Source organism: Nerophis ophidion, linkage group LG16 (genome assembly GCF_033978795.1).
Source record: "Nerophis ophidion isolate RoL-2023_Sa linkage group LG16, RoL_Noph_v1.0, whole genome shotgun sequence".
Taxonomy (NCBI): Eukaryota; Metazoa; Chordata; class Actinopteri; order Syngnathiformes; family Syngnathidae; genus Nerophis; species Nerophis ophidion.
In genome coordinates this window covers 11316058-11388146 of record NC_084626.1, presented here as the reverse complement: position 1 = coordinate 11388146, position 72089 = coordinate 11316058, and the positions used below count along the sequence as shown (strand labels likewise).

Below are 72089 nucleotides of genomic sequence, written 5' to 3'. Positions count from 1 at the left end.
CCATGATGTCAACATGATATTGGTTCAAAAAGTTATACTAAATATTTTAAAACCCTTAACTTATATATGTAACCTATTATTCCAGACTGGCCAATTACCAAGTCAAATGAAAATTGCTAAGGTAACTCCGCTCTTCAAAAGTGACAACAAACACGATTTCACCAATTACCGACCAATCTCTCTTTTGACTCAGTTCTCAAAAATCCTAGAGAAACTATTTAACTCACGACTTGAATCTTTTCTTGAGAAGCATCATACAATCAATGACGGTCAGTATGGGTTTAGGTCCAAACGGACAACCTCAATGGCGATAACTGAAGCTATTGAAGAAATGACTAATGCACTGGAGCATCAAATATATGCCGTTGGTATCTTTATTGATCTAAAGAAAGCCTTTGATACCATTAATCATTCAATTCTACTAAATAAAATGGAAATATATGGAATTAGGGGGCTGGCTGGTGACTGGTTAAAATGTTATTTAACAGGAAGGGTACAGTTTGTAAAAATGGGTCAATTTTTATCTGATGCTCTTGGCATTGCTTGTGGTGTCCCCAAGGGTCCGTGTTGGGGCCCAAACTGTTTAATGTATATATTAATGATATGTTTAATACATTTAAAGTACTGAAATTCATACTATTTGCAGACGACACAGATATATTCCACGGTAGTGATGACTATAATGAGCTCATAAATACAATAAACACAGAGCTAAATATAGTAAAGAAATGGAGGGACACAAATGAATTAACTATGAATTTTGATAAAACTAAGATAGTGATGTTTGGAAATCGCAACTTAACGTCTGAACAGAAAATAACTATTGATGGTACCCAAATTGAAATCGGAAATGACAATACATTTTTGGGAGTAATAATTGACAGTAAACAATCGTGGGAACCTCATGTAAGACACATTTAAACAAAAATCTCCAAAAGCCTCTCAATTATAAAGAAAGCAAAACTATACTTCAATGAAAATGCACTCCATACTCTATACTGCACCTTGGTACTGCCATACCTTACATACTGTGTTGAAATATGGGGGAATACGTAGCAAAACACAATTCATCCTCTGATCATATTACAGAAAAAAGCAGTGCGGCTCATTCACAACGTTGGTTATTTAGAACATACTCATAATCTGTTAATGCAATCAAAGTTGCTCAAATTTGATTACCTTGTTAAATATAATACATTAATAATCTTATATAAAGCATTTAACAAAATATTGCTGCCTAATCTACAACGTATTTATATAAGACAAGTGCAGGCTCATAACTTCAGAGGCTTTGGATATTTCTCATTTTCGAGAGCGCAAACCTCTCGTAAAAGTTTTTGTGTGTCTGTATACGGAGTAAAACAATGGAACAAACTGGACTTACAACACAACCAGTGCCAAACTATTAATCGATTTAAACTATTTTACAAACATTTGGTCTGGTTCAAATATAGAGATGAGGGTCTTTAATTTAATTTGACTTGCTGTTGTACTCTGTCTCAAAGTGTTATCATGTGCTCAATGTTTCCTTACCATTATTGTCAAGTTGTCTATTACCATTATTGCTAGGTTGTCTATTACCATTGTTGGTATATTCATTACTCCTACATTATTGATACAAATCCTTGATACACATCCTCTAGTATATCTTTAAGTCTTTCATATATATATATATAAATATATATATATATATATATATATATGTATACATTCATATATATATATATATATATATATATATATATATATATTTGTTAGCCGTTTGTGAAGTTTTGCGCTTGTGCGCTACGATCGCTCGCATCCTGTGCATTTCCTGGGGGCTAAGCCCCCCCGTCCTTAAAAGCTAGTGACGCCCCTGCTTTTCGATACTTTGATTCATTTCTAAAGAAAGGGGACCCCAAAAAATTGCATTGTTGGCTTTATTTTAACAAAAAAATCTGAGTGTATATTAAAGATATGTTTCTTATTGAAGTTTGTCTTCAAGTAAAATAGTGAACATACAAGACAACTTGTCTTTTATTAGCAACTAAGCAAACTAAGGCTCCTAATTTAGTCTGCTGACATATGCAGTAACATATTGTATCATTTATCATTCTATTATTTTGTCAAAATTATTTAGGACACGGGGAAGACCCAGGAACCGTTGGAAAGACTATGTCTCCCGGCTGGCCTGGGAACGCCTCGGGATCCCCCGGGAAGAGCTAGACGAAGTGGCTGGAGATAGGGAAGTCTGGGCTTCCCTGCTTAGGCTGCTGCCCCCGCGACCCGACCTCGGATAAGCGGAAGATGATGGATGGATGGATGGATATTTAGGACAAGTCAGGCTCAGGATCTTTCTGTGTGGAGTTTGCATGTTCTCCCCGTGAATGCGTGGGTTCCCTCCGGGTACTCCGGCTTCCTCCCACTTCCAAAGACATGCACCTGGGGATAGGTTGATTGGCAACACTAAATTGGCCCTAGTGTGTGAATGTGAGTGTGAATGTTGTCTGTCTATCTGTGTTGGCCCTGCGATGAGGTGGCGACTTGTCCAGGGTGTACACCGCCTTCCGCCCAATTGTAGCTGAGATAGGCGCCAGCGCCCCCCGCGTCCCCGTAAGGGAATAAGCGGTAGAAAATGGATGGATGGATGGATGGTAGAAAATGAGCTATTAGTCTACTTGTTCATTTACTGTTAATATCTGCTTACTGTCATGATACGTCGCCCGGATCATGTTTTGTAATTTTTGGACTCCCATAGTTCTTGGTTTGTACACCTCTGGGTTTGTATTAGTTTCTATGGGGATTAATTGGGTTCACCTGCCTCTGGTTTGTGGTCAACCACTAATCAGAGAGCTATTTATTCCCCTTTCTCACCACGCTCAGTTTGGCATCTTTCTTTGCTGTACGCAACCTGCTAGGTGAGGATTTGTCTTCTAGTCTATGCAAAGTGGTAGCCTCAGCTTCCAGTGCAATCTGCATGTTGTTCCTTCGGCTTATTTTCTGTTTTTGGTACTTCTTTGATTTTCAAGGAAAAAATCCTGTTCCTACCTGCAAGTCTTGTCCGGAGTGGTCTGTTAGCATCCCGTGGGAATGAAACTCGCAGCAAGCTGCGACCCGACCCCCACCACATGTAACACTTACCTTCTCTTTGTTCTATCTACACTTCTGATAAAATGTCATAAAATTATTTACAATAATGTATTCTTCTGTTGTTTGGATGCTTTACATTAGTTTTGGATGATACCACAAATTTGGGTATCAATCCGAAATCAAGTCATTACAGGATCATACATTGGTCATATTCAAAGTCCTCATGTGTCCGGGGACATATTTCCTGAGTTTATAAACACAATATGTACTAAAAAAAAACTAAAAACTAAGTTGTGATGACAATAAATATCGACATAATCTTAGTAGTATCGACTTGATACGTGCCTGTATTTGGCATCATTACAGTGGATGTTATCCACCAATGGTTTTTGTTTACATTGTGACGCCGGTGAGCTACGGTGTGTAGTGAAGCATGATTAGTTATTCCTCGTCCTGCAGGGATGATGTCACCGTGGAGGAGAGGATTAGTGATTTGTAGCTAAAACACTGCCGACAGGGGTTGAACTTTAGCTGCTGGCTAGCTAGGCATGCCTTAAAGCACCTCTTCCTGAAGGCGTTTTAGTGTTATAACTTTACCTTCATCGTTAGTTTTTAAGCCAAAATGCGTCCATTCTCCCTTTTCTGTCCATACACTGTGTCTGCTTGTATGTAGTCTCTGAAGTGCGCTGCCGAACATGCTCGTATGCTCGTAAAACTAGCAATGTCACGACGGGAGCGCAGGGGCGTGGGGGACCGGTACTTTTCAGAAGCGGTACATTACCGAACATGATTCATTAGTATTACGGTGCTATACTAATACCGGTATACCCTACAACCCTATTTGCAAGTATGCATTCATTTAAGTTTTTCCGAGGTTCGTTGCCATAGGAACACGGTAGAGCAATGGTTAACGCGCATGCCTCACAGCAAGATGGTTCTGGGATCGTCTTTCTGTGTAGAATTTGCATGTTTTCCCTCTGATTGCGTGGGTTTCCTCGGGGTAATCAGGCTTCCTCCCACCTCCAAAGACATGCACCTGTGGATACGCTGATTAACAACACTAAATGGCCCCTGGTGTGTGAATGTGAGTGTGAATGTTGTCTGTCTATCTGTGTTGGCCCTGTGATTAGATGGCTACTTGTCCAGGGTGTACGCCGCCTTCCGCCCGAATGCAGCTGAGAAAGGCTCCCGCACCCCTGCGACCCCGAATGGGACAAGCAGTAGAAAATGGATGGATGGATGGTGTGAATGTGAATGTTGTCTGTGTTGTCCCTGTGATGGGTTGGCGACTTGTCCAGGGTGTACGCTGCCTTCCGCCCCAGTGCAACTGGGATTGAATAACTACCGGGCTGAAAGCTTGAGCTATCAACCTGGCTAGCCTTTGTTACGTTTTTAACCAAGTGTCACCCCGGAAAACTTTTGGCTCTCCAAGTACCACCTTAATGACCAACATTACAATATATGACTGTGACATACATCTCAGTTGCACAATGACTTTAATGCATTCAGGTCACGACATGGTTTTTGCAGCTTACTGCGAGGTTTGTTCTTCCGGGATGCAAACAGACTATTCCAGACAAGGCTTGCAGGTAGGAAAATATTTAGTAATCTTTACTCAAAAAAAGTACAAAAACGGAAAAACAAGGTTGATCGCACTTGGAGTTAAAGTAAATACTTAGCATAGACTATGGACATAGAGAACTTATAAAACTTGTCACGACTTGAACAGGACTCTGGACACAGACGCAGGAGTTTGAAAACAAAGATGTATTTCGAACAAGGAAAAGAGTCCAAAAGGGGAGAAACTTAACAGGCTATCAAAAGCAGAGCTTACCTAACCTAAAAACTAACAAAGTCTCATTGAACTCAAAATGCTCCAGCAGCGGAGGGAAAAAAAAGATGCAAAGAGAACAATATGCAAAATATAACAAAAGGCGCTCCAAGGGAGGCAATGCTAAACGACTAATCTTACCTGACAAGAATGTTAAATAGAACGTGGCAATGGCTGTAAACATGGATCGCTTGAGGTTTGCACAAAAGCTACGAAAACACTCTGGCACAGGACAGAAGGAGGACGAGACATTTATACACATGAGGGTGGGTGACACAGGTGGACACAATCAGGCAATCAGGAAAGGCGTCAGACCAGTGAAACAGGAGGAAGGGCAAGTGATCTGAAATGAGAGGAAGTGTCAGTATTTCAAAATAAAACAGGAAATGACAAAACATGAAACCAGACGAAACCCAGACCAGACTTCACCCAGGTGTGACAAAACTGTGGCATGAAATAAACATGTCTTACGTAGTCCAGGCATGAGACAAACAAAACTTATAGAGACACGGCATAAACCGAACAGCTATCATAAACTATGGCATAGCAAGAAACAAACAGCATGAACTATGGTATTGCATGAAACAAGCTGAAACTGTGGCATGAAACAACTAACGACGCCAGCCTGAGCACGGGGAGCAAGGTGACTAAATAGCTCTCTGACTAGTGTTTGACTGCGGCACAGCGTGGGACCACTAACCAGAGGCAGGTGAAAATAATGAGTAGCTATGGCAACCAAACCAAACTCAGGTGTCAAACAGGAACTAAAAGAGTCCAAGCAAGCTCTCTCGGTAACTGACTAACGACACCATGTCTATAATTTGGGATTATTTTAAAGTGCTTCTGGCGAATAAAAAACTGCAATGACTGCAAAAAGTTGGTTACGCGAGGAGAAACCAAGACTTCTTCCTTTAATATGAGCAATTTGATCTCCCACCTCTTCAAAAATCATAAGGAGATACACAAAGACTACAAGCGGAAGATGGATGGAAAGCAAACACCGGAAAAAAGTAGTACCACACAGTTGTCGCTTAAAGACTAACCCAGAAAAAACAAAAATACAACAAAAACCACACCGGGGTGAAAGCTCACGTTGTGGTCAGGGACAACGCACGCAATATGGCAAATGCTACAATGGAGTTTGGTGTGGCTAGTCTGCCACTTTGCAGCTTTCTGTGAACGGAGGTGCCCTGTCTCAACGCAGCATTTCAGAAACTCTGGCCGACTGCCGGGCCACTTCAAGCACTCACCACTAGCTTGCAGCACATTTGTGTTACTCATACAAACACGTTAGAGCAGGGCAGATTGAGCCCAGTTTATAATTTCCTGTTATGCAGTATGCCAGGCACTAAATGAGGACTATGTTATTGTTTACTTTATTACTCTCGTATACTATGGACTGAAGCTGTGTGCCTTCATAGTTTTTGTAGCTGTTGTTTTGAGGCATGTTTAAATAAATAAAGAATAATGCACTTTCTTAGACTTAGACTTTGTAAAAGTCAAAGTATAGTATTTCCAATTTTTGTAGTGGGTATCAGGATTATTTCAGGGAGAGCATGTCCCAAATTCCAAGCTGCTGTTTTGAAGCATGTTAAAAAAAATAATGCACTTTGTGACTTCAATAATAAATATGTCAGTGCCATGTTGGCGATTTTTTTCCATAATTTGAGTTGAAGTTGTTCTCTTATTTCGGAAATCCTTGTTACATTGTTTAATGCATCCAGCACGGCATCACAAAAAAATTAAGCATAATAATGTGTTAATTCCACGACCGTATATATCGGTATCGGTTGATATCGGAATCGGTAATCAAGAGTTGGACAATATAAGATATCGGTAAAAAAGCCATTATCGGACAACTCTAATAATATGGTACCGTTTGATTTTTTGTCTAAATAGGAATTTGGTCGATATCAATAAAAGTACCGAATTCACTACACTCCCTAAAAGTAATGACCCCCCCTAATCTTTGAGGCACATTTTTCCACCAGCAGGTCACTGGTGTGTATTAGAGTGTGAGTGACGTGGGGAAAAAAGCTCTGGGTAGAAGTTGTTGGGCGCCGTCTGTTGGTTTGCATGTATTACTCTATAGACATTTTGTAAATAGATGTAGATAAAATAATATTTAATGGAGGGGTCTATCTGTGTTGGCCCTGCGATGAGGTGGCGACTTGTCCAGGGTGTACCCCTCCTTCCGCCCGATTGTAGCTGAGATAGGCGCCAGCGCCCCCCGCGACCCCAAAAGGGAATAAGCGGTAGAAAATGGATGGATGGATAGAGGGGTCAATTGGGAATAGTGTCTAAATGACAACGTGCTCACCATGCTTGGCCCTTCTGAACTTTGCTGCCACAGCGGTTTTGGAACAGCGTTAATGAAAAGCCTGTCTTGATTCTCTCTTTTCATCCCAGAGCCACAGGCGACAGGCTATAATGAGATAGAAATGGAACACTGAAAATGGATTTTAGATGTCTGAAAATAGGAAGGACGAAGAAGGGTGGCGGTATCTTGCAACAAGATAAAGAATTAAGCCCCAGACTGGAGGGAGAGTAATGAGGCAAAAAGCTGAGAGGCGGGAGATAATGTGACTTAGCGGGAGCTCTCTTTCGCCTTTTTCTTTATATTCTCCTTCTTCTACCTGTTGGGACAGAACCAGAGGCTTCTTCTTGTTTACGCTTTGATTTGGAGAAAAGTCCAATTAAAAAATTGAATCATACTGCATCATCCAGCTAAACACAATGTTGAAGAAGTGGAGGCAAAATAGAGTGTAATACTTGGCTGCGGCCAGCAGAGGCGCTGTGGATTCTGGGTTAATTAATTTACATTGTTATTGTTATGAAACGTTTTGTTCAAAGTAATGCAGGAAACAATATTATTTTCAAAATTAAGAATGTAAAATTTATTGATTAGAGATGTCCGGTAATGGCTTTTTTGCCAATATCTGATATTCCGATATTGTCCAACTCTTAATTACCGATTCTGATATCAACCGATACCGATATATACAGTCATGGAATTAACACATTATTATGCTTACTTTTGTTGTGATGCCCCGCTGGATGCATTAAACAAAGTAACAAAGTTTTCCAAAATAAATCAACTCAAGTTATGGAAAAAAATGCCAACATGGCACTGCCATATTTGTTATTGAAGTCACATGTTAAGGTTTGTAAGAGGAGTGACAGCAGACTGACACCAGGGGGCAGTAATGTCCAAAGATGTATTATATATATATAGTAAACATATATACATACAGTATATAATAATAATAATAAATAACAATACTGATAAACTATAGAACGGTGTGTGACAAAATCCAACCCCCCAAAATCCAAGTTTTTCCTTGCCCTTATGTGGGCCCTACCAAGGATGTGGTTGTGGTTTGTGCAGCCCTTTGAGGCACTTGTGATTTACGGCTATATAAATAAACATTGATTGATTGATTGATTGACTATGTGTGCAGATTAGCTGTTAAGTGTTACCGTAAATGTTGAATGAGGAGTGAAGGAACGAGGCAGTCCATGGGGCATGCAGGGGATCCGGGGCGAGAGAGAGGCGTCAGAGTTGTGGGGTGAGCGAGGAGTCGAGGAACGAGGGAGGCAGTCGAAATTCAGGGCAACGGAAGCAAAACAGGTACACCAGGAAAAACTAAGATCCTTGGGTCCACGTGTCACTTTGTTAAACCCGCCCTCATCAGTCACAGGTGTGCAGATTGACTGATCGTCTGCACGCTTGAAGTTGCGTGGGCGTGCAGCGCTCAGTGCGATCGGGGGCGTGATCGGGAGCGTGATCGGGGGCATGTCCGAGCGCCCTGTCAGCGGATCCTCTGGGTGGGTCCACAGAGGAGGGAGACGCAGACTGCGCGTCCGCTGCAACAGTATTCCCCCCGATGGACAGATTCCAGATGTCCAAAACGTCGAACCCCCCAAAAAACAGGAACAAAAGTCACGGAGGGTGGAGGGGTGAACTGGTGGTGGGTCGCCATCCCAAGTGTCCCTGAATCCACCGGGGACGAGTCTGGTGGCGACGGCGAGTAGAATGCCGCTGAGGCCGGCGAGGCGGGCGACCAAGGAACTGCCACCATCTTGGCCGTCGGGGAGGCGGACGCAAGTGGCGCCATGGTGCGTCTCGCCAGCATTGAAGCGTTGAAGCAGCAGCAGACGTCATCAGAGGCGTAGAGGAACAGGAAGACGGCGGCGTGGAGGCAGCGAAAGTCATCGACGGCGTGGAGGCAATGAACGTCATTGGCGGCATGGAGGCAGCGGACGTCATCGGCGGCGTGGAAGCAGCGGACATCATCGGTGGCGTGGAAGCAGCGGACGTCATCGGCGCTGGACACGAGGAGGGCAGCTGAGGAGCTGGCCGAGGTTCTGAAGCCAGTGCTGCTGGCCGAGGTTCAGAGGTCGGCGGAGCAGGCCGAGGGGCGGAGGTCAGCGCTGCCGGGTGAGGTGCGGAGGTCAGGGCCAACCTGGGAGCTGGTGGAGACACGGAGGCCAGCCTAGGAGCTGTTGGAGACAGCGGGGCCAGCCTAGGAGATGGTGGAGGAGCAAAGGTCAGGGCCAGCCTGGGAGCTGGTGGAGATGCGGGGGCCAGCCCGGGAGCTGGTGGAGACAGGGGTGCCAGCCTGGGGACTGGTGCTAGCTCAGACGCCAGCCTGGGGGCTGGTGATAGCTCGGACGCTAGCCTGGGGGCTGGTGCTAGTGCTGACGCTAGCTCGGGTGCGAGCCGAGGGGCTGGTGCTAGCTTGGGTGCTAGCCGAGGGGTAGGCTCTAGCTCGGATGCTAGCCGAGGGGCTGGCGCTAGCTCGGGTGCTAGCCGAGGGGCTGGCACTAGCCCGGGGATTGGCGCTAGCTTGGGTTCTAGCAGAGGGGCAGGTGCTAGCTCGGGGGCTAGCCGGGGGACTGGTGCTAGCTCGGGGGGTAGCTGAGGGGCTGGTGCTAGCTCGGGGGATAGCCAGGGGGCTGGTGGCTGCGGCTGGGAGAAGCGGAAGACAAGTGGGATTTGTCTGGCTGCAGCTGCGCCAAAACACCAGCACAGCCACCAATACTATCCCTCCCTCCGAAAAGCGGATACCAGACGCTTCCTGCTGACTGAGGAACAGACTCCAAAGGTGGGAGGAGGGTGTCCAGGCAACGAGAAAATTCCCCCTTGCTCATATCACTACTAAACATCCCCTTCCAAGACATGTCGACAGGACAAGACAAATCCTCCCATGTGGAGCGAAAAAAAAAAAAAAGACATGGTGAATGGGGCAAAAAAGAGGAAGAAAAAAAATTCACAGCGGGTGGAACTAAAGTCACTGGGGACGGGGCTAAGAAACAGTGCCGTCAGGTCCTTGATTTTTGCAAGAGGAGTGACGACAGACTGACACCAGGGGGAAGTAATGTCCTAAGATTTATTATATATAATGATAAATGGGTTGTACTTGTATAGCGCTTTTCTACCTTCAAGGTACTCAAAGCGCTTTGACACTACTTCCACATTTACCCATTCACACACACATTCACACACTGATGGAGGGAGCTGCCATGCAAGGCGCTCACCAGCACCCATCAGGAGCAAGGGTAAAGTGTCTTGCTCAGAACACAACGGACGTGACAAGGTTGGTAATATATATAGTAAACATGTATACATATACAAAGTTTGTATATAATAATAATAATAATCAACAATAATGTTAAACTATAGAATGGTGTGTGACAAATTCCAAGAGTGTATGTGTGTGACTATGTGTGCAGATTAGCTGTGAAGTGTTACCGTAAATGTTGAATGAGGGGCGAAGGAACGAGGCATTCCATGGGACATGCAGGGGATCCAGGGCGGGAGAGAGGCGTCAGAGTCGTGGGGCGAGCGAGGAGTCGAGGAACAAAGGAGGCAGTCTAAATTCAGGGCAACGGAAGGAAAACAGGTACACCAGGAAAAACTAAGTTCCCGCGCCAATCCTTGGGTCCACTCGTCCCTTTATTCAACTCGCCCTCATCAGTCACGGTTGTGCAGATTGACTGATCGTCTGCAGGCTTGAAGTTGCGTGGGCATGCAGCGTTCAGCATGATCGGGGGCGTGTCCGAGCGCGCTGTCAGCGGATCCTCCGGGTGGATCCACAGAGGAGGGAGACGCAGACTACGCGTGTGCCGCAACATCACAAATTGCTTTTTTTTTAACATGCCTCAAAACAGCAGCTTAGAAATTGGGACATGCTCTCCCCGAGAGAGCATGAGGAGGTTGAGGTGGGCGGGGTTGGGGGAGGCGGGGTTGAGAGGTAGCGGAGGGTGTATATTGTAGTGTCCCGGAAAAGTTAGTGCTGCAAAGGTTTCCGGGTATTTGTTCTGTTGTGTTGATGTTGTGTTACGGTGCGGATGTTCTCCCAAAATGTGTTCTTGTTTGGTGTGGGTTCACAGTGTGGCGCATATTTGTAACAGTGTTAAAGTTGTTTACACGGCCACTCTTAATGTGACCTGCCTTGCATTCACTTGTGTGTGTGAAAAGTCGTAGGTATTGTGACTGGGCCGGCACGCAAAGGCAGTGCCTTCAAGGTTTATTGGCGCTCTGTACTTCTCTCTACGTCCGTGTACCACTCCGTACAGCGGCATTTCAAAATGTCGTAAATGTAACTTTTTTGAAACCGATACCGATAATTTCCAATGTTACATTTTAAAGCATTTATCGGCCGATAATATCTAACTGTCGATATTATCGGACATCTCTATTAATTTACATTGTTATTGTTATGAAGCGTTTTGTTCAAAGTAATGCAGGGAACAATAATCATCTCAAAATGAAGAATGTAAAAACATTTTTAGTCATCCCAACTAATTATTGCAAGACAAATATTTTATTGGTGGACGTTCCAGTGCAGATATGACAAATATGCGGCCCGCAGGCCGGATCAGGCCGGCATACATGTTCAATGCGGCCCCCGAAACGACTTTGCTAAGTCTAAAATTGAGCTGCATTTTTTAATTAAAGAAACTGCTGTTCTAAATGTTTCCACTGGATGTCGCAATAGGAATTCTGTTTGGCAAGCCATTAATTTAGTAAGTACACCAATCCGGAAGCACACGCGACACCTCTCCCCCAACCCAACGTAAAATTAACAGGAGTAAAATAAACAATGGGCAACCTTACTTAAAATGCTGCACATTGACATAGTTCTGTGAAAATGATTGTCTTCTATGCACATTAAAAGAAACAGTGTGTGATTTACTGCAATACTGTCAGTCTTTAAAGTTGTTATTGTTGGTTTGTTGACATTGTTTACACATTGGACAGCTTTTATTTTCCTATCGATACACAGTGATGCCCAGAAGGCAGGGAGTGGTTCAACCCTCTTGAATAGTTTCTAACTCAGTTTGTATGGTTTGTGGAGTTAGCATAGGGTGGGGGTCAGGAACCCGCGGCTCTTGAACCGCATGCGGCTCTTTAGAGCCGCCCTAGTGGCTCCCTGGACCCCTTTCAGAGACGTGTGAAAATGGAAAAAGATGAAGAAAAACATTCATTTTTTGTTTTAGTAAATTTTCTGTAGGACAAACATGAGACAAACCTTCTTAATTGTTAAAAATCCCACTTTTTATATAATGCATGCTTCACTGATGAGAGTATTCGGCAAGCACCTTTTTGTCCTACTAATTTCAGCGATCCTTGAACTCATCGTAGTTAATATACATGTACAACTTTCTCCGATACTGCCACAGAAATACGTGTTTTATGCCAATCCTTCTTTGTCTCATTTTGTCTACCAAACATTTTGTGCTGTGTGTGAAGGCACAAAAATGAGCTTCCGAATGCAAGCTAATCGATGCAAACATTCTATTTAGGCTAGCTGTATGTACATATTGCATAATTATGCCTCGTTTATAGGTATATTTGAGCTCATTTAATTTTCTTTACTTATATCCTCTGTGTATTTAATTCATAATTGCATGTCTCACGACACATTTTCTGTTCGCATAATTGGCTGCATTTCTTAATGTTGTTTGTGTTCCATTCTGAGCCAGTAATTTCCAGAAGATATCTCATCCCGCGAGAAGTCTCCATTTTACAAATGAATTCCAATGTTGCAAAAATGTGTAAAATTAAAATTAAAATACAACATTTCTGTCAACGAAGATTTGCGTCAGCCTTTTATAGAAGGCTAATATAGACACTTACACCATGTGTTGCCTTAATTATGACACTTATATAAGAATTGTTTGAAGTCATTTTGATGGTAAGCTAATATTGCTAATATATGCACTTACACCATGTGTTCCCTTCATTATAACACTTACATAAGGCTTTTAATTTTTTGCGGCTCCAGACAGATTTTTTTTTTTTTTTGTATTTTTGGTACAATATGGCCTTTTCAACATTTTGGGTTGCCGACCCCTGGCACAAGGTTAACATGTGGAAATGATAAATGAGGTAGAACCGTTTTTATTTGTGCTTTATTTTATTTTTTGTTCAATCCGACATGGCTTAAAATGTTTTGTCAAGAGGACTATTTGTGATATGTACATTTTCAGAATGAGCTTGTTCTATTTTGGGCCGAAGTAAAACAAGGAAAACAATCTGAAGTCATCGTTGTTGTGGCTTTAAGTCCTTATGCCATGATCATGTGGGAATAGATTTTGCGCCATACGGCCCCTGAGCTGAAAAGAGTTTGACACCCCTGGTCTAGTGGAAAGACAATATTTTTTTTTCTTTTATGGAAATGTCCGTAATATTAGTCAGAGGTGTGTAGTAATAGGCTACATTCACTTTGTTACATTTACTTACCGTGAGTAACTTTTTGGATAAATTGTACTTGTTAGAGAGGTTTAAATGCAACATAAGTTTTGCTTTCACTTGAATATTTTGTAAAGAAGAAACCCTACTTTTACTTTGTTACAATGAATTTCGTACTGATAAATGTTTATTTATATTATCAATACATGTATTTATAACCAATTGGTTACTGCTTGCAAAGACTTATTCATTCGGCTCATTGTCTCTAATGACCTTTGACTCCATTTCACCAATCAAACAGAGCCTGGCAATCACATGACGCCTCTCAAAGGACACACTGTAAGAAGTGACATGACGTCAGACGAGGCAATGTCAATGTTTACTTACAAACTAGGACATAAAACGTTCCTATCCTCACCTCGGTCAGTAGCAATGTTCCCTTTTCACCATACAAGAATTCCACCTACAACTGGAAAAAAAATGTTGCGGTAAGTTGCAGATGTTTTTTTATGTTTTAGATGTGCATATGCTAACATTGGCCATGTTATAATTTCATAAATGACTGTAAAATTGTAGTACATGCTGTAGTTTTATCAACAACACCCAGAAACGCCGCTGGCTTCGCTGGGCCCAAGCTCATCTAAGATGGACTGATGCAAAGTGTGAAAGTCTTCTGTGGTCTGATGAGTCCACATTTCAAATTGCTTTTGGAAACTGTGGACGTTATGTCCTCTGGAACAAACAGGAAAAGAACCATCCGGATTGTTATAGGCGCAAAGTTCAAAAACCAGCATCTGTGATGGTATGGGGGTGTATTAGTGCCCAAGGCATGGGTAACTTACACATCTGTGAAGGCACCATTAATGCTGAAAGGTACATACAGGTTTTGAAGCAACATGTGTTGCCATCCAAGCAACTTTAACATGGACACCCCTGCTTATTTCAGCAAGACAATGCCAATCCACGCTGTTGTAACACATGACTTCATAGTAAACGCGTGGGGGTATTAGACTGGCCTGCCTGTAGTTCAGAACTGTCTCCCATTGAAAATGTCTGCCGCAATATGAAGCCTAAAATACCACAACAGAGACCCCTGAATGTTGGACAACTTAAGCTGTACATCAAGCAAGAATGGGAAAGAATTCAATCTGAAAAGCTTCAAAAATGGTCTCCTAAGTTCCCAATCGTTTACTGAGTGTTGTTAAAAGGAAAGGCCATGTTACACAGTGGTAAAAATGCCCCTGTGGCAACGTTTTGCAATGTGTTGGTGCCATTAAATTCTAAGTTAATGATTATTTGCAAAACAAAATTATGTTTCTTAGTTTGAACATTAAATATCTCGTCTTTGCAGTTTATTCAATTGAATGTAAGTTGAAAAGGATTTGCAAATCATTGAAATTTGATTTTATTTACAATTTACACAACATGCCAACTTCACTGGTTTTGGGTTTTGTAAATAATAAACCATAGTAAGTAAAAAAAAAAAAAATAATCTAAAAAAAAGTTCAAGGTTTCCTGATGACTGTTCTTCTTTGTGAACACTTGTAGTTTGAACAGTCTCTTAAACTAAATCATATTAGAGCTGTTGGAAATAAGCCAAAGCAGCACCATTAGCATGTGAGCAGATCAATCAAATATTTATTGTTCTTGGGGGCAGTTAATGAAGGTTTTAAAAAGAAGGACACAAGGACACAATATAGTGACACCTTGCTTTTAATACACGCCCCAGTGTGTGTGTGTGTGTGTGTGTGTGTGTGTGTGTGTGTGTGTGTGTGTGTGTGTGTGTGTGTGTGTGAGCGTACACAAGAGGCAAATGAATAGTACTGGAAATGTCGTATAGATTCAGCCTAAGTGCTTCACAAAATGAAATTGTCGATTTTGTCTGGAAGGCTTTTAGTCTTTTTGCCAGCAAGCAATGTTGTTTTATACAGCGAGCTTGAGGTGAACTATGCAAAATGTGAGGTATAGAACTACTCAGCGCACTTTTGGATTGTAAATATATTCATCTTTATCTGTCAATCTTTATCCTATTTACACGCTTAAAAATCTGTCTGTCAAAGCACATGTAAACATTAAGTAATATCCGTATATCCATTCACGTTTACACATAAATGGTAAATGGGTTGTACTTTTGTAACGCTTTTCTACCTTTTTAAGGAACTCAAAGCGCTGTAACACTATTTCCACATTCAGACATTTACACACATAATGTAAGCATTTGTCTAACCATTCACGTACACACATAATGTATGTATCAGATTACTGCCTGTTCATTCACACTTGTGCTTAATAGGCATCTGTTTATCGACACAATACAATAATTTTAACATGACTGTCCCTTCACACACACACGCACACAAATATGCGGGGCCGTTCGGGACATTATTCAGAATTACCTCTTACATACACTGCTGAAATGCTCTCACATAACAACTGAACAATGATTCTCCCACTCACACTACTAATATCCTCTCATATACATGACTGAAATCCTCTCATACATACTACTGAAATCCTCTCATACACACTACTAAAATGTTTTTCGCTCACACACACTACTGAAACACTCTCATTCACACTACTAAAATTCTCTCACACACACTAATGAAATGTTTTTCTCATATACCGTATACACTCCCGAAAACCTTTCATACACACCACTGAAATGCTCTCACTCAAGCAACTGAATTGTTTTTCTCTCTCTCTCTCACACACACACACACACACACACACACACACACACACACACACACACACACACACACACACACACACACACACACACACACACACACGCACGCACGCACGCACGCACGCACACACACACACACACACACACCACTGAAACACTCTCATACACACTACTAAAATTCTCGTACACACATTACTCAAATTCTCTCACAAACTACTGAAATCCTCTCACTCACGACAGAAATTCCCCCACATAAACAACTGAAATCCTTTCATGCACACTACTGAAAACCTTTCACACACACTACTAAAATGTTTTCTCTTATACACACTGCTGAAATCCTTTCATACTCACTCATGTTGTTTTTACTTTTACACACACTACTAAAATATTTTCATGCACGCTACTGAATTATTTTCCTCTCATACACACTACTGAAATCTTTTTATACACATTATTAACATCCTTTAATACACACTACTGAAGAAAATTGCAATAGCGTGTGTGAGGAAATTTCAGTAGTGTGTGAGAGTGTATTTCAGTGGTGTGTATGAGAATGTTTATGACCATTAACAAAGGCAATAGGAATATCTGTGTCGATTCACATTCACATATTATGTTAATGTTCGCTGAATGTTCATTCACGCACACATGCATAATACAAAACCCAAAACCAGTGAAGTTGGCACGTTGTGTAAATTGTAAATAAAAACAGAATAGAATGATTTGCAAATCCTTTTCAACTTATATTCAATTGAATACACTGCAAAGACAAGATATTTAATGTTCGAACTGAGAAACCATTTTTTTTGCAAATAATCATTAACTTACAATTTAATGGCAGCAACACATTGCAAAAAAGTTGACACGGGAACATTTTTACCACTGTGTTACATGGCCTTTCCTTTTAACAACACTCAGTAAACACTTGGGAACGGAAACCACCACTTTTTGAAGCTTTTCAGGTGGAATTATTTCCCATTCTTGCGTGATGTACAGTTAAGTTGTTCAACAGTCTCAGTTGTGGTATTTTAGGCTTCATATTGCACCACACATTTTCAACGGGAAACAGGCCTGGACTACAGGCAGGCTAGTCTAGTACCCGGACTCTTTTTCCATGAAGTCATGCTGTTGTAACACGTGGCTTGGCATTGTCTTGCTGAAATAAGCAGGGGTGTCCTTGATAACGTTGCTTCAATGGCAACAAATGTTGCTCAAAAACCTTTCAGCATTAATGGTGCCTTCACAGACGTGAAAGTTACCCATGCCTTTGGCGCTAATACACCTCTATACCATCACAGATGCTGGCTTTTGAAATTTGCGCCTATAACAATCCGGATGGTTCTTTTCCTCCGAGTTCGGGCCCAGCGAAGCCGGCGGCGTTTCTGGGCGTTGTTGATAAATGGCTTTCGCTTTGCATAGTAGACTTTTAACTTGCACTTGCAGATGAAGAGACAAACTAGTTACTAACAGTGGTTTTCTGAAGTGTTCCTTAGCCCATGCGGTGATGTCCTTTACACACTGATGTTCCTTTTTCATTCAGTACCATCTGAGGGATTGAAGGTCACTGGCATCCAATGTTGGTTTTCGGCCTTAAAGTGATTTCTCTAGATTCTCTGAACCTTTTGATGATACTACGGACCGTAAATGGTGAAATCCCTAAATTCCTTCCAATAGTTCATTGAGAAATGCTGTTCTTAAACTGTTCGATAATTTGCTCAAGCATTTGTTTACAAAGTGATGACCCTCGTCCCATCCTTTTTTTTGAATGACTTATGGCATCACATTAGTGCCAAAAATCCAAGCGCATAAAAACTGTTATCGCGCGATGATTCTCCACTTCGTGCGCCCGCGCGACACCCTTTTGCGCGCGCGCGGTGCCTATGTGCGCGCGCGCCGTCTAGGTCTGTGCGCCCTCTGTGTACTCCTCGTGCTGTCATGTTTGTTTTGGCACTTTGGGGGCGGGTATGCTCAGACGGCCTCTTCTTTCTGATTGGCTCTGAGCATCTTACCTCAGGCAGCTGGCCCCGCCCAGTACATTTTCAACTAATTTCCAAACGGTTTGATTTGTTATAAATGTCAGCGTATTGTATGATTTAATTTGCCTAATGTATGGAGCTAGCTTTTTTTTGTTGTTTTTTTAAATACATATTTTTAACTCCATCTATAGTGATCTGGGCTGATATCTAATTTTCCATAGTTTGAGTTGTTTGCAGAAACGTAAATACTTTTTATAGTAATATTAAAACCATATTCATTAATTGTAGTGATAACCTGTCATTCATTATTCTACTAAAATAGTAATTGCAATCATAACATCAATAATTAGGCCCATATGCTAATCATGTGGTCCTGATATGAAGTACGCATAGATAAGGGGGTTCGGGTAGACTCTGGTGTTAGCTTAAAGTAGATAGAGGAAAGCAAATTAATAGTCCCTGTTTTTTAAAACAGACAAGTGAGGAAAGAAAACATATTTGAAAATATAATTTCCTTCGTTGACTGACATCTATCAACTGGTTGTATGTGTATGAAAAGAGAGATATCGATCTTGACACTTCATTAACTATGTGATGTTCTCTCAACAGATGAGACATTACCTTCTTCAAAGACTTTTAGATCAAATTCAATCGGCATTTTCCACAACTCCACTAATTTAGGAAATTTTAGAATTTGTTTGTCGTCAGGAGCAGTATCTTCTGCAGGCCCTATCCAACCACGTTCAAGTACCAGCTGCTATTATCCAGACTTTGCAGGAACTCTTTGAACTTGTGAAAGCACAACTGGATGACCCCCCCTGCTATACTTCTGATTGGCCCTGAGCATTTTTCTGCCTGACCAATCAGAGAGGAGGGGCCGTCTAAGCATACCCGCCCCCAAACTGCCAAAACGAAGACGGCGCGTGCGCATATAGGCACCGCGCGCACGCAAAAAGGTTCCCAATTAATCCGTTCAACTGTGGAATGTTCCAAATAAGTGCTTGATGTGCATTCCTCAACTTTTTCAGTCTTTTTTTGCCACTTGTGCCAGCTTTTTTGAAACATGTCGCAGGCATCAAATTCCAAATAAGCTAATATTTGCGAAAAAAAAAAAAACACAACAAAGTTTTCCAGTTCAAACGTTAAGTATCTTGTCCTTGCAGTCTATTCAATTGAATACAAGTAGAAAAGGATGTGCAAATCATTGTATTCTGTTTTTATTACAAAGTGCCAACTTCACTGGTTTTGGGTTTTGTATGTTTATAACATAATTATTTGCCCATTCACTTGCACACATTTCGACATCTGTCTCTCCACTCCGATACACGTGTGAACATCTGTCTGCCCATTCACGTAACTACAATGTCTTTCAGTGACATACAAACGTCAGTTCATTCACATACAGCCAAAACCAGCCTGTCCATCGGCTCTACACCTAGAAACCCTGCGAGAGACAGACCATCCCTCTTGAGTATTTAGTGTTGGATGGCGCCACTCCCTCCTTCTCCTGACATGACACTGCCTAATTATTGCATGTCTTTGAATGGACCATAAAGGAGGCGAGGTTCATTGCACTAATTAAACTCCCCACTTCTCCACGCCTGCATCCTGGTCTGGAAGTGTTTCTCCCGAGCGAGTCTTGCCTCACGGCTGCTTGCAATTATCCACTTGCGTGTTTAATCAGCCACTGGTGATCGTGCAGACAACGTGCACTGTCACAATTCATTATTCCAGTCTTTAAACTTTGTTGTCAGCCTGGCTACTTATGAAAAGAGACATATAATATGTTCTTATAAGAACTTTAGAAATAAAATAAAAAAAGGCGTATTTTTCAGATTATAAGTCACTCAGGAGTTTACGTCGCACCAGCCAAAAATGCACAATAAAGAAGGAAAACAACATGTATACGTCGCACTGGAGTATAAGTCGCATTTTTAAGGGAAATTTATTTGATAAAATCCAACACCGAGAATAGAAATTTAAAAGAATAAAGAATAGTGAACAACAGGCTGAATAAGTGTACGTTATATAACGCATAAATAACCAACTGAGAAGGTGCCTGGTATGTTGACGTAACATATTATGGTAAGAGTCATTCAAATAACTATAACATATAGAACATGCTATACATTTACCAAACAATCTGTCACTCCTAGTCGATAAATCCCATGAAATCTTCTTCCTCGATGTCGCTTCTAAACAACTCTGCCAACTCCAAAGGTATACACCGCTTCCTCTTGTCGTTTTCTGCTGCATATTTCACTATGTCCAGCTTGTAATCTTAAGTACATGATTTCCTTTTCAGTGCCATTTTTGTTCAGCCCTTATCAGTTTTTATAAGTTACCGCCAACATTGATATGATCAATTTTAATAGCTTCGGCAGTAGCATATAGCATATAGCAGTTGGCATTCAATGACCCACAATGCACTTCTGCCATGACCCTCCCCCACCAAATTCTTATTGGTTGACGTGTGTGACGATTGCTGACATTTTCTTTGTCTCTTCCGCGAATGAGATGAATAATATTATTTGATATTTTACGGTAATGTGTTAATAATTTCACACATATGTTGCTCCGGAGTATATGTCGCACCCACTTATAGAAAAATACGATAATTAATGTTTTTGTTGCGGTTCCGCTGCTCGGATCTTCACAGTTTGTTGTTTTGTTTAAATTTTTGTATACCTCTCCGTCTGACTCCTTTTTTCCTGTTTGCTTTGTCACCATGGTAGCTTTTTAGTTCACCTGCTCCTCGTTTTCGACGCACACCTGTTTCTATTTTGATTACTGCCTTATAGAGATGCGCGGATAGGCAATTATATCATCCATATCCGCATAACCAGAGTCGGCATCCACCCGTCGTCCACCCTAACCAACAACTTATCAGGACCGTACCCGCCCGCCAACCGCCCGCTGAAATATATCACAGTGTGTCCGCCTTTACCACTCACAGAGCTATTTAAACCTGTTTCACAGAGTAATGAAGACAATTGGAGCCGCTAACGTTCCTGCGACTAACCAATAGCGTTCATCCTGATTACAAGAATATGGGCGTGCTGTGAAGCCATTGCCTTAGACACCTTCAACAACATGTACGAATCGATTGTTGGTCCGGCAAGATGTTGTTTGCAGCTTCCGCAATTACACGTTCAGGATTGAAAGGCATACTGGGTGATACAGAGTACACTAATGGTTGTGATATAAACAACTTACTAATATGCGCCACGCTGTGAAGCCACACAATACAAGATTGACAAACACATTTCGGGAGAACATCCTCACAGTAACACAACATAAACGCAACAGAACAAATACCCATAATCCTTTGTATCTGTGACACTTCCTGAAAATATTTTACACCCCCGCGCCCCCAACTCCGCCCACCTTACCGACGCACGATGGGGGGGGGGGGATTGCTGCTTGTGGGGTGTATAAAATAGTCAGGAAGTCTCATGAATACAAAGGATTATGGGTATTTGTTGTGTTGCGTTTATGTTGTGTTACTTTGAGGATATTCTCCCGAAATGTGTTTGTTGTTCTTAATTGGTGTGGCTTCACAGCGTGGCGCATATTACTAAGAGTGTTAAAATTGTTGATATTACAACCATTAGTGTACTCTGTGTCACCCAGTATGCCTTGCAGTCGTGTGTGTGTTGCCGCGGAAGCCACACACAACATGATGCTGGACTGACAAGCAGATCGTACATGTTGTAGTAGGCGACAAAGCTAATGGCTTCATCGCACGCCCTAATACTTACTATCTGAGTGACTACCGGCAGTCATTCAGGAGAATAATAGCGTCTTTTATCATGACACGGGTCTTAAATGGCACTTTGAATGGCAAAGGATACCGATCACAGAACCATGCATATCAAATATTTCCGGATGGATCAACCGCCACCCGCCCGAATCTAATTAAAATCAATTTTTTCGTAATTTCAACCGCCCGACCCGCGGACACTCCGCGGATGAGACCGCAAACCACGCATCTCTACTGCTTTATATAAGCCAGCCCCTTTTGTTTGTTCTGCCTGGGTTCCTAATTTGCCTTCAAGCAACATTCACGACTGCTTCTTACACGTATGTATATCCTTGCTAGCTTTTCACACTTAGCCTTTGTTTTATTCCAGCTCTCACGCTGATGTATTGTTTTTCCTTTTTGTGTGCCTTTGTGCCAGTCTTAGTTTCTCTGTTTTTTATTCCTAGCTTTTATGCTAGCGTCCTTGGCTTGTTTTGTCTGTTAGCTCCAGTATTTTTGTTCGTAGCCTGCTTTTGTTAAGTTTAATAAATCATTTAAACATAGCATTGCTGTGTTCATGTCGACGCATCCACGAAGGGACACATTCGGCATCCCTATGCCCACCAGACGTAATATTTTCCTCTCTTTTCAGCCTCTGTCTGTCTCAGGCCCCGTATGTGTGTGTGTGTGTGTGTGTGAGTGTGTGTGTGTGTGTTTGTGTGTGTGTGCGTGTGCGTGTGCGTGTGTGTGTGTGTGTGTGTGTGTGTGTGTGTGTGTGTGTGTGTGTGTGTGTGTGTTTTTGTCGTCTTACTTGTTGTACGTTTGTGCCATATGTCCCTTGTTGGTGTGACCTAAGTGGAATGGGTGGTTTGGGCTTTAAGGGAAAGGGTGTGAAGAATTTACTGACTTTAAAATTGTACTGTTTCGACTTGCACTTTTTTCTGTCTATTTGAAAATGTCAATAAAAAAGAGTTGGATTAAAAAAAATGGCTAATTAGTTTATTTCAGGTGAACCTGTATAGCATATGGGGAAATAATTACAAAAACTTAATTCACTATAACCGTGTTACAAAAAAGATCAGTCAGAATAATACATCATTTTAGATATAGAGAATATACAAACACTTTATTTATGCAATCCAAAATATTGAAATTCAATGATTTGGTGCATTTGCATGCAGCTAATTCTATGTACATAACACATTTTAACCATCTATCCAAGAATGTACAACAATTCTTCTCAACAACAGAGGAGAAATATAACCTTGGAAACAAATCTTACTTAAAACATTTGTTGGCACATGTACAACAGTAAAGACCTTTAGCATATCAGTATGTGGAATTAAATTATGGAATGGCTTAAGTAAAGAAATCAAACAATGTACTATGGTTGTACGGTATACCGGTACTGGTAAAGTACCGCTGTACTAATAAATCAAAAACAGTAAAGTTAAAATAGTTAAAATACCAATGATTGTCACACACACACGAGGCGTGGCGAAATTATTCTCTGCATTTGACCCATCACCCTTGATCACCCCCTGGGGGTGAGGGGAGCAGTGGGCAGCAGCGTGGGCTGCGCCCAGGAATCATTTTTGATGATTTAACCCCCATTTCCAACCCTTGATGCTGAGTGTCAAGCAGGAAGGTAATGGGTCCCATTTATAAAGTCTTTGGTATGACTCGGCCGGGGTTTGAACTCACAACATACCAATTTCTGGGCGAAAACTCTAACCACTAGGCCACTAGGCTCATTTTGAAAAATACCGGTTCCCTTATCTTCTTAAAATTATTATTTTTTTAACGGGCATAACGGCGCGCTGTAGTCACGTCGTGACAGTGCTGGTTTTACGACCAGAGGAGCATGTTTGGCAGCGCACAATCATAGAGTTCTTACAAGCAGACACAATGTGTAGACAGAAATGGGAGAATGGATGCATTTTGGCTTAAAAACTAAAGATAAAGGTGAAGCTATAGCACTGAAACGCCCTCAGGAAGAGGCGCTTTAAAACATGGCTAGCTAGCAAGCGGCTATTGCCATCCGCATTCGGCAGCATTTTAGCTACTTCTAAATCCCTAATCTTCGCCTCCATGGCGACATATAAAGTACATTTCTTACAAGTATCATCCCTGCAAGACGAGGAATAGCTAAACATGTTTCACTACACACCGCGGGGGGATGCAACAGCTCACCGCTGACAGCAAGCTCGTGCTCCTGGAAGTAAACAAATGTCGTGGGTGGATCTACACCTGACATCCACTGTAATGATACCAAGAACAATAGAGTATCTAATAAATACTGCTATGATTACATCAATATTTATTATTGTCACAAAATCGTTTTTCCTTTTTTTATATTCATATTATGTTTCTAAACTCAGGAAATATGTCCAGTGTGACCAATTTATGATCCGGTAATGACTTGGTATCATACCCAAATTTGTAGTAAATTTGGGTATAGATATATACCGGAAGAGTTAGTGCTGCAAAGGATTCTGGGGTTTGGTTCTGTTGTGTTTATGTTGTGTTACGGTGCAGATGTTCTCCCAAAATGTGTTTGTCATTCTTGTTTTGTGTGGGTTCACAGTGTGGTGCATATTTGTAACAGTGTTAAAGTTGTTTATACGGCCACCATCAGTGTGACCTGTATGGCTGTTGATCAAGTACGCCTTGCATCCACATGTGTGTGTTTGAAAGCCGCATATATCATGTGAATGGGCCGGCACGCTGTTAGTATGGATGAAAAGCGGACATGACGACAGATCTTAGAGGACGCTAAAGGCAGTGCCTTTATGGCTCGTCCCCAATATTGTTGTTTGGGTGGAAATCGGGAGAAATTTGGGAGAATGGTTGCACCGGGAGAATTTCAGGAGTGGCACTGAAATTCGGGAGTGTCCCGGAAAAATCGGGAGGGTTGGCAAGTGTTATGGTGTGGTGACTGTCTGTGCACCAGTCTCCCCACGTTAAACAAAGTCATGCACAGACATCCTCCAAAAAAGGGATACACCCCTACCAGGAGGATCATCATACTCGTTCGAGTGACCGCCGGTGATGATGACAAACTGAGAACAGGAAGTAATGTGTTAGTAATTGCTATGAAGAGAAAAAGGCAAAGGATTAGATAGGCTTTGCTTCTTCCTGCACCTTTTTTTGACAAGTTGTAAAGAAAATGTTAAATATGTGATGTATGATATTGATACTGTTTACATGTTCCTATACATTTCAACCAACCTAGTCAATGGGGTCCATCGTATAACAAAAAGAACATGGTCAGACATGTTCCTAGACTCAATGATTGTCACTGAGGAGAAATATAATTTTAGAGCAAAATGTAATTTAAAACATTTGTACGCACGTACAACACTTTAGACCTTCAGTATATCTGTATGTGGAACTAAATTATGCAATGGATTAGCAAAGCAATCAAACAATGCACTAATATGATCCACTTCAAGAAACTCTTCAAACTTAAAGTGTTCACAAAGTACAAAGAAGAACAATGATAAATATTCTGAATGTATGCCATACATTCATTAATTTTTAAGATAATCTTACTCGTCTCACCATATGAAATATAATTTATTTCACCAAGTATTATTATTATTTTTTTTTTTTATTGTTATTAGTAATGGAGTACATACCCCATTTCCATATGAGTTGGGAAATTGTGTCAGATGTAAATATAAACGGAATACAATGATTTGCAAATCATTTTCAACCCATATTCAGTTGAATATGCTACAAAGACAACATGGCCTTTTGGCCATGGAGACCAGCTGCTGGGTCTCTGCCACACTGGAGTCCGTTTGGAGGGACTGGAGGAGATGTGGATGAGGGGACAGGGCAGCGGAGCTGGCACTGAGCACTGGGACGGAGAGGCTTCGCGCTGTCTTGGCTGGGTGAGCAGGTGTCGGACACCTCAGTCACCTTGGACGTATCCTCGCTCATCCATGCGGACTGGACACTGGCCGAGAGTGGAGTCAGCTGTCTTGGTTTCTTTGTTGGGTCTGCTTCTGTCTCTGGCCATGCTCCCTCCACCCCAGAGGATGATGGCAGAGGCCACCACAGTGGATATGTTTCTTTTACTTTTTATTCATAGCTGTATGTAGAAGTGTCTGCTTGTATCTGCCGCTTTAATGTCTTTAATGTCCTCTGTGTTCTTTGATGTTTGATGTTTCCCTCTTACACACATGTAAGAGGGATGTGTACTATGGCTATGAGTTGTTGTTGTTTTTTTGTTTTTTTTTCCCCTTGGCCTCAGTCTGAACCCCCTCTCCAAGGCCCAGGCTAAGACCGATTTGTTTATTTCATTTTAATCTTCTATTCCCCCCCCCCACCCCCTTGTTTACCTGTATTTCATCTTTTTTTGTAAGGGGCGCTGGAAGCAGGCAGACCCGTCAGCGATCCTGTTCTGTCTCCCTGTAATGTTTGTCTGATCTTGAATGGGATTGTGCTGAAAATTGTAATTTTCCTGAAGGAACTCTCCTGACGGAATGAATAAAGTACTATCTAATCTAATCTAATCTAATCTATTTGATGTTCAAACTGATAAACAATTTTTTTTTGCAAATAATCGTCAACTTTAGAATTTGATGCCAGCAACACGTGACAAAGAAGTTGGGAAAGGTGGCAATAAATACAGATAAAGTTGAGGAATGCTCATCAAACACTTATTTGGAACATCCCACAGGTGTGCAGGCTAATTGAGAACAGTTGGGTGCCATGACTGGGTATAAAAGCAGCTTCCATGAAATGCTAAGTAATTCACAAACAAGGATGGGGTGAGGGTCACCAATTTGTAAGAAAATTGTCGAACAGTTTTACAACAACATTTCTCAACGAGCTATTGCAAGGAATTTAGGGATTTTACCAACTACGGTCCGTAAAATCATCAAAAAATTCAGAGAATCTGGAGAAATCACTGCACGTAAGTGATGATATAACGGACTTTTGATCCCTTAGGCGGTACTGCATCAAGAACCGACATCAGTGTGTAAAGGATATCACCACATGGGCTCGGGAACACTTCATAAAACCACTGTCAGTAACTACAGTTGGTTGCTATATCTGTAAGTGCAAGTTATAACTCTACTATGCAAAGCAAAACCCATTTATCAACAATATCCTGAAACGCTGCTAGCTTGGCTGGGCCCGGGCTCACCTAAGATGGACTGATGCAAAGTGGAAAGCTGTTCGGTTGTCTGACGAGTCCACATTTCAAATAATATTTGGAATCAGAGGATGTGGTGTCCTCCAGAACAAAGAGGAAAATAACCATTCGGATTGTTATAGGCGCAAAGTTCTAAAGCCAGCATCTGTGATGGTATGGGGGTGTATTAGTGCCCAAGGCATGGGTAACTTACACATCTGTGAAGGCACCATTAATGCTGAAAGGTACATACACGTTTTGGAGCAACATATGTTGTCATCCAAGCAACGTTATCATGGACGCCCCTGCTTATTTCAGCAAGACAATGCCAAGCCACGTGTTATAACAGCGTAGTTTCGTAGTAAAAGAGTGTGGGTACTTTCCTGGCCCGCCTGCGGTCCAGACCTGTCTCCCATCGAAAATGTGTGGCGTATTATGAAGCGTAAAATACTACAGCTCGCCCCATCCTTTTTTGTGAATTATTTAGCATTTCATGGAAGCTGCTTTTATACCCAATCATGGCACCCACCTGTTTCCAATTAGCCTGCACACCTGTGGGATGTTCCAAATAAGTGTTTGATGAGAATTTCTCAACTTTATCAGTATTTATCGCCACCTTTCCCAACTTCTTTGTCACGTGTTGCTGGCATGAAATTCGAAAGTTAATGTTTATTTGCACAAAAAAAAATGGTTATCAGTTTGAACATCAAATATGTTGTCTTTGTAGCATATGCAACTGAATATAGGTTGAATATGATTAGCAAATCATTGTACTCCGTTTATATTTACATTTAACACAATTTCCCAACTCACATGGAAACAGGGTTTGTATATTGTGAATAAAGTGAGAACAGGAATTGAAAAAAAGTTTTAACAACTGTTCGAACATGTTGAAAAGAGAAACTGGAAATTGTGATGTATCATGTTGTATGCATACATGTTCCAAATAAACTCAACTGATCAACGCTTTTACTTTGAATAATAGAAAAGTTATGGAAATTAATTAGCACTATAAAAATCAAGCTATTTTCCGGAAATTAGTAATTTGTTAGTGCATTTAGACCCGGATGTGACGCGTTAACAGGACAGTTGTCAGTTCAGGTCAAAACTGGTGTTTTTTCTGTGTTTTGTCCCTGTTGAGCACTCTCATTTTGATTCTACTGTCAGGCTTGCCACTGACAGTTTGTGTGTGTTCTGGCTTCTCCTCTTTGTGTTTATTATTTACTGTCCTTAGTTCCTGTCTAGTGCTCTTGTTTTGTCAGCTTCCTGTTTTGTTCCCTGAGTGGTGTGTTCCTCCTCAGCTGCGGCTGATTGGCACCTGGCCACACCTGTTGCCAATCAGCCCGCTCCTATTTGTACCTGCTTTGTCTTGTGTCAGTTGCTGGATCATTGTATTGTCATTCGGACTTGTCGTTGCCATATGTTGCTATTGTCGTGTCTGTGATTCTTTTCTTTTCGTCGTAGCCGTAAGCTATTCTTGTTAGCCATTAGTTATTTCCAGTTTGTCTGTTTGCTATCCACTAGCTTCCATGCTAAAGTTCCTTTTTGTTTCTTGTTAGCTTCTATGCTAAAGGCCTTTTGTTTATTATACGCCCACGTGCGCGCTTTTGGTTTGAACCCTTTGTTTGATTTTGTCTTAGTATCTTTATTAAATCATGTTTGCTCACTCCATGCCTGCCTCCATCTCTGCATCTTGGGGTTCGACAAGAACTAACCCTGACATCTACATCCTGTTTTGTTTTGTGTCCTTGTCCTGTCCTGCCTCTGAGCGCTGAGTGTGCACACTTGCTTCTGATTAGTGATCAGGACATTCACCTGCCTCAGATGGCTAATCCAAGGGCTTTGTATGCCAGCCTCACCGCTTAGTGGGGGCTGGGTAATTTACTCATTGTTGCTTGCCTTATTTGCTGTGTACCTCTGGCTCCCAAGTGCAGACTTTTGTGTGCATTAACAGCTGCACTAGTTTTTGTTAATAATAAATGCATTTTTACCTGCACACTGTCTCCTGTCACTGCATCTCGGGGTCACAATTACCGATACTACTACATGCATAACGTTATTATTGTGAAAACCGGACATGTGTGACTGGTGGAGAAAAATAGTTTTTTGACGATGGCCGTGTAAGAACAAGACATGACTGTTGGCTTTAATGAAGTGCCTCTCAAGTTCCTGTCTGCCGAGCTTGCACTACATCTTAGCAGACCCTCGGTTACAATGGTTGGAGCGCTTCAACACTCGCATATTTGTGATGAAAAGCATCAATCGCCACTTGCGCCTGCACTGACAGTAGTTGCCGTGTTGATCACACGCATTCTGTGTCACTGAGAGAAGGGTTTACACCTCGGGTAGTTTTAATAAACTCTTTTTGTTTTCTTCTTCTCTTCTCTCCACATTGTTCATCTTAATAAAAACCTCTCAGCATGCAGTAATCCATTGTGTGAGAAGGGACAAGGGAGCTGTTGAAAACCATCATAACTGAATACCGTATTTTCTGGACTATAAGGCACACTTAAAATCTTTTTTTTTTTCTCAAAACTCGGAATGATTCTGGTTTTGTTTACCGCCCTCGAAGCAATTTTATTTGGTACATGGTAGGGGTGTAATGGTACACAAAAATTTCGGTTCAGTACGTACCTCGGTTAAGAGGTCACGGTTCGGTTAATTTTCGGTACAGTAAGAGAACAACAAAATATACATTTTTTGGTTATTTATTTACCAAATTTGCAAAATCTTCCACCAAAATATTTTTGTCAGTGGAATATTTGATGTGAAATAATGGGAACCTTGGATAGGTCAGTAATTCATAATAACATTGATTTTGATTCACTATTATGTTTTGAGCTATTTTGTGCAGCCCTTTGAGACACTAGTGATTTAGGGCTATATAAGTAAACATTGATTGATTGATTGATTGATTGATTGATTGATTGATTGAGCAATGACAGTTTGAAATAAAATAAAAAAACAGCTTTGTTTTATTAGTCAACATTGCAACTTTTTCTAAATTACATTTAGCTTTCAAGCTTTTTTATTTCACTTTTGTTTATGTTTTTGTTTATTTTAATAGTATATTTACTGTAGAATGTGCCGTGGGCCTTTAAAACATTAGCCGGAGGCCGCAAATGGCTTCTGGGGCACACTTTTGACACCCCTGCTACAGATAATAAAAAATCAAATCTGATATATCTGTGGGTAAAAAGCAGAGCCTGGCGACGCATGCGCATTTATCATAACTCTCTCGCGCTCTCTGTTTCTGCCCCTCCCTCACGAATGTTGCTGCGTTCACAATTTGTTTTACTTATCAACCCATTGAAAATACACGCAACCCTAACTTAAAATGCTGAACATTTGAGGCATCTAAGAAACTCCACCCGGACAGCCCAGCAAAAGAGGACATATCCGGTGAAAAGAGGAGCTATGGTCAGTCTATCGTAGCCCGGTCGCTGCTAGCATGCGTGTGTTGCCTCGGTGTGTATTGTTTACACAACGTGCGGTACACTACTTAATATATCCGTGTGGAAACTCGATTGGTACACCTCCGAACCGAACCGAAACCCCCCTACCGAAACGCTTAATTACAAATGCACGTACCGTTACACCCAATGTACCTGGTACATGATGAAAGGATAGGTGTGACCAGTAGATAGCAGTCAAACATAAGAAATACATGTAGACTGCACTACAATGGCAATATGACTCAAGTAAACAAATGGTAAATGGGTTATACTTGTATAGAGCTTTTCTACCTTTTTAAGGAAGTCAAAGCGCTTTGACACTATTTCCACATTCACCCATTCACACACACATTCACACACTGATGGTGGGAGCTGCCATGCAAAGCGCTAACCAGGACCCATCAGGAACAAGGGTGTAGTGTCTTGCTCAAGGACACAACGGACGTGACTAAGATGGTAGAAGGTGGGGATTGAACCAGGAACCCTCAGGTTGCTGGCACAACCACTCTCCCAACCGCGACATGCAGTCCCCAACAACACCAACATTTTATATGTCCATCCATCCATTTTCTACCACTTATTCCCTTTTGAGGTCGCAGGGGGCGCTGGCGCCTATCTCAGCTACAATCGGGCGGAAGGCGACGTACACCCTGGACAAGTCGCCACCTCATCGCAGGGTCAACACAGATAGACAGACAACATTCACACTCACATTCACACACTAGGGCCAATTTAGTGTTGCCAATCAACCTATCCCCAGGTGCATGTCTTTGGAAGTGGGAGGAAACCGGAGTACCCGGAGAGAACCCACGCATTCAAGGGTAGAACATGCAAACTCCACACAGAAAGATCCTGAGCCTGGGATTGAACCCGGGACTGCAGGATCTTCGTATTGTGAGGCAGACGCACTAACCCCTCTCCCACCGTGAAGCCCCATTTTGTATGTTCCATTGAAAATATAGAACATTGCACACGGCGCTCAAAAATCTATCAAAATGTCATAGTACAATGTTGGTTGAGAGTAAGATTAAGATTAGTTTATTTCAAAGGGGACAATGCAATTTCCTAAAAAGACATGACTACACAGTTTAAAAAGCCAGAATTAGCCAGGAGGCTAGTTTTCATCTGTAGTCCCATGGCCATGATGTTAAAAAGGCAGTAAAATTGTTACACGCAGAAGTGCGTGGATCCCAAAGATGCAGAGACGCAGTTGGTAGCAAAGCAAAGTTCGTCTTTATTTGGGCGTAAGGTTGCCAAATATAAAACACAAGGCGATGGTGGAGCACGAAAACACCATGAACGAACTGAAATAGTTGCTACCAAAAAACTAACAAAAAGCGCTGGACACAGCCAGGAAAAATACTGTATGGAAAAAGTAAACCGAAGGAGCTAAGTACGAACATAAAACGCTAGACGAGGCTAGGGAATCAAACACTTCTTGAAAGAAGTAACAAAACAAACTAAAAGAGCTAGACAAGGCTAGAGATAAACAAGCAAACCTGGCGAGGAGCACGAGACAAACAAAGTTTGCACGTGAGCCGAAGGAGCGTACGCATGCGAGCAATACCGTGGTGAGACACAAAGTTCCGGCGCTCGCATTGTGTCAGCACCCAGGTTAAATAGACCCCCTTAATCAACTTCAGGTGTGTGCTCCTGCTTTGCGCCAGCTGCACTCCATACTGATTCCGAATCGGGAGATGACCGTGAACAGTGCTTGCGCCACACTCTTGGCAGAGATGGAGCGCAACGGCACTACTTCGGGATACCGCGTTGCGTAATCCACCAGAACTAAAACAAAGCGATATCCCCGTGGGCTCGGGTTAAATGGTCCGATGAAGTCCATCCCAATTCTTTCGAACGGGACCTCCATGAGTGGTAATGGCCGCAAAGGCACCTTTGGGGTAGCCGCGGGGTTCACCCGCTGGCAGTCCGGGCAGGCCGCGCGCCATCGGCGTATGTCAGCCCGGAGGCCCGGCCAATAGAATCGGACCACGACCCGATTAGGTGTTTTATCATATCGTAAATGGCCAGACATGGGATTGAAATGTGCCGCCTGGAAAACCATTTCCCGGCGGCATTTTGGCACCAACAATTGGGTGTGTTCTTCCCTGGTTTGCGTGTCACGGGCCACTCGATAAAGTCTGTCCCTAATAATGGAAAAATGGGGGAATACCTGCGCTTTCCCCGGGCGCACCAGCTGACCGTGCACAAAATCGACTTGATCCCAGGCCTCGCGCAAAGTTTCATCACGGGCCTGCTCGAGGGGAAAATCCTCTGTAGGTTGCCATCGGGGGGCCGAGGGGGCTCCCGCGAAGCCCCCACCGGTTCCCGCTCGGCATTCCCGGATGAAACCGCGTCGCCGCTGAGAACGGCGCAGATACTCCCCTTGCTTACTGTCCGTGAACGCACCCCCACACATTGTGTCACGAAATGATTAAATCCCGGCCAATTTGTTCCTAAAATTATAGGGTGCATAAGTTGCGCGCTTACGGCAACCTTAACTCTATGCTTTTGTGTTGGTTATAAAATTTCCACTGGCACAATCGGATATTCGTGTATATCCCCATGCACACACCGTATTTTTATCAGTGTTGCCTGCCCTAAAGCCCCGGATCGAACCAGGTTTGGGTGGATCATGGACTGCCTGCAACCCGAATCCACCATTGCCCGGTATGTACTCCCCTGTATACTTACCGGTACGCAGTACGTCTCTCCCAGATCGGGGGCGGGTGCTGGAGGTCCGACAACCCGCAACACCTGCCCCACCTCCATCACGGTGCACTCCCGGCGTATGTGACCCGGTTGTCCGCACCCCCAGCACACCGGCCCTGGCATTTGAGGTGCACTTCGCGAGGGAAGCCACCCTTCAGCAGCGCCGGGACCCTGCTCGCTGGCCCCCTGTAGTTTGGCCAGGGCCCTCTCCGTCTCTCCTGCTTTGATCCCCCCACCGTGGGGCGAGTTGTCGTCGGGGTTTCGGGGTGGTTCTCTTGGCGGTTGCTGGTGTTGTTTCTCGGTGCACCGCTAGGTGCTCCTTCGCCGGTCTCACCGCGGTCTTTACATCAGGCGGACTGTGGTATCTGACCCTCGCTGATGTTCTCGCTGGGATGCCATCCAGGAACTGCTCCAGCACCACTGCTTCCAGCATCTTGGGGTCTTGGCCGTTGGGCTGGAGCCATCTGGTTGCTACATCCCTCAGCCGGTGAGAGAAGACGAAGGCCCGGCCCTTCGACGCCAGCTTCATGGCCCGGAATTGCCGGCGATGATCCTCCGGGCTGTTGCCTACCCGGTCGAGGATGGCATGCCGTTGGTTGGTGTATTGCGTGCGGGCCGATGCTGGGAGACACAACGTCGCCTGCTGCGCCTCCCCCACCAAGAGCAGTAGCAGCCTCGCTCCCCATTCTTCTTCCGGCCACTTACACAATGTCGCCGTCGCTTCGAACATCTCCAAGAATGTTTGCGGGTCTTCTCCTTCCACCATCCGCTTCATGGATGACGAGCCTCTCGCTGCCTCCGCTCGGCCCATCAACACTTGCAGCACCTGAATCTTCCAAGACCTTGCTTGGTCGAACAAGGACAGCCCTCATCTATTCAATGGAAACTCAGAGAGCGGAAAGTTTTTTGATAATTTACACACAATTTTTCTAACACGCCCTTTTTCACGGCAAAGTTGCGATGCATTAAGAGTGAACTTGACGTGAAAATGCATGTTGCCTTTTGCCAACTTCATGCGTCACGTACGTACATTTCCCCACGCTGTGGATTCTTTGGCAACATACAAAGGTGGTCGTCCGTGCTTTGCCAACAATGCCAACAATTTGGGGTAAGAACACAAAATTCGCTTTTTTGCCAATGCATTTAGTGATTCATATTAATATTGGTATTTGTGTCATCTATTAATTTATCCAGGCGATCTTGTTGCCACCTGTTGCTGTCACAATGTGCTCCTGTGACTCCAGCACAACTTGGACAGTCAGGCAGACAGCAACAGCCGCTGAGAGTTGCAAAACATTAATGGCACAGGAGACATTGGAGAAATGGCCCGACTTTGTGTCATGTACGGCTGATACCACAAGTAGCTCTCCTGGGTTATAATAATAAATTGAGTAATCAAACAGGAGCCAATGTATTTCATATTTTTTGGGATATGCTGGCATGTTCCAAAAACATGCACCTGGGGATAGGTTGATTGGCAACACTACATTGGCCCTAGTGTGTGAATGTGAGTGTGAATGTTGTCTGTCTATCTGTGTTGGACTTGTAATGAGCTGGCGACTTGTCCAGGGTGTTCCCCGCCTTCCGCAAGAATGCAGCTGAGATAGGCTCCAGCAACCCCCTGAAACCCCCCGCGACCCCAAAAGGGACAAGCGGTAGTAAATGGACTGATGGATGGTCGGCATGTTTAAGGGGAACTGAACTTTTTTTGGAACTGTACACAATCTATTTAAGCGACAAAAATACTAAAGTTTTGGGGGTTTTTGCATTCTAACTCGGGAGTGTGTATATGAGAAAAACATTTCAGTATTGTGTGTAAGATAATTTTAATAATGTGTATGAGTGTTTTAGTATAGTGTGTGCGCGAAGAACATTTCAGTAGTGTGAATGAGAGGATTTGAATATGTGGGATCTGAACCGGGGATGTTGTTGTGGCTTGTGCAGCCCTTTTGAGACACTTGTGATTTAGGTCTATAAAAATGATTGATTGATTTCAGTAGCAAGTGTGAGAGGATTTCAGTAGTATATACGATTGATTGAAACTTTTATTCGTAGACTGTACAGTACAGTACATATCCAGTACAATTGACCACTAAATGGTAACACCCGAATAAGTTTTTCAACTTCTTTAAGTCGGGGTCCACGTTAATCAATTCATGGTACAAATATATACTATCAGCATAATACAGTCGTCACACAAGTTAATCATCAGAGTGTATACATTAAATTATTTACATTATTTACAATCCGGGGGGTGGAAGGTGGAGGGGGGGGTTCAGGTTTGGTTGATATCAGCACTTCAGTCATCAACAATTGCATCATCAGAGAAATGGACATTGAAACAGTGTGGGTCTGACTTGGTAGGATATGTACAGCGAGCAGTGAACATAGTGAGTTCAGAAAGCATAAGGACGAGTATATACATTTGATTATTTACAATTGACTATTTACAATCCGGGGAGGGGGGAGGGGGGGATGTGGAGGGGAGAGGGTGTTATTCTAGGGTTGTAGTTGCCTGGGGGTGTTCTTTTAGTGCGGTTTTGAAGGAGGATAGAGATGCACTTTCTTTTACACCTGTTGGGAGGATTTCAGATCATTCCATTCTGCCTCTAAATCACTTTAAAAATGCATCCAAACACAGCCAACAATACTTGATTAATGTTCTGTGACCTCTATAATAACCAAACTGTAGCGGCATTGTTATTGTAAGAGCAAACACTGAGGAACTCTTTTTCTAGCCTAGTAACACGTTGCCTTGCCAACAGCATGCTACGGCATTAGCTGTAAGATAGCTACTGCGTCTACAGCTGAATAGCTTTTGAGTTTGTAATGCACAACACACTGCGATAGGACACAAATCTGATTTCACTGAAAAACGTAAAAAAATCATGTTGCAATATCTGTAAAGTATTACACCACATTTACTGTTTTGGTTGTAAAACAGCGTGTGTACTGTACTTGTAATAACAAGCATGACATAATGCATGTATCATTATCAATACTATACCGGCTCACTCGATGTACAGTTATTTGTTCTGTCCAGCTGGCCGGGATCATTTTTTCCAGTCTATTTGAGGTATGCACACCATTTATTTCAGCACAGCATGGTTTCAAGTTCCACATTTACTGTGTCAAATCATGCCGACCTCATTATCTCGGCTTACGTCTGGTCCAATGTTTCTGCCTCTCTTCGAGCTCGTTTCAGTTAAGCTTAGTTCATCCTCCGTATATTCAGGTTAAAAAAAAAAAGGATGGATGGATGGATGGATGGATGGATGGATGGATGGATGGATTAGGAATCCTGATTTCTCCAAAAGTAGTTGTGTTCGTTGTCTCTCACCAAGTCTGTGCATGATTAAAACACACGCACTTTTGTTGCCTTAAGTTGGATGTGCATTGCGATGGAAACGGAAATAAATCTGCAGAGAAAATAAGTTCCTGTATTGTTTAAAATGACCAAAATAAGGTAAATAATGTACACATTACATAGTGTTACAAACGGGCCTTTTTACTGCATTAAATGTGCACTGTGTTTTCTGGCTGTGATGAGGTGGCGACTTGTCCAGGGTGAATGCCGCCTACCGCCCGAATGCAGCTGAAATAGGCTCCAGCAACCCCCCGTGATCCCAAAAGGGACAAGCGGTAGGAAATGGAGGGATGGATGGATGTGTTTTCTGGACCATAGGGCGCACCGGATTATAAAGTGCATTAAAGAGGTTGTATTATGATTTTTTTTCTAAATGTAAAACTTTTCCTTGTGGTCTACATAACATGTAATGGTGGTTCTTTGGTCAAAATGTTGCATAGATGATGTTTTACAGATCATCTTCAAGTCCCTTTCTGACAGTCGCTTCAGGAAGCGCCGTATTGTGGGCGTTCTTATTTACGTGTCTCACCTTCGACAGCATCGTTTTCCCGTCATCTTTGTTGTAGCGGTATAGCGTGCAAGGACGGGAGTGGAAGAAGTGTCAAAAGATGGCGTTAACTGTTTTAAAGGGGAACATTATCACAATTTAAAAAGGGTTGAAAACAATAAAAATCAGTGGCTCGTTTTATTTTTCGAAGTTTTTTTCAAAATTTTACACCTCCCGGAATATCCCTAAAAAAAGCTTAAAAGTTCTTGATTTTCGCTATTTGCGATGCGACTGTCCATTTCCCTGTGTCATACAGGGCTGCCAATACAAACAACATGGCGGTTACCACAGCAAGATATAGCGACATTAGCTCCGATTCAGACTCGGATTTCAGCGGCTTATGCGATTCAACAGATTACGCATGTATTGAAACAGATGGTCGGAGTATGGAGGCAGATAGTGAAAACGAAATTGAAGAAAAAATTGAAGCTATTGAGCAAATAGCTATTGACGCTATTCGGCCATAGCATGGGTGTACCTAATGAAGTGGCCAATAGCATGGCTGCCTTATTAGTATCGCCGGTAAAATGTTCGGACCAAACGATCAGGACTTTCGCATCTTGTGACACTGGAGCAACTTAAATCCGTCGATTGGTAAGTGTTTGTTTCGCATTAAATGTGGGTATCTAGTTTCAAATGTACATACAGCTAGCGTAAATAGCATGTTGGCATCGATTAGCATAGCATGTTAGCATCGATTAGCTGGCAGTCATGCCGCGACCAAATTTGTCTGATTAGCACATAAGTCAACAACTTGAACAAAACTCACCTTTTTGATTTCGTTGTTTTAATAGTTGCAAATGCATCTGCAGGTTATCCATACATCTCTGTGCCATGTCTGTCGTAGCACCGCCGGTAAAATGTGCAGACACTCTGGCAAACTAAATGGGGGTCTGGCGGCAGATTTCTTGCCGGTGGTGCAACTTGAATCCCTCCCTGTTAGTGTTGTTACACCCTCCGACAACACACCGACGAGGCCTGATGTCTCCAAGGTTCCAAAAAATAGTCGAAAAAACGGAAAATAACAGAGCTGAGACGCGGTGTTTGTAATGTGAAAATTAAAATGGCGGGTGTATTACCTCGGTGACGTCACGTTCTGACGTCATCTCTAAAATACCGATAAACAGAAAGGCGTTTAATTTGCCAAAATTCACCCATTTAGAGTTCGGAAATCGGTTAAGAAAATACATGGTCTTTTTTCTGCAACATCAAGGTATATATTGACGCTGGCATAGGTTTGGTGATAATGTTCCCCTTTAATCACATTCAGACTTTACTTAAATCAACAACAGAGCAGCATCTTCTCTTCCGTGGCTCACTAGTGCAACAACACCAGAAATGTGTCCTGTGAAAAACCGTCCGACCGGAACTGTCTAATAACTAAAGTTCCGTGGGTGAATAATGTAAACTCACTACACCGGTATGTTTTAGCGCTTTCATGGTGAGATATAAGTTAGAACTTCACTCGACTTTATATTAAAAATGGCAACAGCGAAGGATGAATGTCCCATAATAAGAAGATTGTGAAAAAGAAGATTATGAAAAAGAAGAAGCTTATCGACTACGGGCTCGGCACTGACTACAGTTGCAGACGTGTGCAAATTTTCAGGACTTATGCAGATCTCAAATACACATCAGCATGTACCAGAATGTAAGAAAAGTTACTTATGCATAATATTGTGAAACAAAATGCCAAATAATGGGTGCCATTTTGCGGTCCTTATACACACACCATATTAATACTTGTATCTCTGACTACAGTAGCCGTAATGGGCCAACAATCCATCCAGAAATGCGGCTTCTAAGTCTTACTAAAGCATTTTGAAATATTTTGGAGCGCGGTGTGTAATGTTCTTTAGTTTCAATGGAACATATAGAGTTTTTTGGTGTTGTTTACTGGCGTCATATTACAGTCTACACGTATCTCTTATGTGTGACTGCAATCTACTGGTCACACTTATCATTACAGCATGTACCAAATAAAATTGCTTCGAGGTCGGTAAGCCCAACCGAAATTATTCCGTACATCAGGCGCACCGGGTTATAAGGTGCACTGTCGGTTTTTGAGAAAATGGAAGTATTTTAAATGTGCCTTATAGTCCTGAAAATACAGTACTTATATATTCGTAGTGTGTATATAAAATGATGATGAAATGTTTTGACGTTGTTTTAAAGTGCTGTGAAGGCTACAATGGTGACTTCCATTAGCCACCTATTCCACGTGTGTATTTATCATCGATCCTAAAAAAAAAAAAGACGTGCTCTTTTCCCTAAAAAAAATTGTAAACAATATGCACAATTCCCCAAAAAGTGCTGGTCCCCTTTAAATCAAAAATATTTCTAACCAAATTTTCCATCATTTTCCCATTCTGGCTGTGAGCAGGTTACTGTCTGAACACATGTTGTTGTAAATTACACAAACTATATCTATAATGGTGGTAATCCCATTCACCCACCTCTTTTAAGCTTGTACGTGTCTTTGCAACTGTCTTTTCAAACGGAATGTTTCCACTCGCCTGTTTTGCCACATCCATCTTCTTCGCCTTCCTGATGTAGTATCACTCATTTCATGTGTGTGCACACTTAATCCCACTCGACCCTCTTTCGTTCGCTGGGAACGCCATAAAGAAGCACCTCCTACTCCTTGTCGGTGAATTCCTTAATTTCAGGCGTCTTGCTCATGATCTTTGTTTTTGTGGTTGTGCAGAGTGGGGGCTCTTAGGGGCGCATGGCTAATTTGAATATGATTTGTGTTTCGGTAAAGTTACAAAAGACTTAAAGGCCTACTGAAATGAGATTTTCTTATTTAAACTGGGATAGCAGGTCCATTCTATGTGTCATACTTGATCGATTCACGATTCTGCCATATTTTTGCTGAAAGGATTTAGTAGAGAACATCCACGATAAAGTTCGCAACTTTCGGTGTTAAGAGAAAAGCCCTGCCTCTACCGGAAGTCGCAGACGATGACGTCACACGTGTGTAGGCTCCTCACGTAATCCCATTGATTTTAATGGGAGCCTCCAAAAAAAGTGCTATTCGGACGGAGAAAATGACAATTTCCCCATTAATTTGAGCGAGGATGAAAGATTTGTGTTTGAGGATATTGATAGCGGCGGACTAGAAAAAAAAAATAAAAAAAATAAAAAATCTATTGTCGAGGCGGCTGATTGGAGCTGTGGCCGCAAGGTTGTTGGTGCCTGTCGTGGCGGTAATCCCAGAACCCGTTGGTGGACACCAGCAGTGAGGGATGCCGTCAAGCTGAAGAAGGAGTCCTATCGGGTTCTTTTGGCTCATAGGACTCCGGAGGCAGTGGACAGGTACCGACGGGCCAAGCGGTGTGCAGCTTTAGCGGTCGCGGAGGCAAAAACTCGGACATGGGAAGAGTTCGGGGAAGCAATGGAAAACGACTTCTGGACCGCTTCGAAGCAATTCTGGACCACCATACGCCGCCTCAGGAAGGGGAAGCAGTGCACTATCAACACCGTGTATGGTGCGGATGGTGTTCTGCTGACTTCGACTGCGGATGTTGTGGATCGGTGGAGGGAATACTTCGAAGACCTCCTCAATCCCACCAACACGTCTTCCTTTGAGGAAGCGGTGCCTGGGGAATCTGTAGTGGACTCTCCTATTTCTGGGGCTGAGGTCGCTGAGGTAGTTAAAAAGCTCCTCAGCGGCAAGGCCCCGGGGGTGGATGAGATCCGCCCGGAGTTCCTTAAGGCTCTGGATGCTGTGGGGCTGTCTTGGTTGACAAGACTCTGCAGCATCGCGTGGACATCGGGGGCGGTACCTCTGGATTGGCAGACCGGGGTGGTGGTCCCTCTCTTTAAGAAGGGGGACCGGAGGGTGTGTTCCAACTATCGTGGGATCACACTCCTCAGCCTTCCCGGTAAGGTTTATTCAGGTGTACTGGAGAGGAGGCTTCGCCGGATAGTCGAACCTCGGATTCAGGAGGAACAGTGTGGTTTTCGTCCTGGTCGTGGAACTGTGGACCAGCTCTATACTCTCGGCAGGGTTTTTGAGGGTGCATGGGAGTTTGCCCAACCAGTCTACATGTGCTTTGTGGACTTGGAGAAGGCATTCGACCGTGTCCCTCGGGAAGTCCTGTGGGGAGTGCTCAGAGAGTATGGGGTACCGGACTGTCTTATTGTGGCGGTCCGTTCCCTGTATGATCAGTGTCAGAGCTTGGTCCGCATTGCTGGCAGTAAGTCGGACACGTTTCCAGTGAGGGTTGGACTCCGCCAAGGCTGTCCTTTGTCACTGATTCTGTTCATAACTTTTATGGACAGAATTTCTAGGCGCAGCCAAGGCGTTGAGGGGATCCGGTTTGGTGGCCACGGGCCATCTCCGGGTTGGGGAGGAGACCCTACCCCAAGTGGAGGAGTTCAAGTACCTAGGAGTCTTGTTCACGAGTGAGGGAAGAGTGGATCGTGAGATCGACAGGCGAATCGGTGCGGCGTCTTCAGTAATGCGGACGTTGTATCGATCCGTTGTGGTGAAGAAGGAGCTGAGCCGGAAGGCAAAGCTTTCAATTTACCGGTCGATCTACGTTCCCATCCTCACCTATGGTCATGAGCTTTGGGTCATGACCGAAAGGATAAGATCACGGGTACAAGCGGCCGAAATGAGTTTCCTCCGCCGGGTGGCGGGGCTCTCCCTTAGAGATAGGGTGAGAAGCTCTGCCATCCGGGAGGAGCTCAACGTAAATCCGCTGCTCCTCCACATCGAGAGGAGCCAGATGAGGTGGTTCGGGCATCTGGTCAGGATGCCACCCGAACGCCTCCCTAGGGATGTGTTTAGGGCACGTCCAGCTGGTAGGAGGCCACGGGGAAGACCCAGGACACGTTGGGAAGACTATGTCTCCCGGCTGGCCTGGGAACGCCTCGGGATCCCCCGGGAAGAGCTAGACGAAGTGGCTGGAGATAGGGAAGTCTGGGCTTCCCTGCTTAGGCAGCTGCCCCCGCGACCCAACCTCGGATAAGCGGAAGATGATGGATGGATGGATGGATGGATAAAAAAAAATAAGTAAAAAAAAATTGGGACGGATTCCGATGTTTTTAGAGACATTTACTAGGATAATTCTGGGAAATCCCTTATCTTTCTATTGTGTTGCTTGTGTTTTAGTGAGGTTAACAGTACCTGATAGTCGGCGGTGTACGTCCACGGGTGTCTTGACGCCAATGTCTCAGGGGAGTCGACGGCAGCTTTATGGACGGCACAAGCTCAGCTTTTCTCCGGTAAGAAGCGACTTTTTACCACAATTTTCTCACCGAAACCTGCTGGTTGACATTCGGTCGTGATTCATGTTTGCTTGACCGCGCACTGATCCATAGTAAAGTTTCACCTCCAGGAATTTTAAACAAGGAATCACCGTGTGTTTGTGTGGCTAAGGGCTAAAGCTTTCCAACTCCATCTTTCTACTGTGACTTCTCCAATATTAATTGAACAAATCGCAAAAGATTTGGCAACACAGATCTCCAAAATACTGTGTAATTATGCCGTTAAAGCAGACAACTTTTAGCTGTGTGTGTGTGCGTAGCGCTCATACTTCCTAAAAACCTGTGACGTCTTGCGTAAACGTCATTATTACACAACGTTTTCAAGACGAAACTCCCGGGAAATTTAAAATTGTAATTTAGTAAACTAAAAAGGCCGTATTGGCATGTGTTGCAAAGGTAATATTTCATCATAGATATATAAAGTATCAGACTGCGTGGTGGGTAGTGGTGGCTTTCAGTAGGCCTTTAAAGTTAGTATTATTCACGGATGATATAGTGTTTTGTTCAGGAGAGAACCCACAAGAGCTAACACAAATAATAACAGAAGAAATTAACAAATTAAAAATATGGTTTGACAAAAACAAACTATCCTTAAACCTCAGTTAAACTAAAATGATGATATTTTGTAACAGTAAAAGAGAAATTCAAACACAAATACAAATAAATGGAATATCAAGATGTAATGATTGGTGATAAAGTTAACTGGAAACGTCAAATAAAAAATATGCAACATAAAGTGACAAGAAATACATCAATAATAGTTCAGCAAAATATGTTCTGGACCAAAAATAACTTCATATTCTCTACTGCTCACTAGTGTTACCATATCTGAGTTATTGTGTAGAAATATGGAGAAACAACTACAAATGTGCGCTTCATTCAGTAACGGTGTTAAAAAAAAATCAAAGGCAAAGGCAGGATTAAATAGTGCTCTGATTGGTGCACGGGAAACAGGTGAGTGTCCCCAACACCAATCAGACACAGGTGAAGACAGTAAGCACCCATGGAAACAGTGGCCTAGTGGTTAGAGTGTCCGCCCTGAGATCGGTAGGTTGTGAGTTCAAACCCCGGCCAAGATATACTAAAGACAATAAAAATGGGACCCATTACCTACCTGCTTGGCACTCAGCATCAAGGGTTGGAATTGGGGGTTAAATTACCAAAAATGATTCCCGGGCGCAGCCACTGCAGCCCACTGCTCCCCTCGTCTCCCAGCAGGTGAACAAGGGGATGGGTCAAATGCAGAGGAAAAATTTCACCACGACTAGTGTGTGTGACAATCATTGGTATTTTAACTTGAATTTTTTAGAAAACAAACCCTGGGGTGTACAAAAACAGGAACTGAGAGAGTCCAAAAACCAAACAAAACATGATCCGGGCAGCAGATCATAAAATTCCTACTCCTTTTCAGACCAGTTGAAAAAAGAAGCTGGGAATTGTGCTGCATCATGTTGTAATTGTATGCATGTTGGAAATATACTCAAACCACAACCATAACCATGACACATGGGGGCGTGGGCAGGGAGTGACCCTGCAGCTGCACTCCAACATGTACGCTTAATCCCACATTGATTGTGATGTACAAAAGAAATGTGCTTGGATGAATGTGTCTGGACACTTCAATACTGGACATCTGAAATGGTTTGTGCGTACAACGTTTTTTGGATTTAATCGTAAACCATTTTTTTGAGGGAAATCCACCCAATTCCTCATTCGTAATAAAGCCCCTGGTTTTGTATGTATTTTTTATACAAAAATTATGGTAACATTTTTTTCTTTCTAGACAGACACACAGGGGACTAGAAAAATTAATTTGTAAATTTCACGGTAAAAAAACGGGAGCTCAGTCGCCAGAATTTTACAGTAAAAAATTTTATTGGTGGTTTTTACACTAAAAACTGTACCAGTGTTATTTCTATGATGACAATTTTTAAATTTTTTTACACTAAAATCTACTGATTTTATTTTTACAGTGAGAAATGCACAAAAAAATCCATCCATTTTCTAGCGCTTGTCCCTTTCGGGGTCGCGGGGGGTGCTGGAGCCTGTCTCAGCTGCATTCGGGCGGAAGGCGGGGTTTGATTGATTGATTGATTGATACTTTTATTAGTAGATTGCACAGTTCAGTACATATTCTGTACAATTGACCACTAAATGGTAACACCCGAATAAGTTTTTCAACTTGTTTAAGTCGGGGTCCACGTTAATCAATTCATGGTACAAATAAATACTATCAGCATAATACAGTCATCACACAAGTTAATCATCATAGTATATACATTGAATTATTTACATTATTTACAATCCGGGGGGTGGGATGAGGAGCTTTGGTTGATATCAGTACTTCAGTTATCAACAATTGCATCAACAGAGAAATGGACATTGAAACAGTGTAGCCCTTACTTGGTAGAATATGTACAGCCAGCAGGGAACATAGAGAGTTCAGATAGCATAAGAACAAGTATATACATTAGAAGTACATTTGATTATTTACTTTAGGTTATTTATAATCCGGGGAGATGGTATGTGAATGGAAGAGGGTATTAGTAGAGGGTTGAAGTTGCCTGGAGGTGTTGTTGATTTAGAGCGGTTTTGAAGGAGGATAGAGATGCACTTACTTTCACACCTGTTGGGAGTGCATTCCACATTGATGTGGCATAGAAAGGGAATGAGTTAAGACCTTTGTTGGATCGGAATCTGGGATTAACGTTGTTTGTGGAGCTCCCCCTGGTGTTGTGGTTATGGCGGTCATTTACGTTAAGGAAGTAGTTTGACATGTACTTCGGTATCAGGGAGATGTAGCGGATTTTATAGACTAGGCTCAGTGCAAGTTGTTTGACTCTGTCCTCCACCCTGAGCCAGCCCACTTTGGAGAAGTGGGTTGGAGTGAGGTGTGATCTGGGGTGGAGGTCTAAAAGTAACCATACTAGCTTGTTCTGGGATGTTTGGAGTCTAGATCAAAGGGTTTTGGAGGTGCTGGGGTATCAGGAGGTGCAAGCGTAATCTAAAAAGGGTTGAATGAGAGTTCCTGCTAGAATATTCAAGGTGCTTTTGTTGACCAGAGAGGAGATTCTGTAGAGGAATCTCGTTCTTTGGTTGACCTTTTTGATTACCGTACCTTGGTGGCCATTTTATCACATGAAAGATTAGCCTCCAGAATGGAACCTAGGTAGGTGATCTCATCTTTTCTGGTGATAACAATGTCACCCACTTTTATAGTGAAGTTACTGACTTTCTTAAGTTTGATATGGGACCCAAATAGGATGGATTCCCTTTTACCTAAGTGTATGGATAGCTTGTTGTCAGCGAGCCAGGTGCAAATATTAAGGAGTTCAGCACTGAGGAATTGTTCCACCTGTGACTTGTCCTTGCCGGATACCAGCAGGGCCGAGTCATCCGCAAACAGGAACAATTCACAGTGGCATGCTGATGGCATGTCATTTACACCCTGGACAAGTCGCCATCTCATCATAGGGCCAACACAAATAGACAAAATTCTCACTCACATTCACACACTAGGGTCAATTTAGTGTTGTCACTCAACCTATCCCCAGGTGCGTGTTTTTTGTAAATGGGAGAAAGCCGAAGTAACCGGAGGGAACCCATGCAGTCACTCCACACATAAATATTGTAATCTGGTTTCGTTCTAAACCTAAATTGAACCCAGATTCCTTTATTGACAGGATTTAATTGCTGTATGCTTTGTTTACCTCGGACTGCATTCATGAACCCAATCTACTGTAAATAATATTCTTGACTTGAACTGGTTGAGAAACAGTAAAACGTGGGTCTGGAGCCGCAATCTTTAGCTCCCTGGACCTCTTTCAGAGATGTGTGAAAATGGAAAAAAAATGAAGAAAAAAAAAAAACATTTTTTAAATATATTTTCTGAAGGAGAACAAACATGCTACAAACCTTCCTAATTGTTAGAAATCCCACTGTTTATGTCATACATGCTTCACTGATGAGTGTATTTGGCAAGCACCGATTTGTCCTACTAATTTCAGCGATCCTTGAACTCATCGTAGTTTGTTTACGTGTACAACTTTCTCAGATGCCGCCACAGAAAGACGTGTTTTATACCACTGCTTCTTTGTCTCATTTTGTCCACCGAATGTTTTATGCTGTGCGTGGATGCACAAAAGTTGAGAGTTTTGTTGATTTTATTGATTTGCTGGAGTGATTATCAGGCATATTTGGCCAATCCATGACTGCAAGTTAATCGATGCTAACATGCTATTTAGGCTGGCTGTATGTACATATTGCATCATTAAGCCTCGTTTGTAGCTATATTTGAGCTCATTTAATTTCCTTTACTTATATCCTCTGTGTATTTAATTTATACTTGCATGTCCCATGACACATTGTCTGTATGTAATATTGGCTGCATTTATGATAGTTGTTTGTGTGCCATGTTGTTCCAGACCACAGCAAAAAAAATACCCAGCTTGCAAAGATTGTAATAAATCCATTAGAAGAAGGTAGCCTGCCGTTAATTTTAACTTGGACACACACCAATCTAAGACAAGTAATTTCAAAAAGTTATCTCATCCTGTGAGAAGCCTCCATGGTACTAATGTTTTCCAATGTTGCAAAAAATGTGTTGAATAAAAATAAAAGTACAACATTTCTGTCAATGAAGATTTGCATCAGCCTTTGATAGTAGGCTAATATAGACACTTGCATCATGTGTTGTCTTCATTATAACACTAATATAGGCTTTTATTTTTTAGCAGCTTCAGACAGATTTTTTTTTCTATTTTTGGTCCAACATTGGTCAACATTTTGGGTTGCCGACCACTGCACTAGATTCAAGTACATAGTTAGGGTTATCATTAAAGTTAAAAAAAATAAATACAGAAAATAGTAAAAAAAATGGTCTTTATCTTAAAACTTTAGGCACACAAACACGTCTGGTACATCAAAGAAAGAAAAATACATATCTTTAATCAATGTGTTACATATTAATTCAATATACACAACACAGTGTGGCTATGAACTTTTTCTTTTGTATGTATATACTTGACACACTGGTGCATGCATAAGCGCTCATTATCTGATCCACTTCAATTTGCTGGTCCAGTGGAAATGTGTGGGCTGCTGCAAGCGTCTCAGGCATTTAATAAAAAAAAAGCCTTTTTTAAAAGCGTTATTGTTAGATTCCGCAATCATTTTGATCAACAAGAAAAGAGCATGTGATATAAGGTTGCAGGTCAACAGATGTAATGTTTCCAAATGAGGACGTCGCTCATGTGATGAAACAGACCATGAACCTCGCTGCGGCCATCTAGCCTACTTACGCCATTAAGTCGCTGGTTCTGCACCTACACATTGTTACTATTGATTAGCGGAATGAGAGCGTATTAAGGTGGTTTGTCTTAGGAATTGCATCCTGCTCTGGCTGTGACCTGTGTGTGTGTGTGTGTGTGTGTGTGTGTGTGTGTGTGTGTGTGTGTGTGTGTGTGTGTGTTCTTGTATTTCTAGCTTTCTTGAAACATCAACAAGCAAAAGCGCCTTCCATATGAGGACTGGCGAACAAGTTAGGACCGACATCATGGTCCCAATATGGAAAAAGCATTGCATCTAATAAAGAACGTCTAATTTTCCCCCCTGGTGGTGAAATCTATCAAAAATTAGTTTGGTCTCAAAAGGAGGGATATTTCAAATTGACTCTGTCTCGGGTTTGGAAGTGTTCCCCCTTTGGTCAACATATGAAATAACAAGTGTGTGTAGAAATTGTAAGTGAAATTTAAATGCACCCTATTTGGCCAAAATTTATAAAAATAAATACAATAACTATGTATATAGAGACATAGCGTAATAACTTCAAGTAAATAATGAAGATTCAAAACCAATTACAAACTAAAAAGTAAAAATGATTCACTAAAGGCAGTGTTTTTCTCACAACGGGCCGACTTTTTTCTTTTTAAATTGGGAACAATTTCTCATGTTCTTTCTTTTTCTGTAATAGTGCAATATTTTCTCGTAAAATTATTACTTTTTCAATGCAAAATCGTGACATTTGTCTTATAGAATTCTAACTTTTATCACAATATTGTAATTTTTTTTGTTGTTCTAGTAAAATAGTGAAAAATTTTTTAGAAAAATTGTGACTTTTGTCATAATTCTGCCAAATAAAATTTCGATGAATATTATAATATTGCCAACTTTTTAAAGTTGTCCAATAAAATTGTGACATTTGCCAAGTAAAATTAGGAGTCTTTTCATAAAATTGCCAACATTTTAGGCTTTTCTTGTAAAATTGTGGCTGTTATTGAGGTAAATTCCAATTTTTTTCATGATATTGCACAAATCTTCAGTTTCTCTTGTACGATTTTTACTTGCGTTGAGTAAAATTACGACTTTTATTATATTACTGCCAAAATTCAAAGTTTTTCTTGTGAAATTCCAACAAATTTTTCACAAGTGTTTTTATATTTCCATAGTATGTATAAAATATTAATGTTGTTAATACAAATATTTGTATATCTAGAAAGGGTGGTTCTAAAGAGGGAGGCATTTTTCAAAGATCTCAAGAAGGTGACAAATACAAGAATGTGTGTGCGGTGTGCGTCCGTGCGTGTGTGTGTGTGTGTGTGTGTGTGTGTGTGTGTGTGTGTGTGTGTGTGTGTGTGTGTGTGTGTGTGTGTGTGTGTGTGTGTGTGTTGAATATAATTCCCTTGTTAAAAAGGTCACATCACAAAAGGGATACCTCAGAATTCTCTTTTTATTGATAGAAGTCCTCCACATGGTATTGTGTGCTTGCTTTGTTTTGTACAAGCGGGAACAAAAGCCAAATAGTCTCCATGGTGATCACAGTAACGCCTTAAACTAGTCTTTCTCAACTGGTGGGTCAGGAGGATCACTGAGCCATTAAACAATTACATGATAATATGGATTAAATGGCGAATGTCAGATTTATTTATTTTTTGATGCAGATGTCTATTTTAGTCATTGTTATGCATTATTATGTACCTCCTTAGTCCCCCAATAATGTGCTACTTTCACTACGACCCACCCTTGCTTCTGATGGGTCGTATTTAGCGCCTTGCATGGCCGCTTCCGCCATGAATAGGGGAATGTGATGTATAATGTTAAGCGCTTTGGGTACCATTCCAGGCAAAGTAAAGCGCTATATAAGTAGAGACCATTTTACCATTTACCAATTCTAATAGTCAGTCTGATATTCTGTGTCTAGTTATTACGTGCGTATTGCTATGCGTCCTATATTATATATTTCATACTGTGGGTCTGGTGTTCTGTTTTAATATTCCTTCTTATATAGTTTGGGTCTTATATTCCGGTTTTAAAATCAATGTCTTATTGTCTGGGTTTTATATTCTGTGTCCTATATTACAGGGTTCCCCAACCTTTTTTCCACCAGGGACCGGTTTAATGTATGCATTATTTTTACGGACCGGCTAGCTACGTGTAGCAGATAAAAACAGCAAAAAAATGATCCCTTGGCTACAATCTGGAATATAAACATTGTATATGTCCACTAATGTGCATTGTCCCGTGTACTATAACAAAGGAGTTGTAAAATATGTCTATTAAACAAGCTTATTGGTGTTTAGTGGGACAGGAGAAAGTTAGTTGCGGTCGTTCACAAATTAATAATGTTTCTGTGCGGCCCGGTAGCAAATGCATACTGGTTAGGGACCACTGTTAAATTATGTCTTATATTATATATCTTATTTTCTGTTTTATACTGTACGTATTATATATTTCATAGTCCTATATTCTGTCTAATATCATGTGGCTTATATTCTGTATTTTATAGTCTGTTTTATATCCTATGACTTAAATTTTGTGTTTTATATTCTGTGTCTTATATTCCGTCATTCTGTCAGATATTCTGTGTTTTACAGTCTGTATCGTATATTGTGTGTAGCATCGCGTCTAATATTTTGTTTTACATTCTGTGTCTTATATTCCGTATCTCATAGTTTGTTTTCAAAACTGTGTTTTATACACGGTTTAATATTGTTTGTAATATTTGTCTTGTATTTTGTTTGTTGAATGTTTTTTTTTTGTGAAATGTATAACTTTTACATCGGCAACACTGAAGATTAAGTGTTTTATATTCCATCTGATATTACAAGTTATATGTTCTGTCCTATATTCTGAGGTTAATGTGCTAAGTCTTATAGTGTGTGTTATGCACTGTCTGATAGCCAGCGTCTCATATCATGGATCTAAAATTCTGTATCTTATATTCTGTTTTATAATCTGCGTTTTATATTCTGTGTTTTATAGTATGTCTGATATTCTGTGTTAAATATTCTGTCCTATATTCTATGTCTAATTGTTCTGTGTCTTATTGTATGTGTTTGATATTAAGTGTCTTATAATCACTGTTGACTATTATGTGTCTTACATTCTGAGTATTATAGTCTGTCTTTTATATTCTGTTTTATTATCTGCGTTTTATATTCTGTATCTTATAGTGTGTCTGATATTCTGTGTTAAATGTTCTGTCCTATATTCTATGTCTAATTATTCTGTGTCTTATATTATGTGTCTGATATTAAGTGTCTTATAACCTGTGTCTACTATTATGTGTCTTATATTCTGTGTATTATAGTGTGCCTTTTATTTGGGCCTTGTATTCTTTGTGTTATTTTGTCCTCCTCTCTTCTGCAATCAGACCCAAGCGCGAACGCCCCCCACCCAGTCCATCAGGCGCCCCCGGTACCGTGCACGCGTGATTGGCTGAATGAGAAGCAGCAGCCGGAACCTTCGCAGCAACCCGCAGAAGACGACCGCCGCCGCCACCACAAGCGGCGACATCATCACAAAGCCGAGAATGATGAGGGCCGAGCTGCTGTTGTCGTCAAGGTAACCGCAGACAGCCGACGAACCATTCAGAATCTGTAAGGACACACAAGGGAGGGAGGGGGTGATATGAGACACCTTGGAGGAAGTCTGGGATCGGGAGCGACATCATCGTGTGCTTAGCGAGGCGTGACGGCGGATGACAGAAGTTGTCAGCAACTCTGAGCTGTCAAACAACACACACACACACACACACACACGACACACTAGGGCTACACACTGCATACTCTAATGCAGTAGTTCTTAACCTTGTTGGAGGTACCGAACCCCACCAGTTTCATATGCGCATTCATCGAACCCTTCTTTAGTGAAAAAATAAAAATAAAAAAAAAAGGTCAAATTCAAGACAAAGTTATACAAACTGTATGTTGTTTTTTTTACTGGTGCACAAAATTAACCGTGCATGAACATCACCTTGTTCAAAGAACAAAACCAACACAGTGTATGAACTCACAACAAATTACACACCTGCAAACCAGATGGAAAATTATGGGGAACCTTGTTCGGGGGCATTCATAATACACTAACAGGGAGAAATTTTTATTTACACGATAAGCCGGGTGTGTCTTAACCTCCGCGGTAGAGGCTCCGCCAAACTCCTGAGGCTGACTCACCGAACCCCTAGGGTTCTATCCAACCCAGGTTAAGAACCACTGCTGTGATGATTTAATGGTCACAGGAACGCAGCACAAGTGCTTGAAATGTTGGGGAGGCTTTTTGCTAAATCTAAAAGGGGGACAAGAATGAAGTTAATGGTGTCACAATACTAATAACTTTAACCTTTTCCAGGCCAAATACCTCCTAAACTGATAGAGATAAGGAACATAGACCCCCTACTTGTATATCTTGTATGGAATTATGATTCTATTTTACATTAAATTTATATTAATTCATTGTATATATAGATAGATAGATAGATAGATAGATAGATAGATAGATAGATAGATAGATAGATAGATGGATAGATAGATGGATAGATAGATAGATAGATAGATAGATAGATAGATAGATAGATAGATAGATAGATAGATAGATAGATAGATAGATAGATAGATAGATAGATAGATAGATAGATAGATAGATAGATAGATAGGTAGATAGATATACATATACATTCATTCATATGCTTATGTGTACTATGGCTATGACGTTTTTTTCCCGTTGCCTCTCTCCAGAGTCCCAGGCTTAGACTGAATATTTATTTGATGTTCGGTGTCCCTGTAGTGTTTGTCTGCTCTTGAATGGGATTGTGATGAAAAGTTAAGTTAAGTTAAAGTTAAAGTAGCAATTATTGTCTCACACACACTACGTATGGTGAAATTTGACCTCTGCATTTGACCCATCCCCTTGTTCACCCCCTGGGAGGTGAGGGGAGCAGTGGGCAGCAGCAAGCCCCGGCTAGTACAGAAGGCGGATTTCGGGCGAGATTCGGGAGAAAGGGGTACTTGGTAATATCCGCTTTTTTAGGTCCAGAGTGGTGAACCACGAGGAGCCGGAAACTAGGTCCAGAGACTCATCAATACGGGGGAGGGGGTGAGAGTCCTTTTTGGTCACTTCGTTGTGCCGTCTGTAATCCACACAGAAATCTTATTTTCCCCTCGGGGATAAATAAAGTGTTTCTGACTCTGACTCTGATTAAAATGATCCTAAAAAGTACCTTGTTATTGTGCAATACTAACATTATTCAAATAATACCAGTGTTGTGCCGCTAATCGCTCACTGGCAAGTAAAGCGCCAATCGACCAACTTCAACATTAATCGTTAGCCAGTAACTAGAGCCCTAATTACTATCTGGCATCTAAAATGCTAATCGCCAGCGATCTCAAGTGCTAACATGAATGTATTAATATCATTATTTATGCACATTCAACTACATGACAGTGTGTTGGCTCGTATTTTTTTTCATCTATTCAAGTTTTTGTTCAAGTGTGTATAAAAGTTTTTGTGGAAACATTTTTTGGGGGGAAAATATACAAAAAATAAAACATTTTTAAAATCTACCAAAAATTTCACGGCCCCCTGCAGTACCTCCGCACACCCCATAGGGGTCACAGTCACCCGGTTTGAAGACATTAGCTTTAATTCATAAACACAAAACTTTGACGTAAATACAAGGCTATATTTTTTCCATAGACAGTTGGCTGAAACAGACGAGTTTTGAGGGTGCAGTGAATGATTTAGACAGGAAAACCAACAGGTTGTGTTAAACGTTGTCTCCTGGAGCTTTTCTTCCTGTCACTCAGACCAGCGACCAAGGGAGATGCAGCAGTGATAGAAATTATAGGTCATTTGCAAGACATCAAAAAACAAAGAACAAGTTTTAGCGTTAACTCTATGATCAATTTATGGACTTATTTTCTAGGGGCAGTCAGGCTGTTGAAGAGGATCCGGTTTGGTGGCTGCAGGATTGGGTCTCTGCTTTTTCCTTGTCCTGACGGCTTCATCTGGCCAGGATCTTCAGCTCTCACTGGATCGGTTCGCAGCCGAATGTGAAGCGACTGGGATGAGAATCAGCACCTCCAAGTACGAGTTCATGGTTCTCGCTCGGAAAAGGGTAGAGTGCCATTTCTGGGTTGGGAAGGAGACCCTGCCCCATGTGGAGGAGTTAAAGTACCTCGAAGTCTTGTTCGCGAGTGAGAGAAGAGTGAATCGTGAGATTGACCGGTGGATCAGTGCAGCGTCTTCAGTAATGCAGACGCTGTATCGATCCATAATGGGTAGGAAAGAGCTGAGCCAATCGATTTACTTTCCCAATCTCACCTACGGTCATGAGCTTTGAGTTATGACCGACAGGACAAGATCACGGGTACAAGCGGCCAAAATTTGTTTCCTGCGCCGGGTGGTGGGTGTCCCCCTCAGAAATAGGGTGAGAAGCTCTGTCATCCGGGAGGAGCTCAGAGTAAAGCCGTTGCTCCTCCACATCGAGAGAAGTCAGATGAGGTGGTTCGGGCATCTGGTCAGGATTCCACGTCAACGCTTCCCCAGGGTGGTGTTTAGGGCACGTCTGACTGTTAAGAGGCCACGGGGAAGACCCAGGACACGTTGGGAAAACTTTGTTTCCCGGCTGGCCACGGAATGCCTCGGGATCCCCCTGGGACAAAGTGGCTGGGTAGAGGGAAGTCTGGGCTTCTCTGTTTAGACTGTTGCCCTGGCCACCCGACCTCGGAAAAGCGGAAGAAGATGGAAGGAATGGATGGACTCTAAAATCATGCTGATTAAAAAAGCAGAGTCTTTAAAAGGTGTCCAGGTATTAACTTTTTTGACACAAACAAGTTTTGAAAGACGGGTTGTATTCTCAGGGAATTCAATTGGTCGCAACTGGACTTTTTGGTTTGTCTTAGAAGACGTTTGGCCTCTCAATGGAATAGGCTTCACCAGTTCATTCTCATAGACTTAGCTTGGTCAAGACAAACCAAACAGTCCCGTTGCGATCGATTGAATGCCCTGGGAGGACAATCACCTGGATGAATGAGAACATTCATAGTTGTCTTATAATCAGCTGTCATATATACAGTCTAATATAGGTAGAGGTATGTTTGCCCGATTGTGGACTACTTGGGGATACCAATGTGTGTGAAATGATGCTGCACAATTCCTGTCGCTCACACTGGAAACGCGGGTGCCAAAGTGGCTGCAAGCTGTGCATAACGAGGCAGGAAGTCTCGTCGCAATTAACATTGTTACAGCTCACTTGATTGCCAACTCAATTCCAATCAGGTCGCTTTTGAGGTTTTCGTATTTGGTTTGACATTTGCAGAAGACACAATTAATAGTCCAGTCATAGGGTTTTTAACGCCGCTTGTTGTGATTTCCAGGCCAACAGGCTAACCACTTTTATTGAATATATCATTTTCTACCAAAGACAAGTCTATCGGAACAAGGAGAGTGATGACAACGTTTCTTAGTCGTCAAGGTGAAGTTCTTCAAAGGAGGCAAAGAGTGGTCCTTCTGCCCTTCTTAATAACTCCTAGTATCTCTTCCAACTATCTTGAAACAGTATCAATATCAAAGATGTGAAACTTGCAAAGACCACCGGAGAAACACGAGACCAGTCAGGAATATTTCAAAGCTGTCCATGATTGGGGTCTGTGTTCTAATTCCCTCGGTTTTTCATCTATTGTCGTTCCCTGACTCACAAATTTGAAATCACAGAAGCGTGATTAACTCGGAGCAACGCTAGGATGATCCCGATGAGCGTATATTTAGTGCCTTACTCGTGTTTATTGCCCACTGAGACGTCCTCCAAACCCCCACACGGCAGTGAAATATGTCGGCTTGTTCGAGGACAAGGCTGTCAATCTTCACAGGAGGACGTGACAGCAGGACTCAGGTAGAACTGTTTTTATTGGTCCCTGAGGTGGACACCAGAAGCAAAGTGCACGGCGTGAAACACGTAGAATACAAGTAGATCATTTATGTTGACACTGTGTGATGGAAGCTTCATAGCACAGCGTCATTGCATCATCACATGCCGTTGTCATGGTAGCAGTGAGCCGAAATGTAGTTGTGTTGATATAACAAAAATATCATGTAAAATAAGTTACATATTGACCCGAATAAAAGACTGCCTTTGACCCCTTGGAACAGGGGTCATCAACACATGCGGCTCTTTAGCGGCGCCATGATGGCTCCATGGAGCTTTTTAAAAAATGTGTGGAAATAGAAGGAAAATGCTTTGAAAAATATGTTTTTTGTTATAATATGGTTTCTGTAGGAGGACAAACACGACACGAGCAACGTTTTGTCCTACTAATGTCAGCGGCCCTTGAACTCAACGTTGTGTGGACTGTGACTCAACAGTTTGTTTGCATGTACAGCTTTCTCCAACGCTGCCACAGAAAGACGTGTTTTATGCCACTCCTTCCTTATCTCATTTTGTCCACGAAACGTTTTATACTGTGCGTGAATGCACAAAGGTGAGCTTTGTTGATGTTATCCTTTTGTGTTTAGTGCTAATGAGGCATATTTGGTCACTGCATGACTGCAAGCTAATCGATGCCAACATGTTATTTAGGCTAGCTGTATGTACATATTGCATCATTGTGCCTCATTTGTAGCTATATTTGAGATCATTTAATTTCCTTTTCCCATGTGTATTTAGTTATTTTTCCATGGTTCGTGACACATTAGCTGTATGTAATATTGGCTGCATTTCTTATAGTTGTTTGTGCGCAATGTTGTTCCGGACCAAAGCAAATATTACCCAGCTTGCAAAGATTGTAATAAATCCATTAGAAGAAGACAGCCTGACGTTTTCTTTAATTTGGACATACACATCTATACCTTTGGCCATTCTAAGGAGTTATCACACATTCTCAGAAGTTTTACTAATGTTTTCTAATGTTGTAAAAATGTATTGAATAAATATTCCATTTCAACATTTCTGTCAAAGAAGATTTGTATCAGCATGCGATACGTAGATTGTCATGACGTGGACTTTGGTGCAGTTTGTTTTCCCGTGGTGCAAAGTGATTGGACCGGACACGACGTGAAGGTAATGACATTTTAATTTTATTCACAAAAAGGAACAAACGAAAAGCGCTAACAGAGGAGGTATAAAAACTTGACTATGAAAACAAAAAAAACTAGCACTGCGGCATGAATAACAAAAAACTTACTTTGAACGAGATATGGGCTTGGATCATCGGCATAGAGCAAGGGTGGTAGAGGGTGATCAAGGGTGATGTCGCCAGGCTGACTACCTGGCAACTGTGGCTTAAATAATACTGTGGTGATTGAACAGGTGCGTGAGTCAAAACAAATCAGATGCGTGACATGACAGGTGAAACTAATGGGTAACCATGGAAACAAGACAAGGGAGTGAAAAAGCAGGACTTAAAAAGAGTTCAAAAACCAAACAGGACATAACTTAAACAAAACATGATCCCAGACATGACATAGTCATTTTGATAGTAGTCTAATACAACTAATTAGCCACATCATGTGTTGCCATCATTATAACACTTTTATAAGTCTTTAAATTTTTTGCGCCTCCAGACCGATTACTATTTTGTATTTTTTGGTCTAATATGGCTCTTTCAACATTTTGGGTTGCCGACCTCTGCCTTAGAAGTAATCTTACATTCATGTTTGGACTGAGTTTGGCAACAATTGACTCTTTTGCAAGCTGGTCAGAGCTTTTATTCACTTCACTGAAAAAAAATAGTATTCCAAAAATGTGTGTTGGAAAAAAAAGAGGGGTCTTCTTGATCAGAGCTTTTTTTTTCTCCTAATTGAAAAAAGTACTATTTCAAAAATGTGTTTCGGGTAACAAAGACGGTTCATCTTAGTCAGAGCATTTTTTCACACCATTGAAAATTACTATTTAAAAAAAACATGTCTTGGGGGGAAAAAAGCAGAGTCATATTAGTCAAAGCATTTCTTTCTGTCACCAGGTCCTGCTAAACCTAAAGGGGGGCCCTGGGATTTAGGCCTCAACAACCCCCTCCCTTCAACCTCAACCCTGGTCACTGTGAAAACACTGTTCCAAAAACAAGAACACGGGGGGAAAAAAGGGACATCTTAGTCCTAGTCATCATTTTGTCAATGAAAAAATGACAAAATGTCAATGAAAAAAGTGAAAAATGTATTTTTCACTGGAAAAATACATTTCCAAAAATTTATCATGGGATAAAAAAGGTTTTGTCTTCGTCGGAGCTTTTCTTCCCGTCACTGGAAAAATACATTTCCAAAAAGACCAAAAAGAGTCTTTTTAGTCAAAACATTTCTTCCAAACAGTGAAAAATATTTCAAAAACTTAATTATGTTGTGGAAAAAAAAAAGACTAGTCTTCTTAGTCTAAGTGTTTTTTTCCTATTATGGAAAAAATACCATACTAAAAAACATGTCTTGAAAAAAAGAGGGGTCTTTTTCGTCATAGCTTTTCTTCTATCCATCCATCCATTTTCTACCGCTTATCCCTTTCGTGGTCGTGAGGGGTGTTGGAACCTATCTCATAATATTTCAAAAAACTAAAAAGGGTTTGTTTCAGTCAGAGCTAAACTAAAATTCCAAAAACGTGTCATGGGAAAAAAAAAAAGTGGTCGTCATATTCAGAGCTTTTCTTCTCGTCGCTGAAAAAATACCATTACAAAAACTTGTCATGGAAAAAAAAAAAGAGTTTGTCTTAGTTAGAGCTTTTCTTCCCGTCACTGGAAAAATACATTTCCAAAAATTTGTCATGGGATAAAAAAGGGTTTGTCTTGGTCAGAGCTTTTCTTCCCGTCACTGGAAAAATACATTTCAAAAAATTTGTCATGGGATAAAAAAAGGGTTTGTCTTGGTCAGAGCTTTTCTTCCTGTCACTGGAAAAATACATTTACAAAAACCTGTCATGGAAAAACAAAAGGGTTGTCTTAGTCAGAGCTTTTCTTCCCATCACTGGAAAAATACTATTCCAAAAACATGTCATGGGAAAAAAAAAAAGTGTTCGTCTTAGTCAGAGCTTTGCTTCCTGTTAAATACAATTATAAAAAGTTGTCATGGGAAAAAAACTAATTGTCTTAGTTAGCGCTTTTCTTCCTGTCACTGTAAAAATACTGTACCAAAAACGTGACTTGAGAAAAAAAAAGGGTCATCTTAAAAAGAGCTTTTCATCCCATCACTGAAAGATACAATTCCAAAAACATGTCTTAAGAAAAAAAAGAGGTGATCTTATATTTAGAGTTACTATAATGATATAAGAAAACTTAAATGAAGGAAGAAGAAAGTGTTTGATATCTGCCGTAGTCCATCTTTGGTCACTCCTGTGAGACCAAGCACTGTTTTTAAGCTACCATGACCAAATCTGACTACAATTGTGCACTTTGTGACTGCAATGTCAAAAAAGTGTTATTTCCCTTTAAATGGTGTTCACTTGTGTTGTGCTAGTTGGTCTTTTCCATAGAAACTCTATTGTCAACAACCATAAGTGTTTCACACTAAACAACTAAGGCTGGACCTACTGGATGCTATATTTTGTAAAAAAAAACATTTATTTTGTTCCAAATGCAAATCAATGTATGAATTATCGTCTAAATCCATTGTGCAAATGCTACTGGGCCCTGAAATTGGAGTTAGTTTGTATAAAAGGACTGTACTTCTAAAGGCAATTGTCACATTTTACAAATCCTCATCTGAAAAAAGATGCACACAGAAAGGGGCAAAGTTGAGCAAATACACCGCTTCTGTGTTTTACGTCAGTGTAACCGCATAAGTCTGATTGACTTGAAATTTCTCACACGGGTAAACGCGTTCTACCAAACATCCATTATAATTTGATGCTTTATTGGCCGAATCACCATAAATTAGGTACACATCTTTAAAGGACTGACAAGCATACAGTAGAAGCATTTAAGTCCCATCTTAAAACTCATTTGTATACTTTAGCCTTTAAATACACCCCCATTTTAGACCAGTTGATCTGCCGTTTCTTTTCTTTTCTGTTCCGACCCCCTCTCCCTCTGGGAGGGAGGGCACAGGTGCTGTGGCCACAGATAAAGTGCTGACTGTCCAAAGTCGGGACCCGGGGTGGACCGCTTGCCTGTGCAACGGTTGGGGACACTATGGACTGGACTCTCACAGTTTTATGCTAGATCCACTCGACGTCCATTGCACCGGTCTTCCTGGGGTAGGGGTTGGGGAGGTACATCTACGGTCCTCTCCAAGGTTTCTCATTGTCCCGTTAGATTTGAGTTTTTCCTTGCCCTGATGTGAGATCTGAACCGAGGATGTCGTTGTGGCTTGTACAGTCCTTTGAGACACAATGATTGATTTATTGATTGATTGATTGACAGTGTGTGTGTCAAATTTACGCATGATTGGTAGAACAAAAAAAAATGGCCGCTATACAGCAAAATGTATTTTTAAGATTCAAGATTCAAGATTATTTATTGTCAATTCTTAACATGCACAAGACACATAAGAACTGAAAATTATATTTTCGGCACAGTCCCGCTAAGAGCAGACATACGTTACAGGGAAACAAGACGGGACCGCCAACGGATCAGCCATTTTTACGGCGTTCCTTAAAAAGATGAGAAAAGGGTGACATTGGGTGAGAGGAGGGGGAGTAAAAAAATATCAGTCTAAGGCTAGACCCTCAGGAGGGGTCCAGACTAAGTCCAAGGAAAAAAAAAACTCACAGAGCATGGCACACATTTGAACATGGCACGTATATCACACCAATTGCAACAAAGGGAGGAGGTGGGTTTGAGGAGAATCGGTAACGCTGTATAGCGCTGCTCAGCCATCCACAGCCCCAGGGGAATTAAGCAGTGGTGAAGGTGTTGATTTCAAGGTTGGGGGTCATGTGTGTGCGTATATATCCAATTAACTTTGGGAGGGATGATGAATGTTTTTGTATGCCTGAGGCCGATAGAGTTCAGCTACAGGTGTTGTTGACAAAAAGGAAGGTCAAAAGCATCTATCTTTGAGGAGGCCTCGGGAGATTTTCTTCAGAACAGCCCGTTCCTGTGTCAAGGCCATTCAAGGGAGTCCAAATCGTAGATTAAGAAATTGTTTTGCTTTGAGGAGACAAAAATAGTGACTTATCGCTCTGTTTGTCCATGCTGGATATCTTCAATTCCAATTAATTATTCCTTCTCCCACAGCCCGACCCAATCCTTCCATTGCGTTGAACAGCTGTTGGGCCCCTTGAGTGGCTACCATCGTCTTCCGATTTTGTCGATACACCAGAGCAATGCCCCAGCCCAATCAGCAAGTGCCCCGCGATCACAGCTCCAAATAGGTAGATGTCTTCGACGTCCTCGATGGAGAGTGCTGAGAGGCACATGATCCTCCATGTGTTCCAGGAGTCCCTCACGTACCCCGCAGCGATGGTTCCATCAGGGAAGCCAGGCTCCCCCGGACCTCTTCTTCTTGTCGAAAAGACTGTGTCAATTGCGTCAAGAGTCCAGCTGATCATATTCATATTGAAATTTGGAGTAGAGGACAGCGCAAAGAAATGGGCTTTAAAAAAGTTCAGACAAAGACAAAGAGAGCAAGCGGGGAAGGAGGAAACGGAGAGTGCGACCGCCCTCACCAGAGTGATCAATACTTGGTCACTAAAGTTAATCTATTTGAATTTCATCCCAAAACACGTTAAAGCACATTAAATGAAATCCATAAAGCACATCCATCTTACAATACCATCTTACAATACCATAATTGCATGGCCACGGCAAGACTTACAGCAACTAATTGTAGATAATTTATTCCGATTATAAAACTTGGATCTGTATATATTACCGTATTTTCTGGACCATAGGGCGCACAAGATTATAAGGCGCGGGTCTATTCAAGTCTTTTTTCATACAAAATGTACATACGACATGGTTGCATGTTTATGCGACCAAGTCGGTACATCCTTGTCAGTCTCTCCCCGTCATCTTTGTTGTAGCGGTGTAGTGTGCAATAACTAACAATAATCTCTAATAACTAAAGTTCCTTGGGTGAATATTGTAAACTCACTACACCGGTATGTTTTAGCGCTTTCATGGCGAGATATAAGTAACTTGGAACTGAACACTACTTTATATGGCTCTACCAACATGGACTGTTACCAAGACTCATGTGGTTGTTGACAGTGCATGACATCCCTATGACATGTGTAAAAGGAGTGGAAAGAAAGATCATCCTTTTAATTTTCCTGAGGGGACTCTCCTGAAGGAATCAATAAAGTACTATCTATCCAGCAAGGTCGTTCTCCCAAGATGCTGACGGAAAACTCCGGACGAAGCATGCGGGTAGGAATTTATTTATTTGCATAGACCATGCAGGAAGAACAGGAAAAACAAAAGCGTGTCGATAGCACGAAAAATGGGAATAAGTAAGCACTTTGATTAGTGCCCTAGAGCAGGTGAGTGTCCCGTACACTAATCAGAGGCAGGTGGAACTAATCTGGAGTCATGGAAACACAAACCCAGGGGTGCATAAAACAGAACTGAGGTAGTAAAAAGTAACAGAACAAAACATGAACCGGGCAACGGATCATAACACAAAAGCCACAATCGGATTATAAGGCGCCTTAAAGAAGTCATATTAGGATTTTTTTCAAAATGTAAAACACTTCCTTGTGGTGAAAATAACATGTAATTTTGGTTCTTTGGTCAAAATGTTGCATAGATGATGTTTTACAGATCATCTTTGGAGGTCTTATTTACATGGCTCACCTTCGGCAGTGACTTTTTCCTGTCATCTTTGTTGTAGCGGTGTAGCGTGCAAGGACGGGAGTGGAATAAATGTCAAAAGATGGAGCTAACTGTTTTAATGATATTCAAATGTTACTTAAATAACAACAAGTGAGCAGCATCTCCTCATCCGTGGCTTACTAGTGCAACAACGCCGGAAATGTGTCCCGTGAAAAAACGTCCTACCAGAACTCTCTATTAACAAAAGTTACTTGGGTGAATAATGTAAACTCACCACACCGGTAGGTTTTAGCACTTTCATGGGGAGATATAAGTAACTTAGAACTTTACACTACTTTATATTAGAAATGGCAACAACAGAGGATGAATGTCACATAACATGATGAAGAAAATGAAGAAGCTACTATTGACTACGGCATCTTCACGGACTACAGTGGAGGATGTGCACACATTTTCAGGACTTATGCAGATCTGAAATACACATCAGCAGGTAGCAGAGGGTTAGAAAAGTTGGTTTTGCATAATATTGTGAAACTAAACGTCAAATAATATGTCTGCTAATGGGTTACATTTTATGGTCCTTATACACACACCATAGTAATACTTGTATCTCTGACTACGGTAGCCGTAATGGATCGACAATCCATCCAGCGGTGCAGCTTCTAAAACGTACTAAAGCATTTTGAAAGATTCTGAAGCGCGGTGTGTGATGTTCTTTAGTTTCAATAGAACATTTAAAGCCGTAATGGATCGACAATCCATCGAGCGGTGCGGCTACACAGTCATACTAAAAAATGTTGACAGATTTTTGAGCGCCATGTGTAATGTGTTTATTTTCAATGGAACATTTAAAGTTTTGGTGTTGTTTACTGGCGTCATATTGCAGTCTACACGTATCTCTTATGTGTGACTACCATCTACTGGACACACTTATTATTACATCATGTACCAAATATAATTGCTTTGTGGTCAGTAAACACAACCAGAATTATTCCCTACATTAGACTCACCGGGTTACAAGGCGCACTGTCTATTTTTTAGAAAATTAAAGGATTTTAAGTCTGCCTTATAGTCGGAAAAATACGGTACATGCATAGCGTGTCTTACAAAGCAAAATGTAGCCCAATCAAAAAGTAATTTCCAGTTATTTACAAGTAAGAGTCCACACTTCTATGACATATTCACCTTCCTGGTGGAAAATGTTAATTTCATATAATATATAAAAATCTGGGCATATCTTTCAAGGCAACTATTTGAGAGGTAGGACACAAAAGGTTCAGTTTGATGCCTTCAAACATGTTCTCTATTAACATTGTTGCCCTTGGGGAAACTGGGTAACACACGGCACACTGACAAAGCTTAACCTATTGTTACTATAACATCCTACAAGGTTAATATAGGTTTCTTCTCTTTCTTCCCCTCCATTTTTCCGGTATTCATTTGTTATCTGTAGTTATCATTACGTATATGTATTGTTGCATTTGAACAACTGTATTGTTGATAATGGAGGTGAATTATTGGTATTGTTCATTATCAATAGCCCTATCTCTTTTGGTATTTGTAATGCTCCAGTTGTAGTGTAAATATGCTCACTGTCATTTCTGTATTATTATTTATTTCGCTAACTGCTTCTTTGCTATCACTTTTACCATCATTTGTACATATTGTATGTGCTGGTGTTGTTCTATTGTTGTTGTTGTTGTTGTTTTTTGTTGTGTTTGCTGTTGTTGTTTTTGTTTCTCTGTCTAATTCACCTCTAGTCCCCACAATTTCCCCCTCTGTCTTCCTTTTTTTACTCTTTCTATCTCCTCCTGCTCCGGCCCGGCTCCACCAAATGATAATATGAATAAATTCAACAAAGTCAAATACAATTAAGGCAACAAGAGAAGTATCCCACACTTATTAAATCGTAAATCTGAACAGCCGATCAACTATATGATTTGCCTGAGAAGATGGACAGGACAAAAAAATATATATAAATATATATGGTGTCCCACAGGGGTCCATACTGGATCCCATGTCTTTTGTCATAATGTACTTCCGAGTTAAATAATGTGTACTAACCTTGACCGTAATTATTCACAATGTAAAGCAGAAACAAGAAATCCGAGAATATAAAGAGGTGCTCGTCACTCACTCTGGAATGGCACAGGAAGCCGGCATAGAGCGGCAGCGCGGCAGGCAGCAGCACCACAAAGAAAACCCCGGCTAGCAGCAGGGCGCCAGCCAGAACCACCGACACGTCCCAAAGGACCAGAGCAGCCCCGCATGCCAGACAGCCACACCGTCCTCTCTGGCTGCCCCACGCCGAGCCTCCGCTGTGAGCCACTGGAGGGGGAAGCATCTTGACCTGCTCGCCCATCCACAACTCTTCCTCCTTGTCCTCCTCGCCTGAGCCTCCATCGTCCAGGTCCACGTCCATGCCGCACATCCTGGGAGGAGGAAGAGCAAAGTCAGCACTATCAGAAGACACGGTAAACAGATTTTTTAATTAGGACGGGTCAGCCTCATCAGGTATGGCTGATCAGGAAGTCATCAGATTGAATGGAAATCAGGACGTGACACACACACACCACACACACACACACACACACACACACACACACACACACACACACACACATACACACACACACACACACACACACACACACACGCACACAATCTTAGTGATCAAAGCTTGGTCAATGAAGCTAATCTATTTTAATTTCATCCCAAAACACGTTAAAGCACATTAAATGACATCCATACAGCACATCCATCTTACAATACTATCAATAAGCCGAGCAAACAGTAAGTAAATAGTCCATGTAGTCTCAACTTACCTGATAAAGTATATTCCAAATCCCCTAAGAAATCTTTACTTGCTGTCGTTTCATAAAAAAACATTAAAATGAATATAGGATATAAGTTATGTTGGCAGAGAGAGAAAAAAAATCACCTGCCAGTTGGTTGAGAGCTGCTGAGCACGAGTGAAGGGAGAGAGAGGAAAAGACAGGCGCGCCACCCGAGCCTGCGTTCACGAGACGCCACGTGATCACGGCAAAGCTCTTTTTGTACTGCTTGATTATTGGTTATTTTCAATGAAACGCCTACCGTATTTTTCAGACTATAAGGCACACTTAAAATTCTTTAATTTTCTCAAAACTCGACAGCACGCCTAATAACTCGGTGCGCCTAATGTACGGAATATTTATGGTTGTGCTTACCGACCTCTGAGCAATTTTATTTGGTAGATGGTGAAATGATAAGTTTGACCAGTAGATGGCGGTCACAAATAAGATATACGTGTAGACTGCCCTAAGATGGCAATATGACTCAAATAAACAACACCAACATTTTATATGTTCCATCAAAAATATAGAACATTACACATGGCGCTCAAAAATCCATCAAAATGTTTTAGTACGACTTTGGTAAGCCATGATGCCGCACCGCCCGATGGATTGTACTGTGCTTCAACATACCAGTATTATTATGGTGTGTGTATAAGGTAAGACATATTATCTGGCGTTTTGTTTTGCAATATTTTGCAAAAGCAACTTTTCTTACCTTCTGGTGCCTGCTGATCTGTATTTGGGATCTGCATACATTCTGGTAATTTGCATGTGTCCGCCTTTGTACTCCGTGGGGACTTCGTGGTCAATAAGCTTCTTCTTTTTATCAAACTTTTTGTTATGAGACATTCATCCTCCGCTGTTGCCATTTCTAATATAAAGTAGTGTAAAGTTCTTACTTATATCTCTTAGTAAACTCGCCATGAAAGCGCTAAAAGATACCGGTGTAGTGAGTTTACATTATTCACCCAAGGAACTTTAGTTATTAAAGAGTTCCGTGCGGATGGTTTTTCACGCGACAGATTTCTGGTGGTGTTGTTGTTGTTGCACTAGTGAGCCACTAGTGAGTCACTAGTGAGGAGATGCTGCTGTGTTATTGATTGAAGTAAAGCAGGGGTGTTCAAACATTTTCCACAGAGGGGTGCACACGGAAAAATTTAAGCATGCAGGGGCCATTTTGATATTTTTAATTTTCAAACCATAACAAAATATATGGACTTTTTTTTTTAATCCTTAGGGATCCTGGGGAGCATAGAGGGTCTCAGTCACTAAAATGTTAAAAATAAGTCTAATTATTATCTTATTTATTTAATGCTTACAGTAAATGTCTATACCAACTTGAGGTTGATATAAAGTAAAACAAAAAAGGTTTTATGCCTTTTCTGTCAAAGACAACTTTTTTGTTTTTTAAAGTAAAACTGAAATATGCAGTATTTAGATAGATAAATAGATAGTACTTTATTGATTCCTTCAGGAGAGTTCCTTTATTTAGCAATTAAAGCCCTCAAAGATCAATAATGCAGGACACCATTGATTTCAATGATTTAATATTTTTGAGTAATCACAGTGAAAAGTTAATGAAATCTTACTAAATATATTTGAGATCCAAAAGGTTCCCCACTCATAAAGTAATACATTTTTATTTTATTTTTTTAAACTTTTAACCCTTAAATTTCAAGATCAACTTCCGATATATATGTCGATTTTAAGTTTGAACTATTATTTTGTTTGTTTTATGCTCTTTTGTCAAAACTTTGATGTTTTTATGTGGCAACCACACAACATATGCAATATTTTTTCCACATAAAACATTTTAAAGTGATAATTGTTAAGTAATAATTCATTATAACATATATATTCTTTTGTCCTTTTTTTTTTGAGCAATGGAAAAAAAAGAAAAATAAAGACAAAAGGAACAAAAAAACTGCCTGCATGGCAGCTTTGTGTCAACATTGCCACTTTTTCTCATTAGATTTCACCTCATTCCACTTTTTTTAAATGTTTTTTTTTCATTTTTGCAATACTATCAATTTGGCAATTTTTTTGCAGAATGTGTGGCGGGCCGGTAAACGATTAGCTGCGGGCCGCAAATGGCCCCCGGCCCGCACTTTGGACACCCCTGAAGTAAAGTCTGAATGTATTTAAAACACTTAGCTCCATCTTTTGACACTTCTTCCACTCCAGTCCTTGTACGCTGCACCGCTACAACAAAGATAACGGGGAGAAGATGCTGCCGGAGGTGAGTCATGTAAATAAGAACGCCCACAAAACGGTGCATCCTGAAGCGACTGTCAGAAAGGGACTTGAAGATGATCTGTTAAACATAATCTATGCAACATTTTGACCTAAAAAACACCATTACATGTTATGTAGACCACAATGTAGTGTTTTACATTTAGAAAAAAAATAATAATACGGCCCCTTTGATGCACTCTATAATCCGATGCGCATTTTGAATGAAAATAGACCTGACTATGTCAGAGTTAGTTTATGACGAACCCCAAGATGCAGAGAAGGAGGGGGACATTTTGCAAGTAAACATGATTTAATTCAGGTAATAGAACAAGAACAAACAAAGGGTACTAACACAAAGCGTGCACGAGGCGGATAACAAACTAAGGGAGCTAGCAGGGGAGCTAGAAAACAAAAACGAACACTAGCATGGAAGCTAGCAAGAATCAAGCAGGAAACAGAAGTTGTACATGTAATATAAAACCAAACTGGAAGCAGGGAACAAAAAACAGTAAGCTACAAATATCTAACGGATATAGCTTACCTCTACGCTGCAAATACAAGACCCGGCACGACACGACAGGAGCGACAAGAGCGACATCGACAAGACAATAATCCAGCACTGACTGGAAGAACAAAGCAGGTAAAATAGGAGCGGAGTGATTGACCAGGTACCAATCAGCCACAGCTGAGGGGAAAACAGCACACAGGGAAAAAAACAGGAAACAGACAAAATAAGAGCACTGAGAGGAACTAAAAACAGGAAAATACTAACACACAGGAGAAAAACTAAAACACAAACAAACTGTCAATGGCGATCCTGACAGACTAGACCCGCTCATCGGCAGTGCGCCTTATAATCCGGTGCGCCCTATGGTCCGGAAAACAGAGTAACTTTATTGCACACTAAAAAGGAACAGTATAAATTAATAATGTTTTCTTGTTTGACATGGTCTTTTTTTATTTACATCCATCTATCCATCCATTTCCTACCGCCTATTCCCTTTTGGGGTCGCGGGGGGCGCTGGCGCCTATCTCAGCTACAATCGCGCGGAAGGCGGTGTACACCCTGGACAAGTCGCCACCTCATCGCAGGGCCAGCACAGATAGACAGACAAAATTCACACTCACATTCACACACTAGGGCCAATTTAGTGTTGCCAATCAACCTATCCCCAGGTGCATGTCTTTGGAAGTGGGAGGACATATCTTTTCATTTTAATTCTAAAATCAAAGTTGGGTACAGGAGATATTAATGGCCGGCACAGGTTTTTTTTTTTAATACCTCAACTTTCGAAAATATTTGATTCTGTGACGGGACTCTTCAAGGGCGCCCTATCATGCAAAACCAACTTTTCTTACCGATTAGTACTTGCTGTTGTGCATCTGGGATCTGCATAAGTCCCGAACTGTCACAAAGAGTTGGTGACTGTGGAGAGGCGACGCCGACGTGCCGACGGGGGGGCAGGACATGCTTTGGCCCTGCTCGAGATGGCGGCCAGGAGGCGGAGAATGCAGCGGAACAAAGAGGCGGGGCTTGCTGGGAGCGATGCCGCCACAATCCAAATCAGGTGCGTGACACACACACCGGCTCACAATTAACATTTCTCCTCATGCTGTATAAAAGGGGAGAAGGACAAGTGATCGAGGCAGAAGGAGTTAGAGATACTGAAGCAGAGATCGAGGAGTGGAAGCAGAAGAGCGCACGACGACGTGGCTGACTGAAGGAGAGCGAGGAGTGAGCAGGAGGAAAGGAGCTGAAACAGCGACCGGACCGAAAGACAAGCTTGTATTTGAAAAAATAAAAGAGTCTAACCTGCTCAGCAGCGATGTCCTTCCTGAATGGTCCATGCAACCCGCACAATGACGGCAGGAAGCCGTTCACAGTGACAAACCCCAAGATGCAGAGACGGATGGCTTTGTGCTGTAAAACATGATTTAATGTCCGAAAATTAAGAGAATACAGGAACCAGGAACAGGCAAACTAAACAGCTAACAGGATATAGTTAACAGGAAAACAAGAGACAGGTAGCTAGTTGATAGTACACTGCAAATAGCTATCAGGAACCAGCAAACAGGAACAGCTTACCGCAAACAGCGACGATGACAATACTCCAGCACTGATTGGAGGGCAAAGCAGGTTTAAATAGCAGCTGGCTGATTGACACCAGGTGTGGCCTGGTGCCGATCACCTGCAGCTGAGGGAGAAAAGCAGGAAACAACCAAAATAAGACCGCTGACAGGAAATAAAGACAAACAGAGGAAAAAACAAAACATAACTAAACTGTCAATGACAAACCTGACACGAACATTTGAAATCAAAGCGTGGAGGCATTGCTGAGATATTTTTAGAACGATTTTGCCTTCCAATCTACTTCCTCCAAACGGTTCGTTTGGGATCTGCACAATTGGTGACACCATTTGGGAACATTGTCAGCAGACTATCCATATATGGTATAAATCAACCCAAACTGTCTTGAGGGGGTCCGCCATTTTTAGTTTATGTGTGCACATCTGTAGTTTAGACATGAAAATGCTGTCATTGGTTGTAATACCCAGCACAGGACACTATTCAAACCTCCAGTCTCATCTGAAGACGTAAGAAGCGCCAGGCTAAATTTTTGTTTCGCAGTTCAATCAATCAATCAATGTTTATTTATATAGCCCTAAATCACAAGTGTCTCAAAGGGCTGCACAAGCCACAATGACATCCTCGGTTCAGATGTGCCTTTAACTGGTGTGGATGTGTGCAAGGAAGAGTCCGAGTTGCTTCACCCACAAACCCTTACAAAAAATTGGATTGTCCGAAAAACTACTTTTAATTGCTACCTCGGTGCCAACTATTTAGGTAAAGGAGGAGACAATGAAACGGTAATTAACAACAGCTGGTTAGAAATGTTGGAATGATGTGTAGCAAGCCTAGCCTTCTACTGCAAGACAATAGACTCTCCGTCTTCTGGCAAAATAAAGAATTTTTATCCTAAAAAGTACTTTTAATTGGATAAGTGCCTACTGTGTTTGGCAGTTGAGTTGAATTGAGTTCATTTTCAGTCTATTTCGAACAAGCATACGATGCTGTTGTTGTTGTCATAGTTGCTGGCAGTTGTGATATTCTTCCAGATCCTAATGTCTTTGACAACTAGAACTCGTACTTGTGGACCTCCATTCAGCTTTATAGATTTTGCAGGTCGCGCTCCACGTGCTTTCTTGGCGATTTCAGCAGGGAGGTGCTCGTTCATGTACACATTTGTGCCCTTCAACTTTTTTCCCCTGTGTCAGCAATGCCATTTCCTGCTGGCGAGCTTCACGAAAATGACTGGCGTGGTGTTGTTGCCTCTTCTATTCTGTAAAATGCACACATCGATGGTGTTAATATCAATATCAATTATCTTGGTGCTCTGTTGAAGCAGCGTCCATGTTGTCTGGTTCTCTTTTGTTGTCAACTGCTCTTGCATAGGATCGAGGTTTGATGATGTCATTCTGTCATGTAAACCGATCCACTTCCTCTTTGATGTTTCCCAAAATATTGATATTCTCCAGAGTGGTGATATCTGATGTTGCCTGGCATTGAGCTGATGTCTCAATGCAGCCATCTCCTCCCTGAAGTTCTTTAAATCCGTGTTATCTCCTGTTAGCTGTCATGGCGAGGTTTTCGCAGCTTCCTGCGGGGTTCATTCTCCCGAAATGCAGACGGACTACTTCGGACAAGGCGTGCAGATAAAAACATGATTTAATTAATAACTTTCAAAGAGGTACTGTACAAACAAAAAGCAACACAAGGCGAAGGCACAACACGTTGATCGCACTTAGAGCTAAAGCAAATACTTTGCCAAGATCGGGGGTCAGCAACCCGCGACTCTAGAGCCACATGCGACTCTTTAGTGTGGCCTTATTGGCTCCCTGGATCTCTTTCAGAAATGTGTGAAAATGGAAAAAGATGAAGAAAAAAAACATTTTTTGTTTTAATACATTTTCTGTAGGACAAACATGACACAAACCTTCTTAATTGTTAGAAATCCCACTGTTTATATAATGCATGCTTCACTAATGAGAGTATTTGTCAAGCATCGTTTTGTCCCACTAATTTCAGTGATCTTTGAACTTATCTTAGTTTGTATACATGTACTTTCTCTGATGCATGCGTTTGTTATGTCCCGCCTCGATTACTGTAACGAAATATTTTCGTGTTTCCCCATGTCTAGCATTAAAAGATTACAGTTGGTACAAAATGTGGCTGCTAAACTTTTGACAAGAACAAGAAAGTTTGATCATATTACGCCTATACTGGCTCACTTATACTGGCTTCCTGTGCACTTAAGATGTGACTTTAAGGTTTTACTACTTACGTATAAAATACTACACGGTCTAGCTCCAGCTTATCTTGCCGATTGTATTGTACCATATGTCCCGGCAAGAAATCTGCGTTCAAAGGACTCAGGTTTATTAGTGATTCCCAGAGCCCAAAAAAAGTCTGCGGGCTATAGAGAGTTTTCCAGTACTCTGGAATGCTCTCCAGGTAACAGTTCGAGATG

General features: G+C 41.7%; 1 protein-coding gene and 1 long non-coding RNA gene across 2 annotated transcripts; one reads left to right on the top strand and one right to left on the bottom strand.

Moving 5' to 3' along the window:
* Nucleotides 1-14011: 14011 nt before the first annotated feature.
* On the top strand, nucleotides 14012-56761 carry LOC133534906 (uncharacterized). Its single transcript, XR_009802097.1, has 3 exons — nucleotides 14012-14089; nucleotides 51172-51362; nucleotides 53722-56761. It is a non-coding gene; the product is annotated as an uncharacterized LOC133534906 (long non-coding RNA).
* Nucleotides 49191-65451, bottom strand: LOC133534905 (transmembrane protein 88). Its single transcript, XM_061874222.1, has 3 exons — nucleotides 65314-65451; nucleotides 64626-64920; nucleotides 49191-51395 (listed from the first exon to the last, which is right to left on the bottom strand). The coding sequence occupies exons 2-3, from the start codon at nucleotides 64917-64919 to the stop codon at nucleotides 51168-51170; spliced, it is 522 nt and encodes a 173-aa protein (XP_061730206.1). The 5' UTR covers nucleotide 64920; nucleotides 65314-65451; the 3' UTR covers nucleotides 49191-51167.
* Between the last annotated feature and the right edge of the window lie 6638 nt (nucleotides 65452-72089).

What these genes read in the sequence shown, in the direction of transcription:
- LOC133534905 (XM_061874222.1), bottom strand. Translation starts at nt 64,919, where the DNA reads ATGTGCGGCATGGACGTGGACCTGGACGATGGAGGCTCAGGCGAGGAG. An exon ending in GCTTCCTGTGCCATTCCAGA is followed by an intron (nt 51,396 to 64,625) that starts GTGAGTGACGAG and finishes GTGTCCTTACAG; the next exon opens with ATTCTGAATGGTTCGTCGGC.